Raw genomic sequence first — 72,089 nt, 5'->3', positions numbered from 1 at the left:
AAGGTGAACAGGATCCTCACTGAGTTAATGACATGGACACATCAAAGTTTGGGACATTAAACCAAATATAAAATCTTGAGATATACCAAGTGTTTATCTTCACCAAGTGTAAGAAATGGCCCACCAAAGGCTTGGGACACAGTAATAGGATGGAGACATAGAACCCTAGGCTTGCAAAGCCAGAAATACAGCTACAGAGCAAAGAGAATTTCCCAAGACTTAAAATGCTGGTTTGAGCTGTACAGCATAAAAAAAGCCTCTGTGATTTGGAAATTTGACAGCTGGGCTCTAAGGCACAGAGAGATCACCAGAATCCCACTAGTCTACTGGTAACAAACTCTGAATAAGGGAAATTCCTGACCACATTTAAAATATTTGACACCAGTGATGAACTAAGGGACTGCCACTAACTATATCTGCAACAAAGATCCATAAAGTCTTCCCTCACATGAGGAGAATGAGATCAGAATTCAAGGAGGCTGAGACATCCAAAAATTTGGGGGAAGAATACCAAATAGAAAGTAAAACCCAGGAAAAGAACTCTAGAAATCCGGACAGGGGTCCCTCTGCATCATTAGATAAATACTAAACTGAATGACCACAGGATGAAACTTCACAAGGCCAGGAAAAGAATAAATATGAGGTAAAGAACAACTACTAGAGGGGGCAGTAAGCACAACAACTAGCACTGTTCATACAAGACAAAGAGATGTTTGATTAGCAATCAGAGAAAAGAGACCTCATTGAACACCCAAAGAATTCAGTATGAACACCAGGAAGGCCAAAACATAGGGATATAACTAAATTGGCACTAGTAAGTACTACTCTAGAGTCACACTAAAAAAGTTATAAAAAATTTTAAAAGGATATAACTGATTCACAAATATCTTCTCTGCTTGTCAGAACAAAATTCATCATTCTCTATAGAGAGACATGTATAAACAGAAACACAACAAAATAATGTTCACAATATCCAGGACATAATAAAATTTAATAGATATATGTGAAAAAGCAGGAAATTGGTAGCCAGGGACTAAAGGGAGGGGGAAATGGGGAATTGTGGCCCATTGGACGTAAAGTTTCAGTTATGCAACATGGATAACTACCAGAGATCTGCTAAACAACTTAGTACCTATAGTTAACAATACAGTATTGTGCAATTTAAAATATGTTGAGAGGATAGATCTCATGTTCAGTGTTCTTACTACGTGCAAAACACACACATACAAGAGCACAAAGGAATTTCTGGAGATAATGGATCATTTAGTACCTTGATTGTGGTGATGGTATGACCGATGTACACATATGTCCAAACACATCAAGATGTATACATTAAATGTACGCAATATTTGCACATCGCTTATATCTAAATAAAGCTTAAAAACCAAACATAAACATACAAGTATAAATTTGTATTTGTTTCCTATGGCTGCCCAACAAATTACCACAATCTTGTTTTTTTTTTTAAGATTTTATTTTTTTCCTTTTTCTCCCCAAAGCCCCCTGGTACATAGTTGTATATTCTTAGTTCTGGGTCCTTCCAGTCGTGGCATGTGAGATGTCACCTCAGCATGGCCTGATGAGCGGCACCATGTCCACGCCCAGGATTTGAACCTGCAAAACCCTGGGCCACGGCAGCGGAGCGTGCAAACCCAACCAAACGCAACCACTCGGCCACGGGGCCAGCCCCCAAATTACCACAATCTTTGCTGCTAAAAACAACAGAAACTTATTCTCTCACAGTTCTTGAGGCAAGAAATCTAAAATCAAAGCACTGGCAGGTCCTCATTCTGTCTGGAGGCTCTAGGGAGTATCCTTCTATGGCTCTTCCAGCTTCTGGTGTCTGTTAGCTTTCCTTGGCTTTCTTGGCTGCATCATTCCAATCTCTATGTCTGTGGTCACATTGCCTCCTACTCTTCTTGTGTCATAAATCTTCTTCTGCCTTTATCTCATAAGGACACCGACCATTGGATATAGTGTCACATGAATAATCCAGGATAACCACATATTGAGGTCCTTAATTACATTAGCAAAGATATTTTTATCCAAAAAAGGTCAATTTCACAGTTTCTGGGTAGATGTATTTTTGGGAGCCATAAGTCAACCCACTCTAGCACCTAACAACAGAGAACCAAAATATATGAAGCAAAAACTGACAGACTTGAAGGGAAAAAGGGACAGTTCAACAATAATAGAGAGGGATTCCAATATCCCTCTTTCAATAATGGACAGAATAACAAGGTATAATATCTTCAAGGAAATCACATGACTATAAACCATCCAGACCTAACAGATATTGATAAAACACTCCACCCAACAGCAGCAAAACACACATTTTTCTCAAGTGTCTGTGGGATATTCCTCCAGGACAGATGATGTCTTTAACCAAAACAAAAATATCAATAAATTTAAAAGGATGGAAATCATACAAATATCATGGATGAAATTAGAAATCATTAGGAATCAAGGAAAATCAAAGAAATTTAGGAAATCCTCAAATATGTGGAAATTAAACACCACATTGTTATATACTAAATGGGTCAAAGAATCAATCAGAGGGGAATTAGAAAATATCTTGAGCTTAATGAAAACAAAAGTAAAAATATGAAAACTTATAAGATGCAGCTAAAGCAATGCTTATAGTGGAATTTATAGATGTCATTTTTTTATTAAAAAGATCTCAAAAAATAACCTAATCTTCTATCTTAAAAAAACAACTAAAAAGAACACACTAAATCCAACATATGCAGAAGGAAGTGAATCATACACTAGAATGGGAATAAATTAAATAGAGAATAGAAAAACAATATAGGAAATTTTTTTTAAAAGTTAGTTCTTTGAAAAGATTGACAATATTAACAAATTTTTTGCTAGATGGACCAAGAAAAAAGAGAAGATTCAAAATTAATAAAATCAGAAATGAAAGAGGGAACACCACTATTGATCTTTAGAAATAAAAAAGATTATAATGGAATACTATGAACAACTGTATTTCAACAAATAGATAAATTAGACTAAAGAAAATGAAAAACTTTTGTGCTTCTTGGTCTTCATCAAAAATTTGAAAGATAACCCACAGAATAGAAAAAAATATCTGCGAGTCATATATTTGATAAGGGACTTTTAGGTAGAAAAAATTATAAATAGCACCTCTTTCAACTCAAAAATAAAAAACCCAAATAACCCAATTTAAAAATGGGTAAAGGAATTGAATAGATATTACTCCAAAGATGATATAGAAATGGCCATTAACTATATGAAAAGAATCTCAAAATCATTAGTCATTAGGGAAATTCAAATCAAAACTACGATGAGATAATGCTTCACACTCACTAGAAAGGATATCATTAAAAAAAAGGAAAAAAATGTTTTGGAAAGGATGTGGAGAGATTGAAACCTTTATATCTTGCTGTTGGAATATCAAATGGGGCAGCATCTGTAGAAAACAATTTGAGTTTAAATACAGGTTTCAAAATATTGTACAATAGGATTGTTTTTAATTACTAAAGAAATTTGGGTAAAGAGAAAACAAGAGTTGTACAAGACAAATTCAGTTTTAAGTTTAATACACGCGGTGCTGCACGAAGTCTTGTACACTTGGTAGAAGTCAACCATTTAAGTGAGCTTTGGCTCTTTCTTTCTAACAGCCAATGCAAAAAGCAAAATATGATCTCTTATCTGATCATAAGATAAAAACTTGACCTGAAAAACATCTCTTTCCTGTGTTCTCATAGAGGTGACATTACAATTTACCCAACAATATCCTTAGGGCTAATAAAACAACTATTTTCATAGGGCTGTTTCTTATCATGTATATTGGTAAAATCATGATAAAGCTTAATTCAGTAAAACAAGTTCTATCAGCAGCCTGAATAACGTAGTTGAGGTGTACAACTTTCTGATGCCTGCCTTTGACTTTGAGCCATTTTGAAGTATTTGCAAAATGGAAGAATTGCATCCTTTAAGAGATCTTCCATCAAAATTCTTTTTTTAACCAAGTTTTAATAATATGCATTAGAAGGGTGGCAAACTCAAATCTCTATAGGAGCCAGGACAGTAAAATAAATAAGAGAAGTGAGATTTTTAAAATAAAAACGAACTACAAATACAATGAAAAGTGATATTTAACTTATGGCCACCTCCATTTGAGGGGTTAGGGGCTATGATAAATTAAAGCCTACTACTTGCAACCAGCCTATTTTTACTAGAACCAAAACATGTGTTGGATATTGCCAGATCTCTTAGTTTTCCTTGTGTGTGACTGAGAGGTCAGTTACAGAAAATTGAAACCACTAAGGCTATTTTAAGCATAAAGAGTAAAGGGCTTCAATACGGGAAACTGAGTGCTTGCAATTTATTGAGGTTAGGTCTCCAGGAATGACTGACTGCCAGGAGGACAATGAAGAATCAGACCTCAAGTAAGCTGCCAACTCTACTTCAATCAGGAAAGTGAGAAATCCTAAATTTTTCACTTGAACTGTTGATTCCAAGAACAATACAATTAGAAAGCTACTACTGCTGTTAATTATTAGTTCCAGAGGCATGCCTTTCCCATTAGGTCCACATTACAACAAAAATAATAGCAACAACAACTAAAGGATGTGTCTTCTGGCCCTGCTTCTTGATTCCCAAAAAAGCTGGTGACAGGAATACTACTACAGACAACCCAAAAACCTCCACAATCATATTTCTCACCAGGAGCAGCTGGAATCTCTGCTTTTTAAAATCTCACTTAAGTATATCTGATTGGTGAAAGCTAAAACTAAACAATATCTGGAGGTTCCACTTAGAAACGTAATTTTTAAGTTTTCAGCTAAAAATATGTGTGCGTGTGTGTGAGATGTATGAAGAGTAACAATCCACTTTATCTACCAGATGCTTTTATGCAAAAATCACTGGAGTTTTAAAGTGTTGGCAATTAATTCAATTTTTTTAAAAAATTAATAAGCAGGCCAACTATCTTGGAGTTGATAAAGTACACCTGCAAGCAGATATGATTTCATGAGAAATAACTGGATGGTAATTTGTAGTCCACTTCAGCATAGCCAAATAGAAGATCAAGCCCTGCTCTCCAGTCTATAAAGGAATATCAATCTGTATACAGTGCTTTTCTCTATTAAAAGTACTTAAAATTGTATTTATCTTACAAAAGTAGAAATGCTTGATAAAACAATACACATTTATACAGTAAAAATGAAAATTTATCCCCTCTCACCTACCACTGTAGCTCCTCCTTTGTAACCTCTATTAACATTGTGAAATAAATCATACTTCATGGTGAAAAAATGATATATGAAAAAGCAGGAAAATGTGACCACTAAACAAGGGAAAGTAATTCTAAATAAAAGCTAACCATCAGATAACCCAGATGTCAGATTTAGCTCCAAAAGACTTAGCACTTTGAAATAGCAACCAAAAAAAAAAAAGGTACTTTTTACAATTCTATGGGTTGACTGGGTGGTTCTTCCACCGAATGTTGTGCTAGTTTGGGTCACTCATTGTCTTATCCTCCAGGACCTTCTACATCTGCACCCTTGATTTGATCTTGACCTTGGAAAGTGCTCAGGATTTAATCAATTCCATAAAGTCATTCCTTACTTTGAGAACCATTTGCTACCTGGAGAGGCTGTGAATGAGAAAAATGTTTATTTTCCAAACCAGTAAGTCTTATATGGGAAATATTTATTCCACATTATTCTTGAAAACTGAACAGTTTCTCTTTAGCTCATCTCTGTCTTCCCATACTTTATTACAGACAGCTAAAAGAAGTCAATTGATACTTTTGAATTCTTGACAATTTGATTTCCTGGTTATCACTTTAACCAGTTCTAAAAGTTTGTTAGGTATTTTTTCTACCTTCCAAGTCATCACAGGCAACAATCTTGTCAATGTTATACCAATATATTACATTCAATAACAATTTCCTAACCACTCTTCCAATCATCCAGTCTCAAAGACAATGGCATCTGTTTTATGTTTTTGTTACAGAAACACCCCACTTCTATTTCAGTTACCTATTATTTCTTAACAAGCAATTATAAAATTAGCAATTTAAAATAGCAATAATTTATTATTTCTTGCAAGTCTATAGGTTGATTCAGTAGTTATTCTGCTCCACATAGTATCAGCTGGAGCCACTTATATGACTGCATTCAACTGGGAGTTGAACTGGGTCACCTCAGTCTTCTGCATTGTACTTTCTCACCATAGAGTGTTCCATCTTCCGGTGCTTCCCCACATGACCTCCATAATAGAAGGATAGCACGGACTTCCCTACAAAATAACAGATGGTTTCCAAAAGAGCAAAAAAAGGAAGTTCACAGATCCTGAATGGTGATTCCCAGAAGTAGAAGAGTATCACTTCCACTGCATTCTATACTTAAAAACTCACAACAACTAAGATTCAAGGAGAGTGAAAAGAGACTCCTATCTATTTATGGGAAGAGTACCAGACCATACTGGGAGGGGAGGAAATTGTTGACAACCAATCTATCAAACTCAGCAACCTACAGAACCAAAAACCTCAGCAACCCCCAAGTAGGATACATACAAAGAAAACGCCAGGTAGGCCCATGTAGTCAAACTGCTGGGAAGCAATGAAAAAAATAATCTTAAAATTTTCCAGAGAAAACCTAAATACTACACAGATGGGAACAGCTAACTTACTGAAAAAAAAATGGAGGCTAGAAGACAACAGAGTTGCATATTTAAAGTGTTGAAAAAAACTATCAAGTTACAATTCCATACACTGAAAAATAGTTGGCAAAAGTAGACTAATTGAAGACATTTCCAGACATACGAAAGCCAAAGAATTTGTCTTCAAGAGGCCTGTACCACAAGAAATGCTAAAAAAAAAAAAAAAAAATAGTTCTTCAGGCAAAAGTCTATAATACTGGATGAAAGCCAAGTTTGTTAGGGAAAAAAATGAAGAGGAACAGAAAGGATACGTATGTGGGTAACAATAAAAACACATATTCAATAAAAATTAACCATTGCATATACGTATACAGCAATTTATTATGTGGTTTATAAGATATGGATAAGTAAAATATATCATACTAAAGTACACATATTGGGAGGAGAATACGGAATTATACTAATCTAACGTTCTTATATTGCGTGGAAACTAGTGGTATATTATGTGCAATTAGACTGCAATTAGTTAAAGATGCATTCTATGACTTTTAGAGAAACCACTAAAAATAACACAAAAAGATACAGCTAAAAGTCAATAATGGAGATAAAAGCAAATACTAAAATATACATAATTAGCACAAAAGAGGGAAGGAAAGAAGGAACAGAAGAAAAAAGAAAAGATGGCATAAATAGAAAATAGCAAGATGATACATTTAAACCAAACCATAGCAAAAATTACATGAAATATAAATGGGTCAAATACTATAATTGAAAAACAAAGATGATCAGATAGGATAATAAAGCAAAACCCAACTCCGTGTTTTACAAGAACTGTAAAGGTCATAAAGGGACATGGGTTGAAATTAAAAGGATGAACAAAGATGTACCACGGCAATGTTAATATTAATATCAGAAAATATAGACTGTATGGAAAAGGGTAATGCCAGAAAAAGAGTCATTTCATAATAATAAAAGGACTAATTCATCATGAAGACATAAATATCCAAGATCTGTATGCAACTAGGAAAAGAGTTTCCGAATACCAAAAAAAGTTGACAAATTTAAGAGATATATAAATATATAGTCATTATAAAATATTTAATACCTCTCTTATAAAGAGACAGAATAAGTAGATAAGAAATCAGTAAAAATATAGAAGATTTGAACAATAATAGCAGTCATCTTGACCTAGTGGACATTTAGAGATTCCTATACTGAACAACTGTAGAAAACATATTCTATTAAAATGCAGATTAAACACTCGTCAAGACAGACCAAATAGTGAGCTATAAAACAAATCTCAATAAATTGCAAAGCACTGAAATCATATAGAGTATGTTCACTGGTGACTTAGAATTATATTAAAAATCACTAATAATTTGATATCTATAACATCTAGAAATACTTGGAAATTATTCAACATACTTACAAATTAACAATGATTCAAGGAAAGACAAGAAAAATTAGAAACTACTTTGAGCTAAATTATCATGAATAAGCAGCATATCAAAAACTGTGGGATAAAGCTAAGACTGTTCAGAAGGAAACACATAGCTTGAGATGTTTAAGTTAAAAAAGTAGAAATATTTAAAATTAATGACTTCTGCTTTCATCTTAAGAAGCTAGAAAAAGAGCAAATTAAACCCAAAATAAGTAGAAGAGAAGAAAGAACTGAAATCAATGAAATAGAAATTGGATAAATTATACAGAAAATCAACAAAGCCAAGGATTTTTCTTTTAAAAAGTTAATAAAATTAGTAAAAGCTTAGCAAGACAGATAAAGAAAAAAAGAAATCATAAATTACTTATATCAGGAATGAATGAGGGGACATAACTATGGTTCCTACAGACATTAAAAATATAAAAAAGAAATGCTATGTACAACTTTATGCTAATAAATATAACAACTTGGAGGAAATTATCAAAGTGCTTGGAAGACACAAAGTACCAAAACTCAAATGGGAAAAAAACAGAAAATGTAAATTACCTATTATCTATCAAAGAAAATGAATTGAAAATCCAAAGCTTTCTCACAAATAAATCTTTAGGCCCAGATGATTCCCCTGGTGAATTCTATCAAATATTTAAGGAAGAATTAACACCAGTCCTACACAAATTCTTTCAAAACTTAGAGGAGGAGAGAACACTTTCCACCTCATTTTATGAGGCTAGCATAACACTTTTACCAAAACAAGACAAAAAAATGACAGGAAAAGAAAATCAGAGATAGATATTACTTATGAATATAGAAGCCAAATTCCTTAATAAAACAGTTGCAAATAAATATCAGCAATATATTAAAATGATAATACATCAAGACTAAGTAGGGCTTATCCTAGTAATACAAAGTTTATTTGCCACTTTAAAAGCAATTAATTAAATTCACCATTATAACAGAATAAATTAAAGCCACGTTATTTATTCAATGCAGAAAAAGTATGTGACATACTTCAATACCAATTCATAATTAAAATAAAAACTTTCAGCACACAAGGAATAGAATAAAATTTCCTGAACTTGATAAAGGGCATCTATGAAAAATACATAGTCTTAGTTAGCCCTAATTTGGGTGTCCCTCACTGGAATTCAAAGTAAAGGCACAAAGAGAAAACCAATTATCCAGCACAACCTAAACATACTTATTTCTTATAGCCACATGACCGAGATTGCTGAAAATCAAACACACAATCACATCCTGAAACTGGCTGAATTACAACACAAGCTGAACTCCCAGCTTCATAGGGCATATATTATTAAAGCAAGCACATTGATTGAGAAAGAATGGTATCCTATAAGTTGGGCTGGGGAAGTGTGGGAGGACTGCAACGAAGGTGGGGTCATTCAGGCCTTAAATTCTAATGAGCCTTTTTTGCCAAAGGAAGAGGCTACCTGCCTCTCCAGTGGAAGCGGGATTAACCCTGCATTATCTGAAGAAACTGTACCAGCCACCCCTGAGGCAGTTGTGTTGCAAGACAATGCTGACTCTGCTCAAGACCTTACTCCACCACTCCTCTTTGCTTCTAGACTTATAACTAGACTCAAGTTCCAGCAGGTCCCTAAAGATGAGGTTCAAAGTGTGACTCATAAGGAGGTACACTACAGTACAAAAAAACAACTTGAGTTTCCAAATTTATACAGACAGAAATACAGGAAATATGTGCGGCAATGGATATTAAGGATGTAGGATAATGGTAGAAGGAATAAAGTTGGATCAGGAGGAATTTATTGATATGGGCTCACTTAGCAGAGATTCTGCTTTTAATGTTGCAGCTTAGGGGTTAGTTTCTTTGGTTGGTTAGCTGAAAAATGGATGAACAGGTGGCCATAGTGAGTGAAGTAAAAATGCTAGACCTTCCTTGCTTTAATGTAAATAGAGGGATTCAAAGACCTAGGGAGATTCCAATGTTAGAGTGGATTTGCCACTTAAGATCTACACATCCACACTGGGAGGATCCAGAAGACATACTGTTCATCAATACTTAGAGAAATAAATTTGTGAGGCCAGCTGCGTCAACCTTTAGGAGCTCTGTAAGTGGTCTTCTGTGCAGGCTAGACTTTACAGTGGGAACTGGAGTCAGTGAAATGGGAAATCTATATACAATGGGAATAAATACATCCCAGGGTGGCAGTGACTAAACAGTAGCACTCAAATGCCAAAAACAAGGTGGGTATGGTTACTGTAATGGACAGCAGGGTCAAAGAAGCAGTCAGAATAGTCTGACTCATGCAGACCTATGGCGTTGGCTAGTTGATCATGATGTTCCTAGAAAACGAAATAGATAGGAAACATATCAAATTCTTACTTGAACTATATAAGCAGAAAAGTTCTAGGTCAAATGAACAAAAGTCTAACTAGAATGATAAAAAAGGAGAGTTAAATTCCCTCAATCAATTCTGATTTGAGCCAGATTATAGACCCACAATATGTGGAATGCAAGGGAGTCCAGGTCCTCTTGAGGAAGGAACTTGGTCCATTGCCAAAAATTGATACTGTTAATCTTTCTCCCAGCCTTTTCCAAAGGAGCTATTACTGTGTAGTGAGAGAAAGGAAATAATCAGAACTTTCGGGGACTTTTCATCAATCAAAGTCAATCACTTTCTTATATACCAGCAATGAACAAGTGGAATTTGAAATAAAAAACACAATGCCATTTACATTAGTATGCCCCAAAATGAAATACTTAGGTATAAATCTAACAAAGTGTGTACAAGATCTACATGTGATGAAACCTACAAAACTCTGGTGGGCAAAGTCAAAGAAGAGCTAAACAAATAGAAATTCCACGTTCATGGATAGGAAAACAATATTGTCAAGATGTCAGTTCTTCCCAATTTTATCTATGAATTCAATACAATCCCAATAAAAATCCCATTAAGTTATTTTGTGGATATCAACAAATTGATTGCAAAGTATATATGGATCAGCCAAAGACCAAAATAGCCAACACATTATTGGAGGAGAAGAACAAAGTTGGAAAGCAGACATCACTCAACTTCAAGAGATACTATAATGCTACAGTAATCAAGACAGTGTGCAATTGGTAAAGGAGTAGATAAATAGATTATGGAACAGAATAGAGAGCCCAGAAATGGACCCCCATAAATATAGTTGACTTAACTTTGACAAAGAAGTAAGGGCAATACAATGGAGTAAAGATAGTCTTTTTAACAAATGGTTCTGGAATAACTGAACATCCAAGTAAAAAAATATTAATCTAGACACAGGCTTCACACTCTTCAGAAATATCAACTCAAAATGAATCAGAGACCTAAATATAAAATACAAAAATATAAAACTAGAATAAAACTGAGGATAAAATCTAGATGACCTTGGATACAGTGATGACTTTTTAGATACAACAGCAAAGGAGCAATTCATAACAGAAATAATTGATAGACTAAACTTCATTAAAATTAAAAACGTCTGCTCTTTGAAAGACAATGTCAAAAGAATGGGAAGACAAGCCACAGACTTGGATAAATATTTGCAAAGGATACATCTGGAAAAGGACTGTTATTGAAAACAAAGAACTCCAAAAACTCAACAATAAGAAAATGAACAACCTGATTAAAAACAGGGCCAAGGACATTCACACACACCTTATCAAAGAAGATTTACAGATGGCAAAAAAAAAAAATATGAAAAGATGGTCCACATCATAAGTCATCAGGGAAATTCAAATTACAACAGGAATGAGAAACCGCTACACACCTATTAGAATGGCCAAAATCCAAAACACTGATGATATCAAATGCTGGGGAAGATGTGGAGCAACAGGAACTCTCATTTATTGCTGCTGGGAATGCAAAATGACACAGCCACTTTGTAAGACAAGTTGGAATTTTCTTTAAAAACTCAACATACCTTTGCCATGTGATCTAGCAATCACACCACTTGCTTTCCACGCAAATGGACTGGAAACTTATATCCACATAAAATCTTGTACTAGAATATTTATAACAGCTTTTTTTTTCATAATTACCAAAACTTAGAAGCAACCAAGATGTCCTTAAGTAGGTGAATGGATAAATAAACCGTGGTTCATCCAGAAAATGGAATATTATTTAGCACTTAAAAATGAACTATCAAGCCAAGAAAAGACATGGAAAACTCTTAAATGCATATTACTAAGTGAAGTAAGCTAATATGAGAAGGCTACATACTGTATGATTCTAACTATATGACATTCTGGAAAAGGCAAAACTACAGATTCACTAAAATGATCAGTGGTTGCCGGGGTTGGGGTGGGGGTGGAAAAATATGAATAGGCAGAGCACAGAGAATTTTTAAGGCAGTGAAATTACTCTGAATGATACCATAATGATGGGAACATGTCACCATACATGTGTCCAAACCCTAGAATGCACAACACCAAGAGTGAACTGTAATGTAAACTGTGGACTTTGGGTGATGATGATATGTCAGTGTAAGTTCATCAGTTGTAACAAATGTACCACCCTGGTGAGGAATGTTGATAATAGGTGAGGCTATGCATGTGTAGGGGCAAGGAGTATATGGGAAATCTCTGTATCTTCTGTTCAATTTTGCCGTGAATTGTAAACCTCTCCAAAAAAAAAATCTTAATTTAAAAAAGGAAAATATGGATTCAAGAAGAAATAGAAAACCTCAATGGAATGGACACATAAGAATTAAAGAGACTGAATCAGTAATTAATCCTAACAATAATAATAAAAAAGTAATAATAAAAAAGTAAATAATAAAAAAATTAATCCTAACAATAAAAACTCCCTAAACCAGATGGCTTTACCAGCGAATTCTATTAAACACCTAAAGAAGAAATAATCCAAATCTTTCAAAAACTCTTCCCAAAAATACATAGAAGAGAACGCTTCCCAATACATAATATGGGGCCAGAATTACCCTGATACTGAAGCCAGGCAAAGGCATCACAAGAAAACTATAGAACAATATTCCTTATGAATATAGATGCAAACTTCAACAATATATTAACATACCAAATCCAGCAGCATATTATACACATTGACAAAATGGGATTTATCCCAGGAATGCAAGGGTGACTCAGCAAATTATAATTAATCAATGTAATACATCATGTTAACAGAATGAAGAGAAAACAGCAAATGATCATCTTTATTGATCCATAAAATGCAATTGCCAAAATCCAACAACTTTTCACGAAAAACAAAAAAACACCTCAAAGACTAGGAATAGAAGGAGGCATCCTCAAAATGATAAAAATAATTTATCAAAATCTCACACATATCATTACACTCAAAAATTTAGATTGAAGTCAGAATCTTGAAGAGATAGTTGCATTTCCATGTTCTTTACAGCATTATTCATAATAGCCAACAAATAGAGATAACCTAAATGTCCATCAATGAATAAATGGATAAAGAAAATGTGGTATATACATATAATGGGATATTATTCAGCCATAAGAAGGAAATTCTGTCACATGCTATAACATGGATGTATCTTGAAAACATTTTGCTAAGTGAAATAAGTTAGTTACAAAAGTACAAGTGCTGCATGATTTCCTGTAAATGAGGTATTTAAAGGAGTCAAAGTCATCAAAGCAGAAAGTAGAATAGTGGTTGCCAGGAGATGGGGATGGGGAAAAACAGGGAATTGCTGTTCAATGATTACAGAGTTTCAGTCATACAAGGTGAAAAAGCTCTAGACATGTGCTGCACAACATAGTGCTTATAGTTAACAATACTACACTACACACTTACAAGTTTGTTGAGTGTAGATCTCATGTTATGTGTTTTGACCACAACAAAGAAATTGGAGCTAATAATAAAATTAATCAAAGTTGTGCAACATAACATCTGCACACAATTGACACTAGCAATCCACAAGGAAATTAAGACAACATTTTCATTTACAATAGCATCAAAAATAATAAAATACTTAGGAATAAATTTAACTAAGGAATGCGAGACTAGCACAGTGGAAACTATTAAACATTGGTGAAAGAAATTGATGACAAATAAATGGAAAGGCAACCCATATTCATGCATTGCCAATGGCCTTCTTTTTTTCTTGCAACAATGGAAAATACTAAACATTATTATCAGTACTAAAAATCATACAGAATAGCAAGGGAATCTGAATTGCCAAAATTTGATTTGAAAAATCTTGAAAAAGAAGTGTGAGGAATCACACTTCCTGATTTCAAATTACTACAAAACTCTGTAATCAAAACATTGTGGTAGTGGCATAAGGATAGACATATAAATCAATGAAATAGAATTGAGAGTGCAGAAATAAACTCATACATCTATAGCCAATTGATTTTTTATAAGGGTGTCAAGACTATTAATTGGGAAAAATAGTCTTTCCACCAAAGAGTGTTGGCACAACTAGAGATCTACATGAAAAAGAATGAAGTCAGACCTCACCTCGTACCACAGATATATTAACTCAAAATAGAATAAAAACCTAAATATAGGAGCTACAACATAAAACTCTTAAAAGAAAACATAAGGGCAAATATTCATAATCTTGGATTTGGCAATGTTTTCCTAGATATGACACCAAAAGCATAAGCAACAAAAGAAAATAAATTGGACTTCATGAAAAAGAAAAACATTTGCACGTCAGAGGATGCTATTAAGATAGTGACAAAACAATCCACAGAATGAGAGAAGATATTCACAAATCATATATCTGGTAAAAGTCTAGTATCCAGAATATATAAAGACCACTTACAACTCAAGAACAAAAAGTCAAACAACCCAATTAAAAAGTGGGAAAAGGACTGGAATAGACATTTCTCCAAAGAAGATATAAAAATTGTCAACAAGCAAATGAAAAGATACTCAACATTATTAGACAACGAGAAAATGCAAATCAATGGCACAATGAGGCACCACACCCACTAGGATGGCTAAAACAATAATTTTTTGAAAACCAAAACTAAGAAGTGGTATGAGGATATGGAGATACTAGAATCCTTCTATGTTGCTGGTGGCAATGTAAACTGGAGCAGTTGCTGTGGAAATCAGTTTGGAGGTTCCTCAATAATTTAAACACAGAATTACCTATGAGCCATCAATTCCACTCATGGGTAAATATACAAAAACACAGGTTTTCAAATAGGTATCAAGCAAAAGCTTGCACATAAATGTGCATTGTACCACTATTAATAAGAGCCAAAAAGTGGAACCAACTCAAATGTTCACCAACTGATGAATGGACAAATAAAATATGGAACATCCACACAATGGAATACTATTTAGCCATAAAAAGAAATGGAAAACTCATACTGGCAATATCATAGATGAACTTTGAAAACATTATACTAAGTAAAAGAAGCCAGATGCTACAAAAAAACAGTCACATATGGTATGATTCCATTTGTATGAAATGCCCAGAATAAGCAATTCGAGAGAGACAGAAAGCAGATTAGTGGTTGCTGGGGACTGTGGGAAGATGAGAATGGAGCACAAGTTTTTAATGGGTATGGGTTTCCTTTTGGGGTGATAAAAATGTTCTGGAACTAGACATTGGTGATTGTTGCACAACATTATGAATTTACTAAATGTCATTGAATTGTACACTTTAAAATTGTTAAAATGGTAAATTTGTTGTGTATTTTACCATAATAAAAATGGCAAAATATCTGAATAAACATTTCTCCAAAGAAGATATACAAATTGCCAATAAACACATGAAAAGATGCTCAACATCATTTGTCATCAGGGAAATGCAAATCAAAACTATGAGATACCGCTACACACATAGGATGGCTATAATCAAAAAGACAGATGTCTTTTGAAGCCCTCACTTGTAGTCGGTGGAAATGTAAAATGTTACAGCCACATTTAAAACTGGTTTAGCACTTCCTTCAAAAATTCCTTCAAAAGCATTACCATATGACCCAATAATTTCCACTTTAAAATCAAGAAATTCAGAAACACATATCCATATAAAAATGTGTACATGAATATTTGTAGCAGCATTATTCATAACAGCAAAAATAGTGGAAACCATCCAAATGTTCATCAACTGACGATGGATAAAATATCATGTATCCATACAATGGAATATTATTCAAGCATAAAATGGAATGAAGAGGAATGAAGTACTAACATATGCTACATCATGGATGAACCTTGAAAACATGTTATATTTTCATGGTGTGAAAAAATCCAGCCGCAAAAAGTCACATATTGTATGATTACCTTTATATGAAGTGTCCAGAATAGTCAAATCCATAGAGACAGAAAGCAGATTAGTGGTTGCCAAGGGTGGGGGCCATGGGCAGGAAGATGAATAGTGACTTTTACTGTGTATTGGGTTTCATTTATGGAGTGATGAAAATATCCTGAAATAAGATACTAATGATGGTTGACAACCTTGTGAATCTTCTAAAAATCCATCGAATTTGTACATTTTTTAAAAGTGAAATTTATAGCATGTGTATTATATCTCAGTAAAGTTATTTTTTAATGTTACTTGAGCCTTTGAGAAGAGTGGTTTTATAAAGGTCAAGCTTCTAAAATATGATGAATTAGATTGCACAGGAAAAGGAAAGAGAGAGGAACAAAGGAGGGAGAGAGAAAGGAAATACATGAACTTACTTTGAAAAGCATAAAAATGGGAGTCCCAAAATTGGATGCATATCAGAATCACTCTGGAATCTGAATAAAATTAGATTCCTTGGACTCATCTCCAGATATTCTGATCCAGTAGGTATGGGATGAGGTCAAGGAATCAGTATTTTAAAATGTTTCACCAATCGATAACATACTGTGCTATACAAAATAAGGGTTTACTATTACAACTGAGCAATAATAATAATGTAATGGGGTTCCTGGTTGAGTCTGGATTGCACAATTTTTCAATATGAAAAACTGCCATTTTAGTGATTAAAGGTAGTCTCTGCATTGTGGTACAGAAACAGGAATTTACCACTAGGATAGGCTGTCCCTTTAATTTGAGGAGAAAACATATAAGTGGCCTCTTTCAGTTACACAAAAATAAGCTTTAATCTAATACTTGTAGTGACTAAAGACATAGATATTTCAGGCTTAGTCAGGGCTTTGAGCTATAATGCTTTTGATGGATGAAGCAAAATTCCTACCACAAATATCTACTTTTATTCATAGATTTTCATAGGGTTCAAGAGGCTCCTAGGAAGAGGATTGGAAAACCCTCCATCCCTTCCCAGAGAGTGTCAAAGTTATTAAACCATGTCTGATGAACTGAAGTAACCCCAGCCAATATAACCTGGCAGAAAACTGGAGCCTGAAAGGGAAGAAGCCTTAACTGATGACCAAACTCAATATAGGGGCTTAAATCATTGGAAGGGAGGTCTGGTTCTGTACATAGTGCATAACTATTGCCAGACTCACTCCAGACCCTGCTATGCAGGCACCATGGATACTGACTCATAAATGTATAGATGTGTTCTTTGGAAAAAGTTATCACAACCTTCTCCAACAGAGAGTGAGCAATTTTGCAGATGGGTATCACTGAATAAACATGATAGTAAAAGAAAAGCTTACTCCCTCATAATTTAAATAGCCACAAAGGTGTCGTTTAAATATCAGACGTGAGTAACAGTGAATGGGGCATCTGGATCTTTTAGATGTTGAGGTGATGACATTTCTATCTAATGGTAAGCAGGGACTTTTTATCCTGCCAGCATTTTCCAGATTTTATAGACTACTTTCATGCTCTGAAACCAGTAGTAAGGCAATACTTAAGACAACTGTGACTAGCAGAATGGACTATAGAGACGGCAGCATTTGTGGAGATTGGCCTCCAAAGATTCTGGAAGCTGAAGAGTGTTGAGAAAACCAATCAACAGACTAGGAGGAGTAAATGCATGAAGTCCTTGAGAACATCCATGGAGAGGAATAATAGAAAAAAATTTCCTCTTAATGTGGACCGGTGGTGTCTGTAAGTTCATAGTATTTTATTTAAGTTCAAATCCTTCATCTATTCTATGCTTGTACCCATGGAGCTTAACATGTCTGGAGAAAAATACATGCCAACTAATACATGGCCACAAACTGCAAGTGGGCCCTTAATGCTGCCCTGAAGTTCTCTCTTATTTTTCTAAGCCATTTATTCTCCCATCTTCCTTAATTATTGTTCCACAATTTTTCTTTCCTAAAATCTTTAGCACTTTTTTCCTCATCCTCACTCTCAGCTGATGCCTTTGCTTCCTACTTCACTGAAAAGACAGAAACAATCAGAAGAGAATTTTCTAAAACACCCACATCTACCAGCATCTCTGCATCTAAAACCATATACTCTTTCTCTTCTATTATAATGAATGACTTGTCCATATTCCTGACTAAAGTCAATCAATTCCCTTATGCATTAGATTCCATCCCATCTTGTGTACTCAAAGACACTATTTCAGCATTTTCCCCCCTCTACTATACCACGTATTTTCCCTCCCTGCTGAATCATTCGCATTTTTTCTATATAGGGAAAAAACCCAAACTTCTCTGGACTTCACTACTCTTTACCAGCTAACTGCCCCATTTCTCTGCTTCCTCTGAATAGCAATACTCTTCAGAAGAGCTTTTTACACTATCACCAATTTCTCTTTATTCATTTGTTGTTGAATTCACTCCATCTAGGCTTTTACCTAGACAACTTATTTCAAAGATTTCCACGTTGCTAATTCGAACAGTCAATTCTGAGCCTTCATCTTTTTTACGTAACAGTAACACAATACACCATACATCACTCCTTTCTCCTGGAAACACTGTATTTTTAAAAAAATTGGTTTCCAGGGTACCATACAATCCTAGATTTCCTCCTACCTCACTAACCATTTCAAGTCAACTTTTTCTACTTCTTCCTCTTCTCTCCACCTTATTAACTTCAGGGTGTCCCAGGGCTCAGTCCCTGGACTGCTTCTTTCTCTGCATTCACTTGTAAGGTGATCTCATCTATCTTCATGTTCTCAAATTCTGTCTATATGTTGTTGATTGCCAAATTTATATCCCCTTTTTAAGATTTCTCCCCTGAAATCCATACTTACACATCCAACAATCTACCCACAATGTTTAACAGACATCTCAAATCCTACACATTCAATATGCAATTCTGATCTTCACATTCAAAAACCTGCTTCAACACCAGTCTTTCTTTTTTCAGTGTATTAGTTATATATCGATGCATAAAAATTTGCAGTATAGTTACTGGCTTAATATAACACACATTTATTATTTTACAGTTTCTTTGGGTCAGAGCATGGCTTAGCTGGGTCTTCTGCTTTCAGAGTCTTTCAAAAGGCTGCAAAATCCAGGTGTCAGCCACGTTTGGGTTCTCATCTGAAAGCGTGATGAGAGAAGTATCCACTCCCAAGCTCGTGCGTTTGTTTGCAGGATTCAGATACTGGCTGGCTATCCACCTGAAGCCATACTCAGTTCTTTGCCACATGGACCTCTCTAATACATTTACTTGCTCCATCAACACCATCAAGGGAAAGAGTCTGCTAGCAGTATGAAAGTGACCATCTTATATAATGTAATCATGGAAGTGACTTCCCATCATTTTTGCCATATTCTGTTGGTGAGAAACAAGTTACTGGTCCCTTGTACACTCAAGAGGAGGTGATCACACAAAGGTTTAAATACCAGTAGACCCAAACCATATGGGGTCGTCTTAGAATCTATCTGCCACACTCAATTAATGGCAAAACCATTCAAGCCAAAAACTTTGGCATTACACTTGGCTCTTCTTTCTTTCACACCCTAGATCCCATCAGTCAGCCAATCCTGCCAGCCCTACTTTCAAAATATGCAGAATCTGACCAGGTCTCACCACTTCCACCTGTACCACTTTAGTACAAGCAACCATAATTTCTCTTGGATTACTTAATAGCTCCCTAACCGACTACCTTATTTCCACCTTTATCATCCCCCCATGATCTACTCTACATATTGCAGCCACAGTGATCCATTTAAAAGATAAGTCAGCTCACATCACTTCTCTGCTCAAATCTCTCCAATGACTTCTGATCTCACTGAGAGTAAAATCCAAATTTCACACAGTGATATACAAGGCCCTACATGATCTGGGTTCCTGAACCTCTTTGATATCATCTCCTACATCACTTCTCTTTGTTCATTCTACTTTAGGCACACTGAAAACTTCACTATTCATTTAACACACCAGGTACACTGTTGTCTCAGAGTTTTCCTGGATGTCCCCTCTGCCAGGAACACACTTTCCTCCGATAGCCACATGGCTCTCTTCCTCATCTCTTTTAAATTTTTGCTTAAATGACACTTTTTCAGATAGACCTACCCTGATTGTCTAATTGATATTGTAACCACTTACCTCTCTCCCCCCTGGCACTCCTAATTCCTTTTCCTATTCATTTTTTTTCCATAGGACTTATCACTTTCTAATATACTATACAAGATACTTATTTATTGTGTTTAGCAGCCTCCAAAAGAATAAAAGCACAAAAAGTTAGCAATATTCTTTTGCCTTATTTGTTAATATATCTATAGTCCTAAGAATAGTGTCTGGCACATAGTAGGTACTTAATCAATGTTTGAGAATGGAATAAATGAAGACTTCTATTTTGAAATCACAGGTTGGTGATTTCTGGGGTCAGATGAGGAATAAAATAAACTCTAACATTTATTCAGCATTCAATGGTACCAGACCCTTAGCTTTTACTACATTATCTCATTTAACCTTAAAATTTTATGTGGTAGGTACCATCTTTATGCCCATTTGATACTTGAGGAAACTGAGATGCATAGATTTTTGTTAATTTGCCCAAGATTGAACAGGTATGTAAGTGATAGCACCACTTTTAACTACTTCTTAGTGAGTAAAAACATAATATCTTAATTCTACATGTCTTGTCTGCTTATAATAGTAACAATAACAGTTATCTTTTAATCATGTTTAATATATGCCAGGTACTCTGTGAAACACTTTACATGCATTATTAAATTTACTTCTCACAACAATCCTGTGGAATAGTACTACTATTAAGTGTCCATTTCACAGGTAAAGTACAGTGACAGACCCTAGGTCACACGGGTAATGTAGCAGAACAAGGTCTCACACCTAAGTCTGCCTGACTTCAAAGCCTATCTTTGTAATTATTAGGTTCTAGTTCTTTAGCAGTATTTCTGACAGGTGGGGTTGTAGTAAGGATAAAGCACTCTTGGAGTTCTCTGGTTTAAGTTTTCTCATTTTTCTGCTTATCTTCTCGCTATAGACCTATTGTTCGCAAAGTCCATTCCAGTTATTATTTTCTCTTCCTCAAGTCATGCCTCTAATACACTAATGTATAGATTCTGCAAACTTTACCAGCCTTGGTTTATATATTGTAATCCATTTAGATGCATGGCATATCTTTTCCCCAACCATTGTCCTTTCCCCTATTGTTTCAAATAACTCAGAGACAGCATAATACAAGGAGCTGAAGTAGACAGAAATAAGACAATTCTTTCTATCAATTATACCAGATAACCAGAGATCACATAATTAGAAAAGCATCTGAAACTGATTCCCTAGAAAACTAGTCTCACTTCAAGGTGAGACTAGCAGATTCAGGGAATATTAATACTTTAGCCAACATTCTCTACATTTATGATCTTCACAAAAATCAAAAGAAAGAAACAACTCAAATCCCTAATTTACCATGACAGAATTTGTACAAGAGACCTCTAGGGGCTCTAGAGGAGCTGCTTAAGCAAGAACTAGCTGAAGAAATATTTTACACAGGAAGCATGGAGGAACCTATTAGCTGAAAAAAGGATCTGCAGCAAATTGGGCCTGTTTAATTTATGAAGGTTGCAAACTCCAAGAGAAAGAGGAGTCTTGCTTTAACGACTGAAATCCTGAAGGAATAGTATAGGGCATCCAGACCCCCACAGACACCAAAAGCTGGAAAGCAGCAGCAGCTTTAAGGTAGTCAAATAGCATCATTTAGCCCCTTGATACATAGCAGGGCGTGGTGATGGGATTAGAAGACTGAAATTTGCTGCAGTGTGTGTATGGGTGCTGAGTTACTGGGACCAAGTTGAGCTTCACAACTGTAAATCAATTTACATCCCTACTTTCTATATCATTTCCACAGAGATAAGTGATGTCTCTCTCTCTGTTGGATTTTAACAAAAGAGATACATTTGAAGGAGATGGGGAAATTTCTTCTGATTCAAGCCATACATTTGAAGAACACAAATGGAAGACATCCTTGCAGACATCTTTTAGGAACTTGATAGAGCACTGAGAGAGAGGCTGAGCATGTAGAGTTCATCAATTCACTGACCTCAGGCACAAAAAGTCTCAAGGCAAATAAATTCAGTTACTTCCTCAAAGGAGTTAAGATCACTGTCTGTGTTTCTACTCTGAACATATGCTCCTTTAAACTGCCAACCTTTTGTTTTCAGAGTTCTACAGATCCCATTAACCAACCTAAAGAAAGATGCAATATTTAATTTTCCTATTACAGCTAGGATAACTAGTCTTAACACTTGCATTATTTCTAAAGAACTACAAGCCCACAAGCAGGATGTCCCCTCTCTCCAGTATTCACATCACATAGGACTTGAAATGGGAAAGCAGAAAAAAAAATGAAAATGACATCTTCTAATTTTCTACACTTAGAGCCATTACTTTATTTTTCCCCTTCCCAGTGGTCATTTTTGCATCTAAAGAGAAAGGAAAAGGGGGAAAAAGAGTTCTGGTGAGAAAAGGATTTCAAAAGGACAGAGTGGAAGACATGTCATAAGGGGTACACTCATGTAGTCTGTAGCCATTCTGCCTTTGGGAAATAAAAAGTTAAATCTCACTCCCCGACTACCCTCAGAACTCCACCAAATGCTACCACACCATCTACTGCATAATGGCCACAGAGGAAAAAGCATCATCCCTAATGATACAGCCATTAAATGGGTAAATCAGTTAGTAAAAATGATAATTACAGATTGTGATAAGTAATATAAAATCAATAAGCAGGATAATACCATAAAGCATGATGATGGTGGGCTAGTTTAGACTGAGTGTTCAGAGAAATATTTTCTGGGAAAATGACATGAATGAAGAGAAAGAATCAGCCACGATGGTAGCAGGGGTAGTGGTGGAATAGCTGTGTGATGTGGGTAAAATTAAGGGTGCACTAAAATCATCTTTCCTTGTAATGTACTAATATCATTTTCCACAAACTGATTGCCTGGATAACTGCAATCCTACTAATAGTCAGGGATGATTTAATGCCATTTATCAATGAAGTGACTGTGACTCAGAGAGGTTGCTGACTCAGAGTGACATAGCTAGTAAGGGATGGAGCTAGGCCCTTAGTCCAGGGTCATTCCTGTACAATATTCTATCTCAGTAAAATGGAAGGGTAAAAAAGATATAAAGGAAGGAATCTCATTTCTTTTGGATCAAACCATTCTGTATCACTCATCAATTTCATGACAGAAACTTTATACTTTCAGCATGAATTGGTAGGTAATATTGCTGGAAACAGAAATTAGGTTGTTTGTATACATTGAACCAATAACAGAAGAGACCCTTAAATCATAAATATCAGAGAAATGAGAGCTGACCATAGCAAGGTATTCCATAAGACCAGTATGCCAGAGGCCTCAGGATGGAAGTGCTTAAGCATCCTTTCTTTGAAAAAGATCTCTATTAATAATAGCAAATGCATGCCTATGATGTTCCAGACACTTTTGGAACTATTTTACATGTATTAACTCACTTAATTCTTACAATTTCCATATGAGATAGGTATTATTATTTTACAGATGTCACAGAAAAGTTATGCGTCTTGCCTAAAATCACACAGCCAGTACATGGGAAAGTACAGATTTGAACCCAGGTAGATTGGCTCTCGCATCCCTACCCTTAACAAAAATGCTTTTCTTCCTCTTATTACTAAATCTGGCTCAAAGACCCACTTGATGAATGAGGGTGAAAATACAATTAGTGCAGTTACTTGAGGATCTTCCTTTGTACAATATAAGAGTAACCCTTCCACCACCACCAGCACCAGCTACAAGAATAGCTCTTTAACCCAGCGGAAAAACTACAAGAGTTCCCACATATTAGTGGGCCAACGTCCATGTTCTCTGGAGCAGTCCTACCAGGGGCTGGATTGGTATCTAGTTTGGGCTAAGATTCAGAGAGCAGAATCAAATCCAGAGGAAAATGGGCGACAGGAATTCCTCTTATTTATTAATAACTTGGATCTCATAAGTGAAAGAGGCTCTTCAGGGATGGTATTGAGGCCAAGAGTAAAGATATGATCTGGCATCTTTTTCTTCAGTGCCAAACCCCTCTATTTACATTTAAGAGTACCCTTGGAATGAAATAACTCTCCAGCACAAATGTTGGAGAGTTAATTATAATTAGGCCAAACATTTGTTAGCTCACCCCAACCCCAAGATCTCACAGTTAACATGTAACAATTTTAGCTTCTCTGTCCCTCTTTCATTCTGGGGTTGGTTTCGATTGTAAGTTTAAAATAACCTTATAAATAGAAATAATATTAGTGGCATTCAGAGTACTTAAGAAACTCAAGCAGAGTGATGTCATCAAGATGGCAGACTAGGAAGCTACAGCACCTTTCACCCATAGACACACCAACTTAACAACAATATATAGACCAGAATAACTCTTTGAGAACTCTAGGACCAACTGAGAAGATACAACACCCAGAGCATTGTAAAACCAAGAATAAATTCCAGCAAAAGGGGTAGGAAAATTCACAATGTTTGACTCAACCATTTGTGCTCCTTCCTGTACATAGCATAGTGTAGAGCAACCAGAAGGAAAGCCCTCATACTGGAGCTCCTGCCTTGGGATGGACACAAAAGAGTGGACCATGTGGCCAACATTCTGGCTTGTTTAGGAGCTGCTGAAGGGACTGATTTCTGTCTCATCTGACTCAGAGTACTGATGGGACTGGAGCCAGAGTATAGAAATTGCTAAAAACAGAGATGAGTGATACATTAGAGTTGAAGTTCTGCAGGCAGATGCCAGGGGGTGCAAGAGATCAGAAAAGGTTTGAGAAATCCTAGAACCTTCAGCCAGGCTGATTGATGAAGGTCTTCTCCTACACAAAGCCAGTACGATAAGACTAGGAGAGGTGGTTGTTTCTTTAAGTGCCCAAATCCCAGTAAAAAATTAAAAGGGATACAAAGAAACCAGGAAACATGGTACAACCAAAGGCACAAAATAAAATGTTAGAAACAAACCCTAAAGAAAAACAGATCTATGAGCTACCTGACAAAGAATTTAAAATAACTGTCATAACAATGCTCAATGAGCTAAAAGAGAACACAGATAGACAGCTAAATGAAATCAGGAAAACTATACATGAACAAAATGAGAATATCAACAAAGAAATAGAAACTATAAAAAGAGAACCAAACAAATTCTAAAATTGAAAAATACAATAACTGAGCTAAAAAAGTCATTAGAAGGGTTCAACAGCAGACTTGATCAGGCAGAAGAAAAGAATCAATGGACTTGAAGACAGCTGAAATCATTGAGTCAGAGGAGCAAAAAGAAAAAAATGAATGAAGAAAAGTAAAGAGAGTCAAAAGGACTTATGGGACACTATCAAGCAGATCAATATATGAACAACAAGAATCGAAGAAGAAGGGAGAAAGGAGCAGAGAGCTTATTTGAAGAAATTATGACCAAAACTTCCCAAATCTGAGGAAAGAAATTAATATATAGATTCAAGAAGCTCAGAGAAGTCCAACTAGGTTAAATCCAAAGAGAATCACAATGAGGCACATTATAATAACTGACTAAAGTCAAAGACAAAGAAAGACTCTTAAAAGAAGCAAGAGAAAAGTAATTTGACACATAAAAGGGAGCTTCCATAAGACTATCATCAGGTTTCTCAGTAGAAATATGTCAGGCCAGAAGGGAGTGGGATAATATATTCAAAGTTCTGAAAGAAAAAAAAACTGTTACCAGGAACACTGTATCTGAAAAAAGTGTCCTTCAAAAATGAAGGAGAAATTAAGACTGTTTGAGATAAACAACAGCTGAGGGAGTTCATTACCACTAGACCTGCTCCGCAAGCAATGCTACAGGGAGTCCTTCAAGTTAAAACAAAAGGATGGTAGACAGCAACACCAAGCTGTGTAAAAATAAAAGGTTATCTGGTAAAGTTAAATACACGGACAAATAAAGCAACCTGTACTATAGCAATTTTGGTCCATAGACTTAAATGAAAAAAGCATAAAAAGAACCCTACAATTCTATGCTAATGAGTATACAATATTTAAAGATGTAATTTGTGAAATCAATAACATAAAATGGAAGGATTTGAGCTGTAAATGATTAGAAGTTTTGTATATGATGGAAGTTATGTTGTTATCAGTTTACAATAGAATGCTACAATTTTAATATGTCTTATGTAATTGCAATGGGAACACAAATAAAACATCTATAGAATATACACAAAGTGAGATGAGAAGCGAATCATAGCATATCACAACATAAAATCAATGAAACATAAGGAAAAACAACAAGAGATGAACGAAAGACAAAAGACTACAAGACATACAGAAAACAACAAAATGGCAAAAGTCCCTCCTTATCAGTAATTATTTTAACTATAAATGGATTAAATTCTCCCATCAAAAGACACACATTGAATCTTAAAAAAAACCTCAGTATCCAACTATATGCTGTCTACACAAGATTCATTTTAGATCTAAGGACACACATAGGATGAAAGTGAAAGGATGGAAAAAGACATTCCATATAAATAGTAATCCAAAGAGAACAACAATATCACTTCTGGGTATATATCCTATAGAATTTAAAGCAAGGTTTCTAAGAGACATTTGCACACCCCTCCTCATAGCAACACTATTCCCAATAGGCCACAGGCGGAAGCAACCAAAATATCCATCAAGAGATGAATAAACAAAATGTGGTATATACATACAATGAAGATTATTCAGTCTTGAAAAGGAAGGAAATCCTGTCACATGCTACAACATGGATAAACCATGAGGACATTATGCTAAGTGAAATAAGCCAGTCAGAAATAGACAAATACTGTACGATTCCACTTATATGAAGTATCTAAAGTAGTCGAATTCATAGAAACAGAAAGAAGAATAGTGGTTGCTGGAGGCTGGGGAGAGAGGTAAAAAAAAAAGGAGACGTTGTTAAATGGGTATAGAGTTTCAGATTTGCAAGATGAAAAAGTTTTGGAGAACTGTTTCACAACGATGTAAATATACTTGATACTACTTTACTGAACAGTTAAAAAAAAAGTTAAGAGTATAAATTTTATGTTATGTGATTTTTTTGCCACAATAAAAGGAGGAAAAGAATACTCAGGCAACTTTAACCCAATAGACATCATTCAACTCCATAAATGAGCCATCAACACTACTCACTGGTGCTACTTGTGCTTCTTTGACCACCAGAACTCTGGAAACTCTCAGGCTAGGATTGCAATATCTAATTAGATGGTCCCAATCAGGACTAGCCTGTCATGGACCACAACTTTGTAAGATAATAAGTAGATGCATTCTAATATTGCCATTTTAGAAAACTGAGTAATGTTCTTGGGCTGCTGTTTTCATCCTCACAAAGAGCATCTCCTGAAACAACGCACCTAAACCTGGAAAGCCTCTGAAAGCTCTTTCTTTAATGAGTATCTACCTCCATTATTTTATGCCAAGAAAGCTCATTTAAAAATTCAAATCCTTGGAATGATATAAAAGAAAAAAATCATTAACTAGCCCTCAATCCTCTAAAATCAGACAACTCTACAGATGATATCCATTCCACTTTATAATATAAACAATATAAAGAAAAAACCGTACATCCATTTGGGTTTGTTTTCTTTTGCATTTAGTTTCCTAACAGGGCCTACTAGGGAAAAGCTAACCTGTGTGTCTTTGAGTTCTCCTCTCCTTTCTGATTTATCCTATTATTAATTGTCATGTTTTATGATATTGCTACCTACGTTGCTTTTCAACCATGGAGGATTCTTTTAAGGAACTAAAAAGAGGGCTGAAGATAGATATTTCTATTTGATAAAATATTTCTCTAAACTATCATGAAAATCAGGAAAATGTCATGTAAATTCAGCACTTAAGATATTTCCATTTTTATGATTTTTTGGGACTGCTATTGAGAACTGAAAGCACCATCAAAGATAAATTTTCCTATCCACTTGATAACAAACTAAGTTATATTCAGTTATTTGACTCCACTGTGTAAGGCTCCAACATAATATGGGACATTTATAACATCCTCTCATTGTGAGCTTAACATATGAAAATGTTTTTTCAAATTTTACTAAGTCGGCAAATTCATTCTCTAAGAAATATATCATTAGATTGATGTCAGATTGCATGATATTAATGTTCAGTTATTTTGGCATGTCATTCTCCTAGAGATATATTTTTAAAAAGCAGGCATAAGCCAAATAGCTTTAACTTCAACTCAGTTTCTTTGGGGAAAGTTGCAAGTTGGGAGAATAGTTATTCAAAGATAATACTCTTCTGCAGTCAACTCTTACAAATATAGTCCATTTCTCAAAAGTTAGTTCAATACGGATAGTGCCTAGCTCAGATATCTCTAGCTTTAAGAGAAAAACAGATGGGTGTCACTTTCTAGGGATCCTAGAACTAAAAATAATCATCACTATTAAGAGGGAAAGAAAATAAGTCCAAAGTCTTTTTTGTACAGATCTCAGAATAGTGCTAGTTTGGCTTCCCAGAACCAGACAAATGAACAAAATCCACAGGGTTATTAGCTTTGTTCCCAAACTGATTTTGCCATGGTAGAAGTGAACAGTACGAATTCATATCCTTTGAGATGAAGAGCAAGTCTTTAAAACCAGACAAGAATATTTGCAGTTATCAGCAAAGCAAAGGTCTTACCTTCACCTTTTCTGGTCTCCATCCCAACTCTTAAGTAAGCCCAATGGTATTTTCTGAAAGCTTAATCAATAAAGAAAGGAACTGACCTCAGAACATTCTAAACTGGAGGAAAGTGGAGGGTGCGGTGATAGAGTTATAAAGAATATTTTTCTAGTTTTCCTTATCATCTAACCATCCTATGATAGCCAGAATATAGGGGGAAGAAAAACAAATGTTTTACTTCTTTTCCTCTCTAAAATTAAACTTCCAGTTGAATGCCCTTTCTAAAATCTGACCCCAAACAGCTTCTTTTCAGGGCAAACGACTGCTATAATTACACAGATCATAAATTATTGATTAAATTATAAGTCCAAGATTCCCATTCTTCACTGATGCTGTCAGTGTCTTAACTTATCTGACTCTTGTTTCCCCAGCAACATTCTAAGGTTAAAGCTGCTCATTTTCTCACAACTTCCATGTACCATCAGGATTTGAAAATGAAAATGAAAATGACACTTCACTTATTCTCCATGTCACTTTTAAACCATTAGTCCTCTATCTTCATGTAAAAACACTTGTTCCTTCAAGATTAAAGCCATCTGGCTGAACCAACTTTCCTTTCATTCTTCAAAGATTTTAGCATCTGGCTTATAGTCTCTCCTTTAGTACAAGTCTTCCCATCATTTTGGGTGACTTCAGCTCTATAGAAGACCATGCCAAATCCTAGCACCCTTGAACTCTTCATCTCCAGGGTCCTCATCTATGTTACCCCTACCACTCTGTCAAACTTGGATCCTTATCATAAACCGGAACTGACCAGCCTTTTAAATCTAAAATTCACATGTGCTACCTTCAGAGCATTATCTCTTTTCCTTCTAGCCTTTCTCATGCCATCATCTCAGGACACTTGCTCTTTCTTCATTCTTGATGAGGAGGCAATATAGCATAAGTTTACTGATGCACATTAATTAATACCTATAGGACTATTAAAGTTCTCTATTTCTTCTCGAGTCCATTTTGGTAATTTAAGTTTTCCTAGGAATTTGGCCTAGATTTTTAAATATATAAGATATAAAGTTGATCGTAATCTCAGATTTTTCACATTCCCTCCTACATTTGTATTTATATCTAGTTTTCATTCCTAATAATGACTGCCTTCTCTCTCTGTGTTTTTTTATTTTGCTCAATCTTGCAAAAGGTTTGTCCATTTTATTTATAATTTCTATTGGGCTTTTCTCATCCTATCATATTTTTGTCTGTTTTTTTCTTTCTACCTTTTATTTAGGTTTCTCATGTTGCTCTGCTTTTAAATTATTTTATATGCCTAACTCACTAATTTTTAGCCTATTTCATAAACATTTAATACTATAACTGCTCAACTAAATACCACTTTAGCTGCATTCCACAAGTTTGATATGTAGTATTTCACAGTCTTCAATGAAAATATTTTCAATTTCCATTATGCTCTCTTCTTCGATCATGACTTATTTACATGCGTGCCTGTCAATTTCTAGATATATATTTTTACACAGTTTTCTGCTATTGATTTCTAATTTAATTGCGTTTTGGTCATCAATGTGGTCTTTATGATACGTTGAAATTTGTAGTAACTTGCTTTTTGACAAAAACATGATGAATTCTCAAATATTTTCAATGCAGACTTGAAAATAATGAGTATTCTGTAGTTAATACACAGTCTTTTTCATATTCACACACAGGAAAACACATCAATTAGATTAAACTTGCTTATTTTTATATAAAATAAATACAGGAATACAGAAAATCTATAATCTTACTGTTTTTAAAATCTCTGAACTATAAAATACTGAGAGAAGTGTATTAAAATCAGCCTCTATTTTGGTGAATTTTTCCACTTCTTTCCATTTTTTTCCTTTATTTTATATTGAAGTTGTGTTATTAGGTGCATTCAAGTTTAGAATTGCTCAATCTCCGTAAGGAACTAACCCTTTATTCCTATGTATTGCCTCTCTTCATATTTAGTAATTTCTTTTAATTAAAGCCTATTTTAGCTGATATTAATATTGTCACTCTAGCATTATTTGGGCTAGTATCTTACTGGTATACATATATTTTTAATGTTTTTTTACTTTCATATTTTTTGTGTCCTTAAGTTTTAGCAGTGTTTCTGATAAATACCATACAGTTGGGTTTTAAGAAAACTCTGTTCGGTCAAACTTTGTCTTTTAACTAGCAAGTTTACTCCATTTACATTTATTGTGATTCTGCTATATTTATATTTAGTTTTACCATATTATTTTCTATCTTCTATTTGTCTCTTTTCCCATACTTTTGTTTTCTCTCTCCTTTCTTACTCTTTTGTATTTTTTCTCCCTTAATCCACTTTTTCCACTCAAAATTTTAAGTTATACTCCTTTTAATTATCCCAGCAAATTTAGCAAACAAATTAGATACTAAAATTTTAATATTCCATATCAGACATGCTGTGGCAAGCTGGAAACATAATGGGTTTGCTATAGGAAGGCTTAAGCCATCACAACTAGAAAAGGGGAACAATCTTGGGCTGGTATCCATCTTCCAATGACCTGTAAACCATAATTATAAAGTCTAATAACCAGAGTCAATTTGGAATTTAAACAACTCTTCTTCCTGTTTCAGAATTAGCCTTCCAACTCGTTGGGCTACATGGTAGGCAGCAGCCTCAGTAAGTATCATGATACTTAACACAGCTAACCTAAGAAGATCTTGGGGGAGGGTAGAGAGTACAGAGATAAAACATCCTTGTTATATCAAAGTCAAGAATACTGAAAAAGGGGAAAAGAATTTACTTCAATGTGCTACAATTTTCAAGTGTCATTGGGTCAAAATCTCAGAGAAATTGTATTTACCTTTTGTGGTCTATTAAAGCAAGTAAAATAAGCTTGAAATTTAAGATCTCAGGTATCTTGTTTAACCCTCCTAGAGCAACCCGTGAGCAGGTACATAGTACTCTGTACTAGTTCCAATATTCTAAGAGAGTTCTATCATGGCCAATGCAGGCCCTGCAAGAGATTCTTTTCCCCTGATGAATTAAAAAAGAGTAAAAATTCAAAATCATAGGCAGCAGGTAAAATTTTTGAACATTTTGGGCAAGGAGTTAAGGTAAGTGCTGGCTAAAGCACCAATGAATATACAGGTATAATCCAGGATAGCAGCAGTGTCACTCAATCTAGAAAAAAGAACAATGGTCTGGGAGCCCTGAAATATGGACATTGCTTCTGTTCCAACAAGTGAAAATCCCTTGTGCATACCGCAAGTCACCTGCTTATAAAAAATAAGGACAATTATAAATAAGGACATTGATAAATAAGAATAATGTTACCAGGTACAGTTGGAAGCAGAGTCAGACAGCATAAGCTCTCATAACTATATACAGAAATAACTTGCTTCAAAAGGGAGCTGTGAGAATAGCAGGCATTTAGAGTTTGACAGAAAGCTAAAGATAGATCTCTATTCCTCTCTAATAATCATATCTATAATTATTGAGCATCCAATAAATGCCAGACTCAGAACTAGGAATTTTACATATATTGAGTCATTTAATCTTCATAACAACCATATGAACTAGGAACTATCAGTATTCATTTTTTTCACAGATAAGGAAACTGAGACACCAAGTAGTTAATGGATTTGTTCATGGTCAGACATAAAAAATGACAGAGCTAGGGCTTCAAATTTCATGCCCCTGAACCCCTAGAGTACTTACTATCTCTGCCATTTACTTTGTACATGAAGATGAAATTGTTTGTAACACAAGAAATCTCCCAATGAAAGCATATAAAAATCATGCACCAAGTAACCATACATCACCTACTACAGAGATAAGGACAGAGTAGATATTCAGTAAATATTTTTTGAAATGAATCAACCAATTACATTGGGCTTCCACAGCTTTTTATATCTAAATACATTCAATGCTCAGTTTTGTAGCAAATGTTCTCTAATGAATTCCCAGGAATGGATTAGAGAAACAAATGTTAGTGGTAGGAAAGCATGTGCCACTTGGTTTATATATTAAAGCCAAGTCTTCATAGTTTAGTTTATAAGGAACAATTTGTTGAAATGCAACAGGGCCATCATTTTATTAGCAGCTCACTCATACTAGATACATGCTCAGAGTACTTATAACTCAAAAAGAGAAGACACTGTCTTGAAATAACAGACTCAAGATTGAATTTATTAAAGGGATAACAAGTAGATTTTTTCAAAATAAAGAGAGTAAGAAAATTAATTTAATGAATCATTGAAATAGCAGCCTACATCTTGAGGGAGTTGTTTTCTATATTGTAATTATGTATGTATTAGAATAAGCTCATCAAGAGTTGTGTTCAAGACAAGGGAAAGACACAAGAGATGAGTGTCTCAGGGTGGAAACTCCAAACGGAGTGACTTGCTACTAGGTTTTACTGGTAGAAGATGGATAAAGTCACCTCAGCTTCCTCATGGAGTTGACCTTATTGACTTATCTCTTAAGTAGGTTATGTCCTTTAAAAAAATCCTTTCAGATTATAAAATTAATAGGACTTCAGTGTAACAGTGTTGAAAATAGAAAAAAATATAAAAGAAATTCAAAGCATTTCTAATCTCACCACCTAGAGATAATCAGGATTAAGATTTCGATGAATTCCCTTATTCTCTACTTTCAAATTCCAGTTCTTTTATCTTGATGCAGTGAGTCATTGGTAACCATGAAGCCGTCCACGTGATGGCCTGTATCTGAGAGGTCTGACTGTTCTAAGGGGAGAAGCTTGTGGTTAGATGATGGAGGACCAAAAGAATATCAGCCAAAACTAAGGCCAAAGCTATGACCTAGCTTTGATTAACACGGTAAACTAAGCAGCAGGTTCTCAAAGTGTGATCCCTGGACGAGCAGCATTAGCATCATGTGGGAACTTGCTAGAAAAACAAGTTTTCAGGCCTACCCTAGCTCTACTGAATCAGTAACCCTGGGTGTGCAGCCCAGTAATCTTTAACAAGCTCTCAAGAGAATACTAATGCACACGCAAGTTTTGGAACGACTATTCAAAGAAAATTTGTTACCTGGAAATGCACAGTTGGGGTGAGAATGATAATAGCTAACACTTTTTGAGTACTTACTATGATGTATTGGATTATAGTAACTACTCAAAATACATGATGTATTTATTCTCACACATACATGAGGTAAGTACTATTATTTCCATTTACAAACAAAGAAACTAAGGGTTCAGTTGCCAAAGGTTTCACAGATAATAAATGGTAGGGTCATGTTAAAAATCTGGGTAGTCTCTCTCCAGAGACCCTGCTTTTAACTAGCATGATATATTACTTTCTACTTTAGAATACTAAAGTAAAACTAGCTTGAATATCCCTATTTGTAACACTGTATAGAAATAAAGATACTAATCTCAAAAATAATTCTCACCACATGGTATCTCCATAATGAAAATAAAAGGAGGGAGAGAAATGATTTATTCTTTTGTTCCCTGATTGATCAAGGTATCTCCTATTTCTTTTATCCCAAATTTACCAAAAAAATAAATTGCAATATAGTAGTTAAATTTTGGGGCCAGTGGCTCTGCAGTTCCTAGTTGAATAATTACTTTCTCTAAATTCTCAGTTTCTTCCTCAGTAAAAATTGGAAAATAATGGTATCTATCCACAAATAAATTTGTTGTGAGGATTAAATTAAGCTGTGTGTTTATGTGTGTGTGTATGTGAGGGAGAGAGAGAAGTAATAGTAGAACATGCTGTTGCTATTGTTATGGCATTTAGAGGTTACAGAATGTCTACATTCTGTCCTTCTTTTTGATAAGCTCATCAAGGTTCTCTACGTGAAAGATGTTTGGAAGGATTTGGAGACGTGAAGACTGCCTAAAGAAATTCAATCTCTAGCATCCAAGTCTGGTACTTCATATTCAACTCACAGTCAAGCTCGTTACATTTTCTTCCTTTGGTTATTAAAAAATATATATTTTTATTGTTATACTTGGAAAATTACAGAAGTTAGCTAACTGGAGCAGAATTTCATTATGAAATTTTACAGGAAGCTTACAATACTGGGAGCTTCTAATATCTAGGCAAAGGTCTATCTTAGTTTTGGAGCTTAAGAGAGCTTCTACAAAGCTTTCCTCACCCTTCAGGGACCTCTGAATCCCCAGAGCACTAATCTGACAATCTGACAATTTGGTACTTCTTTACATGGTGACTTATATTGGTCATATATGTTAGATTTAACTCTCCAATGATATGAGAAATTCTTTGAAAGCATGGACATTCTCTTAATAGCATAGTACCAAACATGTGGAAAGGACCTAATGCTCACTTAATTTTCAAAGTATTTATCATTAATCCCAGATTATATACTTGTATGCGTGCAAAAAGAATAATGTAACAAGATGTTCATTACAGTACTGTTTGTAATAGCAAAATACTGGAAAAAGCCTAAATGTCTATATAGGACAGATTTGTTTAAGAGCCATCAGGTAGTCATATCTGCCATATGGATATACATTCCATGGAGACTGGATGTTTTAATCAGCCTGGGACAGTGCTTGGGTAAGCAATGTCACTCTATGTCTCCCTATTTCCCATGCATCTGTGCCTGACCAATTGCTCCTTTTGATTGATGCAGACTTTCTTGTAACTTACAGTAATACTTTCTTTTGGATTATATATCAACTCCTGCTGCTATGGAAGCCATTTTTTTCTCTTAAAAGTGATTCTGCATCTCTTCTGTATTTTCTATATGCTGATTTCACATTTTAATTCTAAGTTACTTTCAGGTTCTTGGAGGTGAGCTTCATTGCTCCCTGTCACATATTGACTTGTTTTATACATGAAGATATCACAAAATATAGATTGACATCACTACACAGATATTTTCAGAATTTTGTTCCTCTCTCTGTGCTTATCTGCAAACATTTGCAATCACCTCAATATTTCTCTCTCTATAAAGCCTTTGATATCAATTTCCTTATGATGGGGGTAAGGAGGAGATTCTGTCTTCATTACCTCCTTCTGGAGACAGGCAGAAATACATGAGTCAATTCATTTTGTTAGTCACTATATCACAAATTCTCTACATATGTTAAAAAACTACTATATGTCACTATGCTTTACATTTAAAGTAAATCATTATGCTATGAAGTGAACATATAATTCCAGTTAAAAATATGAGGCTTAGGTAGAGATAGATATGGAGGTTTGGATAGATTAAGTAACTTTCCTAGAGTGACACCCTGGATTATAATTTGCAAAGCCAGAGTGTGGAACCCAGCCAGGCTGATTCTGTGTTCTTTGAGCACAACATACAGCCTCTCTCTTTATACTGTTATTCCCACTTACACAAGGAAATTATTGATGGTTGTATTACATCAGCCTTTGAAGTTAAATCAGACTTGACTTTAGGTCTCAATTCCGCCCCCCTCCCCCCAACATTAGAAGGGAGATAATAATAGTGTCTTCTTCCCAGAGCTGTTGTGGGAATTAAGTGAGGTAACTAACGAATATAAAGTGCCTAGTTCAGTGCCTGAAACATAAGCACTTATTTAAAAGCTTTCTATATTAAGTTGTAACTTTTATTTCCTCCTTTGAATCAAAAAGAGAAGAAAGTAGTATAATCTCTTTCCTCCATTCATTTTGTTGGATTGCTGGGTTGGTCATGTTTCTCCTTTGGATGTTACTATATAGTTTATTTCCTTTCCTCAGCCTTAATGAAATCACATTGGAATTTTCTATTTTTAAAATATTCCATGTTTACTCAAGTAAATAATAATCACCTTTCCACTCCACATACTCAGTGGGTATATCATACTTAGATTAGGCACTTACTACATACTGAAGTACCTTCTCTTATAGTTACCTGTATTGGTTTCATTTCTCCTGTAAGCTCCTTGAGGTCAGGGACTCAACTTTTTAGTCCCAAAGTGCTTAACAGTGTCTAGTATATCATAGATATACCTTAAATATACGCTAAATAAGTTAACTAATAGAATACAAATCTGAGTGACCTCAAGTGTACTGTGAATAAATTTTATCATTTGGCATGATACTTAAGTCTATTTTCTTACAAAGAATTATTTAAAATGTGTTGCAATATACAATTTAACTGATTTGTATAAAGACACTTGTAGCTTATTTATACAAATGACATCATTCATTTGACAGTGTGTACAGCCTTAAATCCCATGGAATAAACTTTTACACCACTGTGAAAGATTCCTCCAAAGTGGGTAATAAAGAAAAAATATATATATAAGTGGGAAAAGATAACATTAAAGATAACTATCCTTTTCCAAGGTTTGGCATCCAGTTTCTAAATTATCAAGACTCCTGGTATCTTTTCCTATTACTCAGTGAGACAAGATAGCATTGGTTCTGGAGTCAGAAAAACATGGTTTAAATTCAAGTCTGGCTTTGCTTCAGCCACTTTACCTCACTGCACCTCAGTTTCCTGGTGGTAATTCCAGTTTGCAGATTGTCGTGAGAATTGAGGTATGTGTATATAGCCTAGTATATATAAAACGCTCATTAAATTATAAAAATTATCTTTACTAGGGTATTCACATGCAAATTAGATGGTAAAGGGTTTAAATTCAAACCTGTTGTTTTGTGCGTGAGCTGTTTTGGTAAATGATTTGAAGGGAGAATAAATTGAAATTAAGCATTTAAATGAGAAGGACTATATATGGATTCCAATTATCCTTATCTTTTGCTTCTTCCATAATCCTTCCCCATTATTTTCAGTTAATTGGGCTTTTCTCTGTCCCCAAATTTCCCCAGAATTAGGTGGTTTCATGAATAAATGTGAAAGCTTCTTCAACAATATTATAAAACGCAGTTTTTGCCAAACACAGTGGCACTTTTCATGGGTAAAATAGAAGCATTTCCATTTTTAAAATAATAGTATGTAGAATTATGCATTGGAGTTAGAGTCAAAATCTGATCCATATTTTTCATTTTATATTTACTGTTCTCTTTGCTATAGCAGAGAGGGTAGGAAAAAATGGCCTGCATGAACTAGCAAAGAATATATTTAAAGCCACCTTTCTTCTAAAATAACTGAGGCCTTGCTACAATTTCAGACTCATTGTACTTAGCTGTTCAAACCAAGCCTTCTATTTTTTATGCCCCATGCCCATTGCAATGGATTGTAATGGTTTTGTGCTCACAATTGCATATGTACCCTCTATTCTCATATACGTTTATCATTTTCAATGTAAATTCACCACCAGGGCTATAGACTATGGCTCTATACTATGCACTTACAGAAAACTTAATGAAAAGAATAAATTATAGAGGAAGAAATTACCAGCTACCAATATGATCCTAATACCAGGGGCCCTGAAATTCTTTACTGTATGGCAAAACTGCTTCCAGTGATTACAGCATCAGTGGGGAAAGTGGATAAAAGGAATTAACATGAATTGAAAAGAACCTTCTTTTTGCTTTTGTTAATATAATAATGTGGTTATGCAGCAAATTAAGTGAACCAGGTAAATTGTTGGCTGTTGTGAAACACAGGGTTATGTGTTGTTATATTGTTGTCCTGAATGAATGGAGTAGAGAGCTGTACCACTCTAGAGTATTGGGAGAGCAGTAGTTACATGAAGCCCAAAGATATTTCCAGAGACTTCTCCCTTGAAATAACTTCCTCTCCCCTAAGTGCTCAGAAACGACAAATAATAAGTTGCTTCCCTATGATTTGGCAGGTACCAAAAGACTCCCCTGCCCCAAATAGTTCCCTTCCAAAAAACCAGAAATTTTCAGATTACTCACACCTTTGGATAGAGTTTATAAAGACTCTGGTGACCACAATTTTATCATCTGAATGGATAGCTTAAACACAATGGCCTATGAACTGTATCAGATCTGTAGATTTGTTTTCTTTGACCAAAACGCAATAAAAAAATTAATGTACATTTAAACATGGAGAACTTTCACATTAACATTTAGGTTCCACGCTTCTTTTGAAAATTCATGAAATCTGACAAAACTAAACTCACATTCCTCCACAGAGAACACTGACTTTGGGTCACTCCATCTCTGAGACTTAGTTTCCTCACCTGCAAAAGGTAGATAATGATATCTAGGTCACACACTTGTTATTAGGATTAAATGAGATAATAAACAGAGAGAGCTTAGTACATATTAAGCACTTGATAAATGATAATAATTATCAGTATCATTGATTAGTGGCTGCCCCCTGTAGACAGGGCATGTACCCTCCAATTTGGCACCAACCCTTCTGTACAAGATTTTTCTCTCACAATAGAGATGATGAACATTAGTTGCCATTTTATCAGTATACTTGCACTGCTCCTTCCTCATAAGAATACTTCTATTTTTCAAAATGAATGATAAACTGAGAGAATTTGTACATTTTTATAGAAAAATAGGAAAGAACACTAAAACACTAAATAATCTCCAGATACTTTATACACTGCCTGGTTTCTAAGCAAGGTGGATCTTGTCCACCATGAAAAGTGCTAATTTAGCTAAAGTTTCTCCCCACTTGGAAGTATTGTTGTTGTTCTCACATTGTGTGTTTCAAACTGGCCAATCTTAGTTTCACAGTTTCAAGACTTCAAAAACATCCCAAGATATCTGAGTAGTGCATTAAAAACAAAGTTGGCAGAGTTTGCTTTTAAAAATCTGTTTGAAGTCAAGATCTGTTCAAGAAAAAAGATGCTCCATCTTCTGAAGCTGTGATATTTATTCTCTGTTTACCCTTATCCCTTTTTCCCCAGATCCATTTTCTACTCTTTTCTGACCTGCTCTGTGTTCTTGGAAGGCTTATCTCTACTAACAGCATTACTGGAGCTCTCTTGCTGGCTGGCTTCTATTTATGTCTTACTTCTAGTTAATTGACACCAGGAGGAGACTGGAAGGGTGGAAGAGAGGGAGGGATACAAAAAAGGCCAGAGAGGAGAGGTCCTTATATTTAACCCCATTCATACTCCCTGGCTCTGTTTCATTGTGGTTCTTCTATGGTCACAGTTTTTGTAGTACGGCCCCTCTTCTATAGCTCCAAACTCGCTCTATACTCCAGTAACACCATTCTCTCCCCTTGCCCCTTCAGGCCTAAGGGTGGTAATGGCTTCCTATTGTGGTTAGTTTCTGGGAACCTCCACATCTCTTATTAGTTCCTTTAACCCTGACTATTCCTCTCTAAGCAATCTCTTGAGACATTAAATTCTGACAAGACTCTGACTGATAAAGAAGCCATTACCAAATTTGCTATTTTATTTACAATCTTTTATATAGCCTTAATTTTTGAGCTATCCTTGTTAAAGCAATAAAAAGAAAACCTGTGAACAGTCTACAGTGATGATTCTATTAAGTATATAATATTTATAATTGAACAGGTATATCACTATTTAAGTGTTTCTTTTTGCAAAGCCAAGTTTGCATAAATGTGTATCATTTTAATATCATTTATTTTGGCATGGAAGAAAATACAGAATAAAGTAATCCTAGTAACAACATTAATTCTTATTCCATATCATAGAGTGTCACGTCTCAAAACTCTTGAATCACTTGAGGTTGGGTGATAAGTATTACAGTGTTTCATGTGTTGAAAATACTTATTATTTAATAGGGCACTTTTTTAGCCCTGGATTGAGTATGCCTTGAAACACAAAGCACCAAGAAATATTTATTTTTATTGAAGCCAAACCATTAGGATAGTCAAATAAGTGTAATTTTAGCACCTCGGCAACCATGAAAGAGAAGTAACAACTAAGGATGGTGATGACAGTGATTTACTAAAAAAACTAATCCTCCAGGGCCTGTCCTGTGCCAAGGATAGAATTACTTAACATCTTTTCATTTCTAACCAAAATATTAGTCAATAATCATCCATATTAACTACGATGACCCTAAACTCTCAAAATATTCTAAAATGCCTATTGAATTATTAAATGAATTAAGATATGCTATGTCTAGTTTTGGTTTTATGTACACTTAATTGCATAAGTTTTATATTATTTTTGGTAATTGCTAAGGCATATGTTATACATTTCTTTAAGAAATGTGTTGATGCCTACTTTATGCAAGATGTGCTCAGAACTGTGGATGAAATGACAGTGAATAATAATGGTGTCCGAATATCTTGGTTAATTGAGAATAATTTTGAGGTTCATTAAACATTTACTCCACCTCCCTACCATGATGGATACAATGAATTTTGCTCTACATGGCCAAATACATTAAATAAAAATGTAAAATTACAAGGTTTCACTTTATATTATGATTTTAACATTCTTACCAATTTCTAAACTCTCTCACCACAGTTGTTACATTTATAACAATCAGTAGAATGTTAGCTATGGCTACTTTGGGTAAATATTTGTATTTCTTACTGTTTACTTGATAATGTATTCTGCCTTAGGCTGTCTTTAGGCATCTGTGATGGTGACAAGGAGATTCATCTCTCTCAAAGATGATACATATAAATCAGTTTGAGTTTGAGATGGCAAAGGGTAAACTGCTCTGAAATGTGATACCAAGTAGGATGCATTTAATTGTGGTCTCTTGGGTGAAAGAGAATTTGAACATGAGACCTCACCCCATGCTGCTCTGGAAAATGGGAAGCCCATCCCATTGCCAGATATCATTTGTGTTTCATATACGCATGGGTAGCTCAGGGTATACGCTAAAATGAGTTCAATTTTTTAAAAGCAGGATTTTCAACACTGAGATTTGGGAAAGAATGTGTCAGTGGGCACTATACTTTCTCCCTCTGCCTCATTCTCTACATCTAATCAATGTTTTATAAATTGTACCTCCTAAATATCCCTGGAATACACCATTACTCTCCATCCCCATGTCACTTCCGTAGGAGGAATCACTCTCATCTCTTACCTGGACCACTCCATCCTAACAAGTCGCCCTGAATCCAATCTTTTCCCCTTTCAAACTAGCTTTCATATTGCAGCGTCACTGATCTTTCTAAATAAAGCACCACTCTGATGCCACCCTGTGCCTTGCCTTCAGGCTTCCCATTGCCTGCTAAGTTCAAAAGTCTTAACAAGGCATGCAAGTCTAAGTCTCATCTCTTGTTACTAACTACCCTTATTCCTATGCAGTTATACTTCATGCTGTAATCATACTAAACTGCTTACAGCTCCAAATATATTTATTTCCTTCCTCATATTCTGAATTTAGCACATGCTAGTCCCTCTGCCTAGTACACCCTTTTCCACCTCAGCCCTGCTTTTTCTAATGCTAACTCTTAGTCATTCTTCAGGTCTCAGCTGAGACAGCCTTCTCCCAGGAAGCCTCCTCTAACTGTCAAAGACTGTGTTAAATATCCCTCCTTTATTTTACCAGAGCACTTTGTAATTCCTTGATCATACCACTTAATCTCACTGAATTTCAACTGCTTGTCGAGCTTTTTAACTAGACTGTAAACTCCATGAGAACAATTTTATCTTGTGAATCATTACATCCTCAATCCCTAGCATAATGGGTCCAAATAGTTTTTTTTTAAGTGATTAGGCTTCCTATCCTATATTTACAGATTTTTGACTTGAGAGAATCAGTAGCCAGGTGAGCAACCTGAAAATGGAGGAGCTCTAAATTTTGGAGGAGGAGGACTGCCTCTTGGGTTGTCTGTCATATTCAGAAACTCAATCTATAAAATGATATGCTATATAAAGAGCTCTCTCTTTCAGGATTTTTTTTTTTTTTTTTTTTTGCATTAGCAGTACAAGGCACCCATCAAGCTTGAAAATTACTGGGGTTTTCCCCTTTATTACAAAGGTTGGGCAAATTAAAAACATCTTGTCAAGGCAGAAAATCCTCTTCACAAGATACATAAAAGAAAAAAAAACATTTTTTTATTGAGTAAGCACTAAACCAGATTACAGTGTGCATCATACTCAATCTTCCTGGAGATTACAAAGACGGAAAGTAATTCTATCCTATATATCACCAAGCAGCCTCAATCCATCACATACATGTTTTCAAGATTAACCATAACTTGTCTTCCCATAAGAGAACTTTACAACACCTTTGTTATACATTCTTTTATAGTTCATCCCATATTCACCTGGCATTGAAGTAGCCATTTGTGTTAGCTAATTGCCTTTCTCTGAAGGAAAAATAAAACTTCTATCACTAGGATAAGCATTTGGTTACAGCTCAAGGCAAGGCATTCCCACAGTGACATGGGGATAGAAGCACTATATTCCTTGATGTTTACATTTCAAAGAGATGGCTCCCTGACCCTTAAGAAAAACACTCCGGGATTGTAAAGCTGGCAAGAGGCTTGTCTAGACTTTAAAAAGATCTACAGAGAATCAAAAGGAGAAGAAGTATTCACAAACAATAGGTTTTTTTTCACAGAAACGTACTGAGAAAGGGAGGAGAGAAATCACTTTCCCTCTTGGCAATGGGGAAAAAATCATTTAAAAAAAATTTACGCTTAAGCCAGTCAGCTCAAATAGTTAGGTAGGACTCTGTTCCTTCTGGAGATGTAGGCCTCCCTAGTAGAACATATTTTCTCTCTCACAATCTATGTACCTCACATTATAGAATAAATGTATTGAGAAAGCCACACTCATGGCTTTAAAAAAATACATATGCTGATGAGATGCCCAGATTATATCACTGGTCTAGACTTTTCCCTTGAACTAAAAACTCATATACAGAGGATATATTAAAATATTAAAATATTGGTACTACCTGGTATTGACCAATCAAAAGAGATACCAGCCTGTATGCATATATGCAAATACCTACTGAAATTTCCACTGAATAATTAACAGTCATCTTAAATGTAATGTGCCCAAAACATCTATCCCTAACCTTCTGGTACCATAGTCTTCCCAGTATTACTAAAAGTTGACTCTATTCTTTCGTTACTTGAGCCAAAAAGTAGGAGTCGTCACTAACTCTTCTCTTTCTCTTATGCTCCACATCCAGCTTATCAGGAATCCTGAGTTCTCAAACTTAAAAATAAGTTCCTGAATCTAAACACTTTTAATGCCCTCAACTGTTAAGACTCTAGTCAAAACTATTACTTTTTGCCTTGATTATTGTCAAAGCCCAGTAACTGGTCTCCCTGCTTTGTACCTTGTGCTCTTACATTCTCTTCTCCACACAAAAGCTAGAAGGATTCTTTAAAAACCCAAGTAAGATCATGTTTCTCTTCTACTCAAACCTCTAATGACTTTCCATTTCAATAGAATATGAGTCAAAGTCTAGACAATGGCTTACAAGATTGCATGAGGCCTCCTATTATTCCTGCCACCTCATCTCCTATTACTGTCCTTGCTGCTCACTGCACTACATCCACACTGGCCACTTGATGTTCCTAAAACATGCTAGGCATGTTCTGGCCTTGAAGCCTTTGAACTGGGTATTTCTTCTATCATGAACTCTCTTTCCCCAGCTATTGGCATGGTTCTTGCCTTTACTTCCTTCACCATTTCTGGAAGTATTTTTCAAATATATTTTCATTTGAGACATAATGTACATACCACAAAATTCACCATGTTAAAGTGTAGAATTTGTTGGGTTTTAGTATATTCAAAGAGTTGCACAATCATCACCATTTTATAATTCCAGAAATTTTTCATGAGCTCAAAAGGATACTCTGGGGGAAGTGACATCAGCATCATGGTGGAGTGAGTTGCTCCCTTTGTCTCTCCCCTCAAAGTCATAAACAGTGGGACTTCTATTGACCAACAAAGGACTTCCTGCACAGTACATCAGAATTCCTGAGAGATACATGCATCTATACATCTGAAGGTGGATGGACTGCACCTCTGGGAGGCACTAGACCTAGAAGAGCAGGCTCCTTCCTTACCCCTGGTGACAGTGATCCAAAACAAGAATGCTCCTGTCAGTGGTTGGAATGCCATGACCTGAGGTTTCGAGGAGCACACTGGCATGCACCAGAGACCACAGGCTGCAGGAGCAGCAACAGCACTTATGGCTTTGCCCCTGCCCCATCTTAGTGGTGGTGGGTGGTGCTCACAACCTGAGGCTTTAGGAAATAGAGCAGTATTGTCAATCCCTCCCCCTCCCCAGGCAGCAGCAATCTCAGTCTTTTCAACAAGGGCTACACCCAAACCAGGTATACCACTGGCAAAGGTGGTTTTGCACTGACTTGATGTTTCAAAAAGCACACTGGTGCTGGAGACCAGAGGCTGCAGGAGCAGCAGCGGCACTCACACCTTAGCTCCTGCCCCTGGCCCAGCAGTGGCAGGTGACACCTGAAACCTGTGGCTTTGGGAGCCACAGAGTAGACTCTGGGCCCCTGACAGTGACAGCAACACCTGAGAACTCAGCACCATGGCAGCAGTGCAGCTAGCATATCCAGATAACTCAGGAGCAGCAGTGCAGATGGTGCACGGAACATCAGTACCCAAGCCCATGGAGAGCCCACAGAGAGCAACTGGGGGAACAGGAACATGGCAATTCAAGAAGCAGCAGAAGTACTCACAGCCTGGTGACGTTGATGGCAACATCTGAGACTGTAGTGACACTGCAGGCAGTAAGGCACCAGCAACCTTGGAGGCAGAAGCAGCACAAGGAAGGCAGTGAAGATGACTCTGGCAGAGGCAATAGAGGGTGGAAAGTGCAGGCTATCAAATACAACCAGAATCAGATCATAATCATTGTAACCAAAGCCTTACCTAAATAAGAAAGGTGTTTACTACCACAAATGTTCCAGCATAGGATCAACTCATCAAGCACCATATGTAACTACAGTAACATGGTAGCACAGAAAGAAAGTGACAGTTCTTCAGACATGAAATGAAGTCACAGAAGATTTTGATCTAACTGACAGAGAATTCAAAACAGCTGTCATGAAGAAACTCAATGAGTTACAAGAAAACTCAGAAAGGCAGTTCAATGAGCAGAGAAATAAAAATTAATGAACAGAAGGAGTACTTCACCAAAGAATTTGAAACTCTAAACAAACCAAACAGAAATTCTTCAGATGAAGAAAACAGTTAATGAGATAAAAAAAATAAATTAGAAAGCATTGGAAATAGAGCAGACCATGGGGAAGAGAGAATTGGCAAACTCAAAGGTAGAAATCTAGAAATGATTCAGGTGGAAGAGGAGAGAATGTTAAGATTTTTAAAAAATAGAAGAAATTCTATGAGAAATATATGACTCAATTAGGAAAAGCAACATAAGGATAATGGGTATCCAGAAGGAGAAGAGAGGGGAAAAGGAGCAGAGAGCTTCTTCAAAGAAATAATAGCTGAGAACTTCCCAAATCTGGGGAAAGAACTTAATATACAAGTACATGAAGCTAAAAGAACTCCTAATTATCTCAGCACAAAAAGATCTTCTGAAGGCATATTATATTAAAAAATGTCAAAAGTCAATGACAAAGAATATTAAGGGGGGGGTCAGAGAGAAGAAAATAACTTACAAAGGAACCCTCATTAGGCTATCAGCAGATTTCTCAGCAGAAACTCTACAGGAGAAGAGAGAGTGGAATGATATATTCAAAATATTGAAAGATAAAAAAATTTCAGCCAAGAACACTCTATGCAGCAAAGTTATCCTTTACCTATGAAGGAGAAATAAGGCTTTCCAAAACAAATGAAAACTAGACCACTAGACCTGCCTTAAAAGAAATGTTGAAAGGACCCCTCCTACCTGGAACAAAAAGGCAAAGGTTTACAAAGCTTTCAGCAAGGTGATAAATAGAGAGACAGAGGCAGAAAATTGCAATTCTATATAAGAATAGGTTAGTAAACAATTATAACATAAATGCTAAAAGGAAAGAAAGCATTAAGAATAACAATAATCACTTCAATTTGGTAACAAACTTGCAACCAAAAAAAGGATAATTTGTGCCAACAAAAGTATAGAAGGGGAAAAGGAAAAGGACAGAACCTGCATAGGCTAATGGAGATAAGATGCTATCAGCAGAAAAAGGACTATCTCATCTATGAGATCTTTCATACAAACTGCATGGTAACCACAAAACAAGAAATCATAGCAGAGTCATGAAACATAAAAAGTGAGGAAACTCAGAAAAACATCACAGAAAACCACCAAACTGAAACGGCAGACAGAAATACAAGAAAAGACAAACAATGAAAATATAGAGCAACCAGAAAACAAAAGATAAAATGGCAGTAATAAGCCCTAATGTTAATCACGCTAAGTATAAATGGATTGAATTCACCAATCAAAAGAAACAGCATGGCTGGAGGGACTAAAAAACAAGACTCAACTATATGCTGCCTCCAGGAAACTCATCTCAACTCTAAAGACAAACATAGTCTCAGAGTAAAGGGATACAAGATGATACTCAAAGTATATGGCAAGTAAAAGAAAGCAGGTAGCTGTAGTTATATCAGACAAAATAGACTTTGGCAAGAAAATCAATAAGAGACAAAGATGGATATTATATAATGATAAAAGGAGCATTCCACCAAGAAGACATAACACATTTATTAATATATATACACATAACATAGGAGTACCAAAGCATATAAAGCAACTATTAACAGACCTAAAGGGAGAAATTGACAGCAACACAATAATACTGGGGGACTTTAACAACCCACTTACATCAGTGGCTAGATCATCAAGACCAAAAGTCAACAAGGAAACATTGGCCTGAAATGCAACACTAGACCAGATGGGCTTAATAGATATATATAGAACATTCCATCCAAAAGCAGCTGAATACATTCTTTTCAAGCACACATGGAATATTCTCAAAAGAAGACCATATGTGGGAGACAAAACAAGCCTCAATAAATTTAAGAAGATTGAAATCATATCAAGCATCTTTTTGACCCACAATGCTATGAAATTGGAAATCAACTACAAAAAGAAAGCTAGAGAAGCCATAAATACGTGGAGACTAAACAACATGCTACTGAACATGAATGGATCAATGAAGAAATCAAAGAAGAAAACAAAAAATACCTGGAGACAAATGAAAATGAAAACACAGCATAATAAAATCTATGGGACACAGCAAAAGCAGTATTAAGAAGTAAGTATATAGCAACACAGGCCTACTTCAACAAAGAATAAAAATCTAAAATAAGCAATCTAATACTATATCCAAAAGAACTAGAAAAAGAACAAAGCCCAAAGTTAGTAGAAGGAAGGAAATAATAAAATCAGAGAGGAAATAAATGAAATGGAGACTAAAAAGACAATAGAAGGTATCAGTGAAACTAAGTGTTGATTCTTTGAAAAGAGAAACAAAATTGAAAAACCCTTAGCTAGACTCACCAAGAAAAAAATAGGGCTCAAATAAATAAAATCAGAAACGAAAGAGGAGAAATTACAGTAGATACCACAGAAATATGGAGGATTATAAGAAAATACTATGAAAAGCTATACACCAACAAATTGGATAGCCTAGAAGAAATGAATAAAGTCTTAGAATCATACAGCCTCGTAAAACTGAATCAAGAAGAAATATGGAATCTGAATAGAACAATCACAAGTAAATATTTGAAACAGTAATCTAAAACCTCCCAAAAAACAAAGTCCAGGACGAGACAGCTTCTGTGGTGAATTCTACCAAACATTCAAAGATTTAATAGATATTCTCAAATTCTTTAAAAAATTGAGGAGGATGGGATGCTCCCTAACTCATTTTACCAGGCCAACATTACCCTGATACCAAAACCAGACAAAGACAACACAAAAAAGGAGAATTACAGGCCAGTATTGCCAAGGAACATAGATGCAAAAATCCTCAACAAAATACTAGCAAATTGAATACCACAATACATTAAAAGGATCATACAATATGATCAAGTGGGATTTATTCCAGGGATACAGGGATGGTTCAACATCTGCAAAACAATCAATGTGATATGCCACAACAAAAAAAATGAGGAATAAAACAAACAATTATCTCAATAGACACAGAGAAAGCATTTCACAAGATCCAACGTTCACTTATGATAAAAACTCTCAATAAAATGGGTATAGAAGGAAAGCACCTCAACTTAATAAAGACCATTTATGACAAACCCACAGCCAACATCATACTCCATGCTGAAAAACTGAGTTATTCCTCTAAGAACAGGAATAAGACAAGGATGCCCACTCTCACCACTCTTACTCAGCATAGTATTGGAAATCCTAGCCAGCGCAATTAGGAAAGAAAAAGAAATAAAAGGGATTCATAATAGAAAGAAAGAAGTAAAACTGCAACTATTTGTGGATTACATGATTCTATATACAGAAAACCTTAAAGAATCTACAAAAAAACTATTAGAAATAATTTATATTGTAAAGTGGAAGGGTACAAAATCAACATAGCAAAATCAGTCACATTTCTATACACTAACAATGAACTGGCAGAAAAAGAAATGAAGACTGCAATACCATTTATAATCGCAACAAAAAGAATAAAATAGGTAAGAATAAATTTAACCAAGGAAGTGAAAGACCTATACACTGAAAACTATAAGATATTATTGAAAGACATTGAAGAAGGCAAAGATATGGAAGGACATTCCATGCTCACAGACTACAAGAGTAAACATAGTTAAAATGTCAATATTACCTTCAGCAATCTACAGGTTCAGTGTAATCTCAATCAGAAGCTTAATGATATTTTTCATGCTTACAGAACAAAGAATACTAAAATTCATAAGGAACAACAAAATCATCAAATGGCAAAATCAATGCAGAGAAAAAAGAACAAAGCTGGAGGTATCATAATCCCTGAATTTAAAATATACTACAAAGCTACAGTAATCAAAATATCATGGTACTGGCAGAAAAACAGACACTCAGATCAATGGAACAGAATTGAGAGCCCAGAAATAAACCCACACATCTATGGAGAGCTAATCTTCGACAAAGGAGCCAAGAACATACAATGGAGAAAGGAAAGTTTCTTCATTAAATAGTGTTGGGAAAACTAGACAGCCATGTGCAAAAGAATGAAAGTAGACTATTATTTTATACCATACACAAAAATTAACTCAAAATGGAATAAAGACTTGAATGTAAGACTTGAAACCATAAAACTCCTAGAAGAAAACATAGGCAGTAAGCCCTTTGACATCAGTCTCAGCAGTATCTTTTTGAATACCATGTGTACTTGGGCAAGGGAAAAACAGAAAAAATAAACAAAGGGGACTACATCAAACTAAAAGGCTTCTGCATGGCAAATGAAACCATCAACAAAATTAAAAGATAGCCTACCAATTGGGAGAAAATATTTTCAAATCATATATCTGATAAGAGGTTAATTTCTAAAATAAATAAAGAACTCATGCAACTCAACAACAAAAATACAAACAACCAGATCACAAAATGGGCAGAGGATATGAACAGACATTTTTCCAAAGAAGATATACAGATGGCCACCAAGCACATGAAAAGATGTTAAACATCATTAATTACTAGGGAAATGAAAATCAAAACTACAATGAGATATCACCTCACACCTGTCAGAATGGCCATAATTAACAGGGCTAATCTTCCTCAGCACGCACACACACACACAAACACAAGAAATAACAAGTGTTAGAGAAGATGTGGAGAAAAGAGAACCCTCATACACTGATTGTGGAAATGCAAACTGGCACAGCCACTATTGAAAGCATTACAGAGATTTCTCAAAAAATTAAAAATAGAACTACCATATGAATCAGCCATTGCACTACTGGGTATTTATCCAAAGAACAGGAAAACACTAATTTGAAAAGATATATGCACCCCTATATTCATTGCAGCAATATTTACAATAGCCAAGACTTGGCAGCAACCTAAGTGCCCATCACTGGATGAATGGATAAGAAAGTTGTGGTACCTATATATACAATGGAATGCTACTCAGCCATAAAAAAAGACAAAATTGTGACATTTGCGACAACATGAATGGACCTTAAGGGTATTATTCTAAGCGAAATAAGTCAGATGGAGAAAGATAAATACCGTATGACTTCACTCATATGTGGAATATAAACATATAGATTCAGAGAACAGATTGGTGGTTACCAGAGGCGAAGCAGGTAGGGTGAGGGCAGAAGAGGTAAAGGGGCACATATGTATGGTGACGGATGAAAACTAGACTTTTGCTGGTGAAGATGATGCAGTCTATGCAGAAGCCAGAAAATAATGATATACACTTGAAATTTATATAATGTTACAAAGCAATGTGATCTCAATAAAATAAAATTTTTAAAAAAGGATACTCCACGCTCATTAAGCAGTTGCTTCCCCATTCCCCCTACCTCTTCAGCCCCTAGCAACCATTTACTTTCTGCCTCTGTGAGTTTGTTATTCTGATCATTTCATACAAATAGAATCATATAACATGTGGTCTGTTGTGTCTGCCTTCTTTCACTTAGCATCATGTTTTTGAGGTTCATCCAAGTGATAGCACGCACCAGTACTACATTCCTTTTAATGGTTGAAAATATTGCATTGTATGGATATGCTATAATTTGTCTATTTATCTCTTGATGGGCAGGAACATTAAGTTTTAAATATTAAAAGTATAAGTTCAACATTAGTGTATCCACAATTATAATTGGTAATGTCAAGATTATACATGGTGTGAACAGAATGCTGTGTAGACATACGTAAATTATTTTCCAGCCAGTGTTTTTTTTTAATAAAGTCTCTTCTAGCTATTGTTTTATTAAATATGTGAATGTAGTGTTTTTATGACCCTATTACCTCTGAGAACTTGTACTTGGGGTGGGGTTAGCCAGAACCCTAGGACAACAATGGAGTTTTCAGTCCATGTCCGTAAGAGCAGCCTATTGTAGTTACAACCATGAATCTGATCTGGAATAAGAGAACACCAAGGCATCACCCTCAGGAATTCAGCCATCAGAGAAACAGCTGTGCCACAGTAATTTTTTTTTCTGTTCAAGGCACTATTCAGTGAGGTACTCAATCCTGTGACCCTTGTGTGCTGTGCTCACAGATGATTGGAATGTTCTGAGAGGGCTTTATGACATCATGATTCTCAAGGATCTGCCCACTTGGGACTGACCAGCATAGTATTCAGAGAGTGTCACCTTTATTGTTGAAGGATGGGCTCCAGCTTGAGAAAGGCCTTGGGCTTCTACCACCTCCTTTCACTTTCAGGGGCACTCTGGTTTCCTTTAGATTTGAAGCAATATCACTTGGCCAAATTTGCATACACTCTGATTAAATATAGCTTTGTCTTGAAGTATTTAAAATTAATATAAAATATAATAATATAATAAAATATAACAATATAAAATTACTATAACTGACCATTTTAAAGTACATAGTTTAGTAGTTTTTAGTATATTCACAAAGTTATGCAACCATCACCATTATCTATATTTAGAATATTTTCATCATCCCCAAAAGAAACCCCATACACAGAAACACTCATTCCTTACCTCCCCTCCCCAGACCGTGGCAACTACTAATTCACTTTATCCCTGTGGATTTTCCTATTCTGTACATTTCATATAAATGGAACATAGAATTTATGTCCTTTTGTGTCTTGCTTCTTTCGTTTAGCATGTCTTTGAAGTTCATTCATGTTGTGGCATGTATTAGAATTCATTCCTTTTTGTGGCTGAATAATACTCAATCATGTAGATATACAATATTTTATTTATCTAATCATCTATTGATGGACATTTGATTTGTTCATCTTTTTGAATATTATGAATAATACTGCTATGGATATTGATGTACAAGTTTTGTAAGGATATATCTTTCATTTTTTAAAATCAAATATCCCCTTCTGATCAAGGCCTGCCCTATTCATCCTATTTAAAATTATAGCATTCCTTTCCCCTTCATGGTATTGTCTATTCCTATTCCCTGGGCTACTTTTCTCCATGACACTCACAGCAATTTGTTTACTGTTCATCTTTCTCCCCTAGAATGCAAACTACATAATGGTAGAGAAACTTGTGTTTTGTTTCTAGCTGTGTCCTCAGTGCTAAAAAAGGGCCTTATACAGAGAAGATGTACAATATGTATTTGTTGAAACTTCCTATGCCCTTTGCTTACCGCTATTACTGTGTACCCATGTATATCCATGGCTTGAAAAGCCAATCTCAGAAAGATTTTGTCCATCTACGTTCCATACCAAAGGAATTGGAAGGTGTTTGTGAACATCCTCTAGATACTCTGTTTCCTAGATACCACCTTACTCTCTTCTAAGTAAAAGAGAGGACCTAGCATTAACACTACAGGGAGAGATGGGAAGAGGACACATATCCCTCAACTTCCTAAAGAAAACAGTGTGATTGAACTGTCAAAATTTCATAACTGTATAATATGGAGGTTAAATACATAGATTATGGAGGCAAAAGGGCCGGATTTGAATCCCTACTCAGCTGTTTTTAGCGGTATGACCTTGAATAATTTAGTTTCTTTACCCTAGTTTTCTCATGTGCAAAAAGGGTAATTGATAGAAGTGCACAAGATGGCGCCGTGAGTAGTCCTCTCTGTCTCTCCCCCTTCGAGTCTACAATTATTTGGACACTCATCACTTACCAAAGGATATCCAGATAGCATCTCAGGATGTCTGAGACACCCATGCAACTATACATCGGAAGGTAGACGGACTTCCCTCCAGGAGGAGGTGGAGATAGGTGAAAACTCTCCGACCCCGACCGAACAGCCTAGTACCTGCAAGCGGCTTTCTTCCAACGGATGCCCCCAGAAAATCAACACACACCTAGGACAGAAGCGAGCACACACCAGAGGAGCGACAGTGGAAACAGGTGACCAGAACTCTACCTAAGCCCCCCGCAATTACTCGTAAATGCAGAGGGAAACTCTAGAGTTACACATCTGAGCCCGTGGGGAGAGTCTCGCCCCGCCATTGGCAGGGAGATCCTGCCTGGTGTCCACGGCACCCGGAGGGTCCCAGAGAGAATCACAGAAGGCGGGGCGGCCCCCCGGCTGCCACTGCCTGCACAGCGGGGCAAGGGATTGCCGGAGATCTCGGAGAGGACTGGGGCTGGGTGGAGCTCCAGAGGCCGGCTCCGCGGCCCAGGGGGGAAGCTCCAGAGTTCCGTCCAGGCAGCAGACAAAACTCTCTGTCTGCCATTAGCAGAGGGGCCAGGCCCAGCATTCACAACTCCGGGAGGGTCCCAGAGAGGAGAACATCATGCAGGGTAGCAGCTGACCAGTTACCACTGAAATCAGGATCTCCGGCTATCCCCCAGACAGGGCAAAGGGCTCCCCGAGTTCCTGGGGAACAGGACTGGGGCTGGGTGGAGTTCCAGCAACCCAGCTCCGTAGCCTAGGGGGAAACCCTACAGGATCACAGCAGCCTCAGCGAAAGCCTCTGCACAGCACTAGTAGAGAGCACCCATCCGGCAGCCACAAGGCTGGAAGACCCCGGGACAAAAGTAGCATAGACAGGTGAGCTAACCACAGACTGTAGAAGATGCCAATAGCTCTGCTGCGACCTATAGTGGACAAGTGAGATTTTGTGGGTGCCGACAGTGACGGAGCGGCAAATATAAGTGATCCTACCCCTGGCTGCTGGAAAAGCCCATAACACCGTTGCAGACCCCAAGGAGGGAGCACGTCTAGGTGGGCTGCAACAGTAGGCACCTGCAGCCTGAAGCCCCCCCGTGACGGCCCCCATGGCCGAAGAGGGAATCCAAAGGACCACTGTGACTACGAGGAGGGGCCCAGGCCCAGTTAGCAATTGCGGATAGGGTTACTGGTTGGTGCAGTATAAACAGCTGCTCCCCCACCACACCAGCAGAAACAAGTGGAAGGAGCAACTAATCTCTATCTCTATGCGGAGGCACAAATCTACATCAAGCAATATGAAAAAATACATTAAGTCTCCAGAACAGAAGGAAAATAACAAATACACAGAAAACAATCCCAAAGAAAATGAAATATATAACCTAAATGACGATGACTTCAAAACAGCCATCATTAAAATACTCAATGAGTTAAGAGAGAATTCAGATAGACAACTCAACGAGTTCAGGAGCTATGTCACAAAAGAGTTTGATACGATAAAGAAGAACCAAACAGAAATACTGGAAATGAAGAACACAATAGAGGAGATTAAGAAAAATCTAGATGCACTGAACAGTAGGGCTGATACTATGGAGGAAAGAATTAGCAATTTGGAAGATGGGAATATAGAAATGCTGCAGGCAGAGGAGGAGAGAGAAGTAAGACTAAAATGAAATGAAGAAACTCTCCGAGAATTATCAGACACAATTAGGAGATGCAACGTAAGGATTATAGGTATACCAGAGGGAGAAGAGAAGGAGAAAGGGGCAGAAAGCCTATTCAAAGAAATAATGGCTGAGAACTTCCCAAATCTGGTGAGAGAGATGGATCTTCAGGTGACAGAAGCCAATAGATCTCCAAACTTTATCAATGCAAGAAGACCAACCCCATGGCATATAGCATTGAAGCTAGCAAAAGTCAACGACAAGGAGAAAATACTAAGGACAGCCAGGCAAAAGAAACTAACCTACAAAGGAACCCCCATCAGGCTATCAGCAGATTTCTCAGCAGAAACTTTACAGGCTAGAAGAGAGTGGAGTGATATATTCAAAAATATGAAGGACAAAAAACTACAGCCGAGAATTCTCTACCCAGCGAAAATATCCTTCAAATACGATGGAGAAATAAAAACTTTCCCAGATAAACAAAAATTAAGGGAGTTCATTGCCACAAAACCTCCTCTTCAGGAAATCCTCAGGAAAACCCTCATTCCTGAAAAATCCAAAAAAGGAAAGGGGCTACAAAACCAAGAGCAGAGGAGATAAGTAGAAGGACAACAACAGAGAGTAGCAGCTCTTCATCAGAACAGATTAAACCATGGGACGAGAAACAAAGGAAATTGAAGAAAACTGGAAAACAAGACATAAAATGGCAGTGGTAGGCCCCCACATCTCAATAATCACTCTAAATGTAAATGGATTGATCTCCCCAATCAAAAGACGCAGAGTGGCAGGATGCATCAAAGAACAAGACCCAACAATATGCTGCCTCCAGGAAACACACCTCAGCCCCAAAGACAAACACAGACTCAGAGTGAAGGGATGGAGAACAATACTCCAAGCTAATAATGAACAAAAGAAAGCAGGTGTCACTATACTAATATCAGACAAGGTAGACTTCAAAGCAAAACAGATAAAGAAAGACAAAGAGGGACAGTATATAATGATAAAAGGGACTCTCCACCAAGAAGACATAACACTTATAAATATATACACACCCAACACAGGAGCACCAAAATTTGTAAAGCAACTCTTAATAGAACTAAAAGAAGACATCAACAACAATACAATAATAGTAGGGGACCTCAACACACCATTAACACCAATGGACAGAACATCCATACAGAAAATCAACAAGGAAATAATAGAATTAAATGAAAAATTAGACCAGATGGACTTAATAGACCAGATGAACTTAATACACTTCATCCAAAAACAGCAGGTTACACATTCTTCTCAAGTGCACATGGAACATTCTCAAGGATTGACCATATTTTGGGAAACAAAGCAAACATCAATAAATACAAGAGAGTTGGAATAATATCAAGCATCTTTTCTGATCATAATGCTATGAAACTAGAAATCAACTACAAGAAAAAAGCAGAGAAAGGTGCAAAAATGTGGAGACTAAACAACATGCTTCTGAACAAACAATGGATTATTGAAGAAATTAAAGAAGAAATCAAAGATTATCTGGAGACAAATGAAAATGAGAACATGACATACCAAATCATTTGGGATGCAGCAAAAGCAGTCCTAAGAGGGAAATTCATCGCAATACAGGCTCACCTCACTAAACAAGAAAAGGCTCACATAAGGAACCTCAAATGACACCTAACAGAACTAGAAAAAGAAGAACAAACAAAGCCCAGAGTCAGTAGAAGGAGGGAAATAATAAAAATAAGAGCAGAAATAAACAATATTGAAACAAAAAAGACAATAGAAAGGATCAATGAAACAAAGAGTTGGTTCTTCAAAAAAATTAACAAAATCGACAAACCTTTAGCCAGACTGACCAAGAAAAGAAGAGAGAAATCTCAAATAAATAAAATTAGGAATGAGAGAGGAGAAATCACAACAGATACCAATGAAATACAAGGGATCATAAGAGAATACTATGAAAAACTATATGCCAACAAATTGAACAACCTGGAAGAAATGGACAACTTCCTAGACTCCTACAACCTCCCCAAACTGAATCAGGAAGAAAAGGAGAATCTGAATAGGCCAATCACAAGTAAGGAAATAGAAACAGTAATCAAAAACCTCCCCAAAAATAAGAGTCCAGGACCAGACAGCTTTTCTGGAGAAGTCTACCAAACATTCAAAGAAGACTTAATACCTATTCTTCTCAAACTGTTCCAGAAAATTGAGGAAGATGGAGTACTCCCTAACACATTTTATGAAGCCAACATCACTCTGATCCCCAAACCTGACAAGGACAACACAAAGAAGGAGAACTACAGGCCAATATCACTGATGAACATAGATGCAAAAATCCTCAACAAAATTCTGGCAAACCGAATACAGCAATACATCAAAAACATTATACACCATGATCAAGTGGGACTTATACCAGGGACACAGGGATGGTTCAACATCCACAAGTCAATCAACATGATACACTACATCAACAAAATGAAAAACAAAAACCACATGATCATCTCAATAGATGCAGAGAAAGCATTCGACAAGATCCAACACCCATTTATGATAAAAACCCTCAATAAAATGGGTATAGAAGGAAAGTACCTCAACATAATAAAGGCCATATATGACAAACCCACAGCCAACATCATACTCAATGGACAAAAACTGAAAGCCATCCCTCTGAGGACAGGAACAAGACAAGGGTGCCCACTTTCACCACTCCTATTCAATATAGTACTGGAGGTGTTGGCCAGAGCAATTCGGCAGGAAAAAGAAATAAAAGGAATCCAAATAGGCAATGAAGAAGTGAAACTCTCCCTGTTTGCAGACGACATGATCTTATATATAGAAAACCCCAAAGAATCCATAGAAAAACTATTAGAAATAATCAACAACTACAGCAAATTAGCAGGGTATAAAATCAACATACATAAATCAGTAGCATTTCTATACACTAACAATGAACTAACAGAAAAAGAACTCAAGAACTCAATCTCATTCACAATCGCAACGAAAAGAATAAAATACCTTGGGATAAACTTAACCAACGAAGTGAAGGATCTATACAATGAAAACTACAAGACTTTCTTGAAAGAAATTGACGACGACATAAAGAGATGGAAAGACATTCCATGCACATGGATTGGAAGAATAAACATAGTTAAAATGTCCATACTACCTAAAGCAATCTATAGATTCAATGCTATCCCAATCAGAATCCCAAGAACATTGTTCATAGAAATTGAACAAAGAATCCTAAAATTCATATGGGGCAACAAAAGACCGCGAATTGCTAAAGCAATCCTGAGCAAGAAAAACAAAGCCGGCGGAATCACAATCCCTGATTTCAAAACATACTACAAAGCTACAGTGATCAAAACAGCATGGTACTGGTACAAAAACAGGTCCACAGATCAATGGAACAGAATTGAAAGCCCAGAGATAAAACCACACATCTATGGACAGCTAATCTTCGACAAAGGAGCAGAGGGCCTACAATGGAGAAAAGAAAGTCTCTTCAACAAATGGTGCTGGGAAAACTGGACATCCACATGCAAAAGATTGAAAATTGACCATTCTTTTTCACCACACACCAAAATAAATTCAAAATGGATCAAAGACCTAAAGATTAGGCCTGAAACAATAAGTCTTCTAGAAGAGAATACAGGCAGTACACTCTTTGACATCAGGTTCAAAAGAATCTTTTCGGACACTATAACTCCTCTGTTGAGGGAAACAATAGAAAGAATAAACAAATGGGACTTCATCAGACTAAAGAGCTTCTTCAAGGCAAGGGAAAACAGGATTGAAACAAAAAAACAGCTCACTAATTGGGAAAAAATATTTACAAGCCACTTATCCGACAAAGGGTTAATCTCCATAATATACAAAGAACTCACATGGCTTAACAACAAAAAAACAAACAACCCAATCAAAAAATGGGCAGAGGACATGAACAGACATTTCTCAAAAGAAGATATAAATATGGCCAATAGACACATGAAAAGATGTTCATCATCGCTAATCATCAGGGAAATGCAAATCAAAACTACACTAAGATACCACCTTACACCCGTTAGATTGGCAAAAACATCCAAAACCAAGAGCGACAAATGTTGGAGAGGTTGTGGAGAAAAAGGAATCCTCATATACTGCTGGTGGGAATGCAAACTGGTACAGCTACTATGGAAAACAGTATGGAGATTTCTCAAAAAGTTAAAAATAGAAATACCCTATGACCCAGCCATCCCATTACTGGGTATCTATCCTAAGAACCTGAAATCAGAAATCCCATGAGTCCCTTGCACCCCTATGTTCATCGCAGCATTATTTACAATAGCCAATACATGGAACCAACCTACATGCCCAGAAACTGATGATTGGATAAAGAAGATATGGTATATATACACAATGGAATACTACTCAGCCATAAAGAAAGACAAAATTGACCCATTCGCAGCAACGTGGATGGACCTCGAGGGTATTATGTTCAGCGAAATAAGCCAGTCAGAGAAAGACGAACTCTATATGACTCCACTCATAGGTGGAAGTTAACATATTGACAAGGAGATCTGATCGGTGGGTACCAGGGAAAAGGGGGGGTGGGGGAAGGGCACAAAGGGGGAAGTGGTGTACCCACAACATGACTAACAATAATGTACAAGTGAAATCTCACAAGGTTGTAATCTATCATAACATTAATAAATAAATAAATAAATAAATAAATAAATAAAAGGGTAATAATTGTATCTGCCCTCATGGCATTGTTGTGAGGATATATGTATTAAGGAATTTGAAGCATTTATGACAGTGTCTGGCATCTAGCAATTAACTATTATTATCATTATTGTCATCATCTTCACCATCACATAAAATGTAAAACAATTCCTAATTTTCTTTGTTTCACAATGACATTGAAATTATAAAATTTCCATCAATGTAGAAAGCAAAGAAAAATCACAGACACTTTGACATCACCCAACTGACAATGGCATTTCAAGTAAAAGAAAATGAATAATGATAATTATATCAGCTAACATTTAATGAGAGGCAGTGAAGTATGGTAAATAGGAGCACAGTCTCTGGAGCCATATTGCCTGGGTTCAAATCATTATTATACTGCTTACTAGCTGCATGACCTTGGGCAAGCTACTTAACCTCTCTGTGCCTCATTTTCTATAAAATCGAGATGATAGTAGTACCTAGTTCATTGGATTGTCTTCGAGAATTAAGTAAGTTCAGTGCCTGGCACCTAGTAAGTGCTCACTATATTTTAGCTAATACCACTGGGTACTATGTGCCATGCACTGTGCACAGAGACCTCCATCACAACTACATTGGAGTAATCCAAATCAGTCCCAAACACTTTATCTATGTTGTGCCTATAATAGAAAGGTTTGTGGCACAGTGAATTTCTATCTTCTTCACTCAACTCTGTCTCCTTAAGGATCCATAACTCTTTTATCTCTATACCTCAAGTATCTAGGAGATTGCTAGACTATAGTATGTGATAGTGCCTAAGATATGGTAAATAATTGATAAATGCTTGTGGATGGAAGGAAAGGAGGGCAGAAGGGAATAGGCCTCAGTCAAGCTAACTGTTGCTGCTGCTCTCTCCCAGAGTCTACAGTTTCTCCATTTATTTTATATCTAAACCTTCTGACTCATGTGACTCTCCATGTTCTGCTCTCTCAAGCTTCTATGCTCAAGCGCTAACAAAGGTAGCAGAAAGGTCTCAGAGGTTCCTACATCATTAGCCTATACACGTGCCCGGAATAGTTAAGCCCCAATGTGTAAGTTTACCATCAATCACTTCACACTTCTAACACTGTTTTTATGGATGGCCTGAATGGGCACATCTTCAGTTTTGAGTAAACTCATAAATAACTACACTGATCCTAATAAACTACTTCACTAGGAAATAGGAGGATCTGTCTATGAAATTTAAAGATAGATTTTAAATTGTCCAAAGAAGGCTGATTTCTCTGATAAAGTAATGGAGCAAAATAGGTCATTTTATAATAAGCATGGCCAACATGTGTCAGAGTCATTGCAAGATAGTATGATAGGGCAGCCTTGATTTTCACATGACAGACTCAAAACTATCAGAGGGTGGAGGTCTGAAATCCTTTATTTGTATTCATGATTGTACATTTGAAATGTGCTGTCGCTATCAAAATTGGGTAGTTGTCAGTTCCACAGAAAATTGAATATCACAAGCCAGTCAAAGAAAATATTCATCATTTTTGGAAGTTTCTCTCCAAAATTTGATTCAGATTCTAATTAGCTAATACACCACTCAAGCTTTTAGTTAATACTAAAATGCATCATCCAGACAATTTTTTTTTATTTCTCATGAAAAAACATGACTGTGACAAAATATTATTGATTAGTGAATTGTTTAAATTCCATGCCTCCAAACAAAATTTTGTTATTTTTGAGGGAGTGCTAGGATCAGAAGAAAAATGATTCTAACTTTATCCTCATAAATGATATCCACTGGTCCCCCAAGCAATGCCAGGGCATCTACCTTTATATAACAAAACAAGCAAAACACGAAAACAAAAACTGTGTATTTTCCCATGTTTAACTATAATTCCCCTAACCTTCAATGAAGTATAAGCAGTGGCTCAGGATTTTCAGGGTAGCAAAGAACAGAACTTCTGAGCTAGAAGTAACAGTCTACAAAGAGAAAATAATGTATGTACTCACTGGATACCCTCAGAAATGTTGAGAATTTACTCTTTCTGAGCTCTCTTGAACTTCTGAATTCAGCATCATTATCTTGATTTGGATATTCATCTACCATTCTTTCTGTCTGATTAATCCTTTTTATTCTACAAGGTCCAACTCAATTGCCACCAGTAGTTATAATACAAGGTAAAAAGTTTAATACAGGTAGAAAGTGATAGAGGCTGTGAAATGGTACAAGAAAGGTACTGTGGAATTCTAAATTTTAAAAAGGACAATTTAAAAAAGATAAAAAGGACAATTAGGTTAAGGCAGTATCTGCTAGGTTTCTCCACTGTAAAGTTATATGCCAAAGAACCTTCCTTTATCTTTCCAGTCAAAGGAATCTCTCTTGATAGCTCAGAGGCCAGGGTTGGCTAGTGGCTGGATGGTAAAAACAAAAGTACATGTCTCAACTAAAAATGGACCCTACTCTTCTGGAGGGAGGGATTTGGCTATTTTAATCACACTCAAGTAAACAAGGTTTCCTGATTTGTGCTGCAGCCATGGTTATTCAATTCAATTCATTTCAACCAAAAACTATTGATCAAGCGCTTAATAAGTGTTCAGCCATGTGTTGGATGCTATTGTGGAGAAACGAAGAAGATAATACCACTCCTGCTCCTGAGGAACTCATAACATCATTGTGTTTAACAAGCATGCTACAGTTAATAACCTCACTAGGCCATAAATGATCAAGGACTCAAGTGAATGGTACAGATTATGCATTCTGAAGCAGTTCATAGGAGGGGAAGCCCTGGTAAGTTGGATCAGTCATGGAAGACTTTGGGGAAGAGTTGGAATTTGAGCTGGGTCATTGAAATAGAGTAGAAATTTAATCATGTGCTATTTGAAAATATCATATCCATTAATTAGAAGTAGCAGCTTCTAATGAATCATGAGCTAATATTTCTGATACCAGTTGTTTTAGAAACTAAAGATCTTAGGCAAGTTACTTGACTCTATAGATTCATAAAATGAGGGGATTTGGCTAGATGATATCTAAGGACTCTGAGAGCAATACCACATTCAAGCTTTGAATCAATGATTGATTCCATGCTCTGAAGAATTATGTGCTTGAAGAGAATAACTGCTTTTCTTTTAAAATTATTGTAATTTTCATCTTTCACTGATTCAGGCTGAGTTTTACTCACGTAGCGAGTCTCAAACATAGTTGTATACTTATAGAAACCAATCTGGTTACCTAAATACATGAAGTGGACTGGGTGTTAAAAATAGGAATTGGTGGGCACAAGGGGTGAAGTGGTGCACCTACAACAGGACTAACAATAATGTACAACTGAAATTTGACAAGGTTGTAAACTATCATAATCTCAATAAAAAGTTTAAAAAAATAAAAAAAATAGGAATTGGTGGGAGCCGTGGCAATCTTTAGAGTTCTTGCCCTTCCTGAAGAAGGGAAGATGCCTCTTATTCTTAGCTCTAGCTTACCATTGCCAGCATAAACATGACACCACTGTGTCAAGATCTTCCAGGTTTAAAGGAAGCCATAAATCCAGATTTTTAGGTGAAATCTCCAGATTTTTCCATTTCTTTTAAGCCATATGGAGGTCTACATCCTCTTACTCAAGAAGTGCACATATGTGCTTTCCAAAATAAGCCCAAGGATTGCCAGTTTGAAACTTCTCTTGTACTACACATTCTCTATTATTCAGGATAAAATTAATACATAGGTATATTGACTGCTATGGTGTTGTCAATTTACATAGTTCAAGATGAAAACTTTCTTTCATATATAGATGACTTATTTGACTGAGCATCAGGTAGGCAAGAAACTTCAGTCAGTCATGGGGTTAAATTTATCCCAAGCCACAATGAGTACCTGCTAATACTCATGCCCTTTTGACCAAAAGCACACACTTGTAAAATGGCTAGCTAACGTCAATATGGGACAGTAAAGCCTTTTTTATGCATAAATTATTCCATACCATGAGGCAGAAATCAGCACAGTATATGTCATTCTAAGTTGTGGAAAAAAATTCCATGTTTCACCTATGCTCATTTTAGAGATCAGCTATAACACTCCTGCTGTTCTCAGCAGCTGTTACTAACAGACAGTTAACGGGGAGGGATCTCTCCTGCCCAGTCCCTGCTCTTCAATGCTTCTCACCCCATTAATAGCTGCCTAAGTAAAATAAACTGATCCCAATTTTAGGGAAGTTTGCTTATTTGTTTTTTAACCTTCAAAAGGTAATCTATACTGAGAAGCACATGTCAACACAGGTGCTTAAAACCATCATCACGATTTCATTAACTGGCTACAATCAACAGCCTTCACGGCCCCAGGAGGGAAAAAATACACTAAATCTAGATACAGAACAACATGTTTGAAGTATTACTTCAAGTTGTAAGTTATATTTACTTGATGTGATTGAGAGACAAGAGGATCCAGTTTTGTTCTTTCCTAGAAGAGGATTTGTCTCTCCAGTTCACAATCTGTCTTGGTTCCTTCCGAGTCTTCTACTGCTGGGAGGTCAAAAAGAAAAATTTCAGCTCTGGGGTGCTGGTTGCACTGGGATTTGCAAGGACTGCCACTTGGAACATTCTCTAAGGAACATCCAAGGAGCTTAGCTTCATGCTATCAGAGGCTGAGTTATTTGGATTATAAATCTTTGTGACATTATTGTGTTTTCTCTAAAGCTTGCCCCAAACCGTCTAAAATGTTGGCTTGGCTCTATAGCTTACTGTTTATTAAAATTCATCTCACAGAGCACAATTTAAAACTATTATCAGGAAAGGGCAATATTTGAGATGGAATTGGAAAATGATTAAAAACAATGAGAAAAAACAAAAACAATAGCCTAGAGTAAATAGAGATTTTTAGCTTATTCCTAGAGAGACAGATTTATATCTGAGGTCTGATCTAGGCATCACTCTCAAAAAATTTGAGAAATAAACAGCTCTTCTGTGTTAGAACCAGAGGCCATGGAAAGAATGTACAGTTTTTCCACAACATCAGTGAAATGTGGAGTGAGAAGGCACTATCAAAAGTCATCAAGTATTCTACAGTACTCCAAGTTTTTGCAACCCTCTTATCCATACCAAACTTAACATTTTTATACATGTTGTTCTCCATGCATGGGATGCTTTATTTCCTCAATTAAGTTAACTTACATCATTGAACACCTACTCGTATATAGCAATGTTCTAGGCACTGAGAATTCTGGAATAAATAGACATTGCCCTTCCCTAATGGAGACTCCAATCTAATATTGCCTAATATATTTACTAAACCACATCTGTCAATGTATTCAAGACTTGGCTTTAGACTCCTGTCTCCCAATAAAAAGCTTTTGCCACCAACACCAATAGTATTTCCACCATTATACATTATGAATGTCATTAACTTTCTTTTGTTTACCTGCCACTTTGCCCTTATATTGCCTCAAATAGGTATGTAGATCTACACAGCTGAAGGTTAAGCTCTTCAAAGTTATTGACTAGTTAAAGTGTATATATATACATATATATAAGAAGGACTAGGTGAACAGCGTCAAGTGGTTAACTCCACAACTGCTATAGAATTAATAAATCTCATGTAATTATGTTTTTAAACTCAAACGCAAATTTTCACATTGAGTAACATGATAATTTATATCCACAAGAAGACAGCTGGTTCAGAGGAAAGAGTGTTACATATGATGAGAGAAAATGTGTTCAAGGGCTGTCTCTGGTTTTCTGTGTGACTTGGAGAAAATCATTTCCAATTTCTGAGCTCTAATTCCCATCTCTGTAAAATTGGATAATAATATTGGCCTTCTCTTCCTCTTATTGGGAGTTGTGAGACTAAATTTAGCAATCATTAAGAGTATATAAATTGTTAGTTTTTCATTAAATATTGTTACTGCCTTTTAATAAAATTACATTAACAACCTTCCCTCATGGTTTCTCTCCTTTCTATTAAATAATTTCTATTCTTTAAATATTTCTTCAGATACCTACATGTTCCAAAAAATTCCAAATAAACAAGGTGATAAGTTATGCCTATACATGTTTTTGTAATTAATCCAGGATCTCACAGATTTCTTTTCCATTATACTTTAATAAAACTTCCCTTCTTTAACAAGCAAAAGCAAGCAAGGTATTCCAGGTAATCACATTTTCTGTTAACAAAGCTACCATATGTGACTCCTTTAAGTGAAAATTTTCAAAAATATATAATGTAATAAATTACCCTGATAATAATCTTTTTAATTTTTAAGAAGGCCTTAAGAACTAACAAGTTTATCCTAAAATTCATATGGAAATGCAAGGGACCAGAATAGCCAAAACAATCTTGATAAAGAACAAAGTTGGAAGATTCACACTTCCTGATTTCAAAACATATTACACAGCTGCAGCAATCAAGGCGGTGTAGTACTGCATAAGAATAGACATATAAACCAATGGAATAGACTTGAGAGTTCACAATTGAATCCTTAGTGATTTTCAATAAGTGTGCCAAGATGATTCAATAGGGTAGGAATAGTCTCTTCAACAAATGCTTCCGGGACAAATGGCTATCCACATGCTGAGGAGTCTGGCCCCAGGCCAAAATCCTATATGTGATCGTTCAGGCCAGATCATAAGCAATTATAAAGGCTTTATCTGGCAGGTCTTATAGAGGAAAGCTGCCTTCCCCACTGCAGACTTGGTACACAGCCAGTACACTGTAAGCTCTAAAAGGAATTGTAGGCAAGAACTCAGCCACCTGGCCCCCAACACTGGCCATGCTTCTATACATATCTGTATTTCTTCCATTCCATGTGCCTCAGTGGAGACCTTATCAGGGGCCTTATCTCTAGTATTTAGTACTTTTCTACTCTACACGCTTCCTCCTTTTATTCTTCTAAGCCCCTGGGTCCATAAAATAGCAGGAATCTTTTGTTTGGGAGATCACTCATCACCTTTCCCATCCACCCTCCCTGCCCATCTGTGCTGATCCATTTGACTCTCTCCTGTGCCTCCATGGAGAAAAATGGAACACTGGGGAAGCTGACATCTTCTCTCTGGGATCTTGCTTATACTATCACAATAAGTGAATAAAGGCAATTGTTACTTTCAATTTGGTTTGTTGTCCTAATTCACCACCTTAACACCTGGCACCTCTTGATACTTGCAAAAGAATGAAGTTGGACCCCTAACTCACAGTATATACAATCATTAACTCAAAATGGATCATAGACCTAAAAGGTGGGAGCTCAAAATATAAAATTATTAGAATAAAGAATAAATGTAAATTGCCAGACCTTGGGTTAGACAAAGCCAAAAGCGGAAGCAACAAAAGAAAGAAATAGATAATTTGACTTTTTAAAAATTAAAATCTTTTGTGTTTCAAAGGACACCATGAAGAAAGAGGACAGACAACCCACAAAATGAGAGAAGATACTTTGCAATAACATATCTTATAAGGGATTTGTAACCAGAATATATATACAACATTTACAACTCAACAATAAAAAGATAAATAACCCAGTTAAAAAATGTGTAAAGGATCTGAATAGACTTTTCTCCAAGGAAGATATACAAATGGCCAATACACACATGACAAAATGCTCAATATCATCAGCCATCACGTAAATGCAAATCAAAACCAGGAGATACTACTTCATGCCCACTAGGTTGGCTAAAATTACAAATTAAAATGATAGACAATAACAAATGTTGGTGAGGATGTGGAGAAATTGAAATCCTCGTGCATTGTTGGTAGTATTGTAAAATGATTCAGACACTTTGGAAAAAAGTTTGGCAGTTTGCCAAAAAGTTAAAGAGCGTTACAATATGACCCAGCGATTCACTTTCTAGGTGTATAACTAAGAAATGAAAACATATATCTGCACAAAAATTGTTCATGCATATTCATGTCAGCAATATTCATAATAGCCAAAAAGTTGAAACAATCTTAATGTCCATCAACTGATTAGTAAATAAACAAAATGTGGTCTATCCAAACAATGGAATATTATTTGGCTTTTAAAAGGAATGAAGTATATACTACGCCATGGATGAACCTTGAAAACATTAGGCTAAGTGAAAAAAAACAGTCATAAAAGACCATATGTTGTATGATTCCATTTATATGAAAAGACCAGATTCAACAAACCCATACAGATAGAAAGTAGATTAGTCATTGCCAGGGGTTGGGTGGGAAGGAGAAATGGGGAATGACTCTTAATGAGTACAAAGTTTCTTTTTGCAGTGATGAAAATGTTCTAAATTTAGATGTGGTGATGGTTGTATAACTCAGTGACTGTACTAAAACCTACTGAATTTTACAATTTAAAAGGGTGAATTTTATGGTATGTGAATTATCTTAAGGACACTTTGTGTGGAAAGTCAATCATTATGACATTTAACCACACAATAAAATGTAAATTATGGGAGCCTGACAACTGACAGAATTCTTGACAAATCCCTTTTATTGTTCCTTTATTCACGCAAACACAAGCCTTTTCTCCATACCCAAAATCACAACTACTTATTGCTGTTTCCAAAATAGTATCATCTGAGCAACAGAATGATACAATAATTAATGGATTTCTACTGAAAAGATCAGGATGTTAGTCCCACTTCTGTTACTTTGTGACTATATACAAATAATAAAGTTTCAAAAAGCACACTGTTGCCTGAGACAAGAGGCTTCAGGAGAAGCAAAGGCACTCCTGGCTCAGCCTCTGCCCTTCCCCCAGCAGTGGCAGGTGGTGCCCATGACATGATGCTTCAGGAAACACAGCAGTGCCGGCAACCCAGCCCTCCCTCTGCCCCACAGAGGCGACTCCAACACCCGCCCTTACAACAGCAAGAGCTGCACCCAAAATGCAGATAACCCCAGCAGTGGCAGTGGTGCCAAAGACATGAGGTTTCAAAAAGTGTACCAGCATGAGAGACCAGAGAATACCCCTGATCCAGCCCCCGGTGGTGTCACCCACAACACAAGCCCTAACAGCAGCAGGGGCTGCATACAAGACCCTGGAGTCCTGGCGGCAGCAGCTACATCCATAAACACAAAACCCCCAGCAGCAGTGCACAGGTGGCAGCAGCAGTTGAACCCGAGAAGACCCATGAAGAGCCAACGAGGAAACATGAGACCCAGGTGACCCCAGAAACAGTGGAGGTGCTTTCAGTCTGGTGACCACATGGTGAAACCAGCAAGTGTACCAACTTCATAAATAGCAAGGAATCAGCAATCTCAGAGGCACAGGCAGCACAAGGAGGGTACTAATGATGCTTCTGGCAGAGTCAGTGGAGGGTGGAAACTGCAGGCTCTCAAATACAACCAGAAGCAGCTCAGAATCATTGTAACTAAGCCTCAGCTAAATAAGAAAGGTATGTACTACCAGAGATGCACAAGCAGAGAAACAACTCATCAAGCACCATGAAGAAATACAGTAACACCTTAGAAGAGAAAAAAAAAATGACAACTCTCCAGAAACCAAACTAAAAGTCACAGAAGATTACAATCTGACAGTGAATTCAAAATAACTGTCATTAAGAAACTCAATGAGTTACAAGAAAACTCAGAAAAATAGTTCAATGAGCTTGGGAATAAAACCAATGAACAGAAGGAGCATTCCACCAAAGAGATTCAAACTCTAAAAATAAAACAAACAGAAATTCTTGACATGAAGAATACAATCAATGAGATAAAAAATAAAGTAGAAAGCATTGGAAATAGAGCAGAACATAGGGAAGAGAGATTAGTAAGCTCAAAGATAGAAATCTAGAAATGATTCAGGTGGAAGAGGAAAGAGAAAATTAAGGTTTGTAAAATATGAAGAAATTCTATGAGAAATATTCAATTTAATTAGGAAAAGCTACATAAGGATAATGGGTATCCCAGAAGGAGAAGAGAGGAATAAAGGAGCAGAGAGTTTACTTAAAGAAATAATAGGTGAGAACTTCTCAAACTTGGGGAAAGATCTTTATATACAAGTACATAAAGCTAATAGAACTCCTAATTATCTCAACACAAGAAGACCTTCTCCAAGGCATATTACATTAAAACTGTCAAAAGTCAATGGCAAAGAATATTGACAGTCAGAGAGAAGAAAATAACTTACAAAGGAACTTCTATCAGACTATCAGTGGATTTCTCAGTAGAAACTCTACAAGGGATGAGAGAGTGGAATGATATATTCAAAATATTGAAAGACAAAACCTACCAGCCAAAAAGACTCTATACAGAAAAGTTATCCTTCAGATATAAGGAGAAATAAAAGCTTTCCCAGACAAACAAAAGTTGAGGGAGTTCATGGCCACTAGACCTGCCTTAAAAGGAATGTGGAAAGAAGGTCCTCTACCTGAAAAATGGTAAAGGTTCACAAAACTTTGAGCAAGGTGATGAATAGACAGACAGGATCAGAAAATTGCATCTCTATATGAGAAAGGATTAGTAAATACTTAATTATAACATAAAGACTAAAGGGAAAGAAAGCATCAAAAATAAACATAACCACTTCAACATGGTAACAAACTCAAGATACAAAAAAAAACATAATTTGTGACAACAAAAACATAGAGGGAAAGAGGAAAAGGAACCTACATAGTCTAATGGAGATAAGATGCTATCAGCAGAAAAATGACTAAATCATCTATGAGATCTTTTAGACAAACTCATGGTAACCACAAAACAAAAATCAGAGCAGAGTCACAAATCACAAATAAAGAGGAAACTGAGGAAAACATCACAGAAAACCACCAAATGGAAAAGGCAGACAGAAACACAAGGATAAAGAAACAATGGAAATGCAGAACAATCAGAAAACAAAAGATAAAATGGCAGTATTAAGCCCTCATATATCAATAATCACTCTAAATGTGAATGAATTGTATTTGCCAACCAAAAGACACAGAGTGGCCAGATAGATTAAAAAACAAGACCCAAAAATATGTTGCCTCTAGGGGAGCCATCTCAACTCTAAAGACAAACATAGGTTCACAGTGAAAAGATGGAAGATAATACTCAAAGCAAATAACAATCAAAAGAAAGCAGGTAAAATAGACTTCAAGCCAAAAAAGATAACAAGAAATAAAGATGGGCATTATATAACGGTAAAAGGAACATTCCACCAAGAGGACATAACACTTATTTACATATAAACACTGAAGATCGGCACACCAAAGTATATAAAGCAACTATTAACAGACAAGGGAGAAATTGCCTGCCACACAATAATAGTAGGGGACTTTAACACCCCAATTACGCCAATGGATAGATCATCCAGACAGAAAGTCAACAAGGAAACATTGGCCTGAAATGCAACACTAGACTAGATGGACTTAATAGATATATATAGACCATTCCATCCAAAAGCAGCCAAATACACATTCCTCTCAAGTGTACATGGAACGTTCTCAAGATGGACCACGTGTTGGGAAACAATACCAGCCTCAATAAGCTTAAGAACATTGAAATCATATCAAGCATCTTTCCAACCACAATGCTATGAAACCAGAAATCAACTACAACACGAAAGCTGAAAAAGTCACAAATGTGTGGAGACTCAACAACGTGCTACTGAAAATGAATGGATCAATGAAGAAATCAAAGGAGAAAACAAAAAATATCTGGAGATAAACGAAAATGAAAACACAATAAACCAAAATTTATAAGATGCAGCACAGGCAGTACTAAGAGGGAAATGTATAGCAAGACAGGCCCACTTCAAGAAACAAGAAAAAAATTTGAATAAACAATTGAACACCGTACCTAAAAGAACTAGAAAAAGAAGAACAAACAAAGCCCTAGATCAGCAGAAGGAAGGAAATAAAAAATCCAAGTGGAAATAACTGAAATAAGACAATAGAAGGGATCAATGAAACTAAGAGTTGAATCTTTGAAAAGACAACCAAAATTGACAAACCCTTAGCTAGACTCACCAAGAAAAAAAGAGAGAGGCTCAAATAAACAAAATCAGAAATAAAAGAGGAGAAATTAGAACAGATACCACAGAAATCTGGAAGATTATAAGAGAATACTATGAAAAGCTATATGCCAAAAAATTAGATAATCTAGAAGAAATGGATAAAGTCTTAGAATCATACAACTTCCTAAAACTGAATGAAGAAGAAATAGAGACTCTGAATAGACCAATCACAAATAAAGATATGAAACAGTAATCAAAAACTTGCCAAAGAACAAAAGTCCAGGACCAGATGGCTTCTCTGGTGAATTCTGTCAAACATTCAAAGATTTAATACATATCCTTCTCACATTCTTTAAAAAATTGAAGAGGATGGAATGCTTCCTAACTCATTTTACCAGGCCAACAT

Source organism: Equus caballus, chromosome X (genome assembly GCF_041296265.1).
Source record: "Equus caballus isolate H_3958 breed thoroughbred chromosome X, TB-T2T, whole genome shotgun sequence".
Lineage (NCBI taxonomy): Eukaryota > Metazoa > Chordata > Mammalia > Perissodactyla > Equidae > Equus > Equus caballus.
Note: the sequence above shows the minus strand (reverse complement) of the source record.